Below are 72,089 nucleotides of genomic sequence, written 5' to 3' on the forward strand. Positions count from 1 at the left end.
AGATTGTAATCACCCACAACTATGGTTGTATAGTGAGGGTTCGCCATACAAAGGAGCTGTTGTACGGACTCAGCGTGTTTGGTGTAAATGTCGGGCTGACTGTTTGGTCGAATATAGATGCAGCACAGGAAGATCGATTGATAATGTAAATCGACTTGAATAGCAATTTTTTCGAGGCTCTCAACGCCCACAAGATGCACAGCCTTACACTTCAGCTCGGATTTCACGGCAATTAAGACGCCACGCAGTGCGCTGGTGCGAGAATTCCGGTCACAGTGGTAGATTGTCTAGTTGCTTGCGAGTTCAGCATTCGTAATGTTGGTTTGAAGCCAGGTTTCAGTGAATACCACCATGTCGAAATCACAAGAAAGCAGCGAATGGAGTAGAGCGTTAGTTTTTGTCCTCAAGCCTCGGACGTTTTGATAATATACGGTCCAATCTGTGCGAATGTTGGCAGGGTCACAAGACGCTAGGTTAGGCGAGGTGCTTGGTTCAGCTGACTCTAGGCGTTGATCATTGGACCAGAATCCATGTGCAGTACCGGTTTCCAAAAATTCTGCGTTCTCCTTTCATCTTCAACGAACTCCCGAAATTCGATACCTTGTGGCCAAGACGAAGGATCCATCGCTTGTGTCTTCATTTCGAGATTGACTCCAACCTTGAATGAAATGAAGGACAGTGCTGACAAAGGCCGTCCCCTGGGTTTCAGGGATTTGGCAACAACTTCATCCGTATTCAAACAATCTTTGGCAAGTTTCTCGATATCTGCCTCCGATACATCTGGTGATATTTTTCTTAGATACAGCCAGAACTTGTCGTCGGATCTACTCATTGGGGCTGATGTGACGTTGAGAGTTGATTGGCCTGTGCCACGTAAAACTTTGTTTGGCTGATCGGATGCCGATGATTCGTCTTTGGCGTTTTTGGATTACCAAACGTGAGCATTCGAGGAGGAAGAGGAGATAGCACTGCTGGAGAAAGCTTGTTGAATCCACCCTGGATCTCTTGCCTAATTTCGGCAATTAGGCTATCTTTTATCTCACTCTTGATCTCCTCAATTATTTTTTGGTACGTGTCGTTGAGTTCGATTGCAGCCGCGTTCGTTGATGTCATAGCGTTTTTAAAGCGAGTGTTATTTCTATTTTCATTAAATTTACTGTAAAATGAACATTAATCAGTTACCGGTACTTGAGTTTGGAACCTAATTTTGAATTTTGGTAATTTAATTTTCAATTAAGTATATTAAATGCGGCCTTGTTTCAAAACTTCGAATATTGAATTGGATCTTTGTTGGTTTTGAAATTTAATTTAGAAATCAATTATTTTATAAATATTATTAAATTGAGCAACAAAAACAATCTCGTAGTCTTACGTCAATAATGCAGTCGTGGTACGGATACAACCAAGGCTGAAAAATCCCTAAATTCATAGTTCACTATGGATGAAACATTCATTTCATAGTGAATACTGGTGATTTTTTCAACCCTGGATACAACTCTTAACTTTTTTGTTATTCTCTAGTGTGAGGTGGTTTGGATTAGGGAGCTGATGTATGATCAATATCAGTGCCATTGCTCGATTAAGTTTAAAACAAAAATCAAAAAAATTAGAAAATTTCCCGAGTTTGTACAGTATTAATAACCCTAGTAAGAATTGTAAAATTGGGATAAATGATACAGTGTATCTCAAAATTGAGCGTACAGCTGTCCGTACATTTCAAAAAACAGCTGTACGAGCACAACTTTAAAAGATAGATTTCTAAATTTTTGGCTACTGGCTCATCAACCATTTATTGGTTATCGGTATAATATTGGGCTTAATTGGATGAGTGTGTAAGAAGTTAGAGATATTTTAGAAAAACTAGGTTTCCTAGAAAAACATTTTCTTGAAATACAATGAGCCTCAGAAAATTGCCCATTCAGGTGTACGCTCAATTTTGAGATGCACTGTAAGTATTAGTGCAAGAAAACCTTTGAATTACCCAAAGTTCTGCACTAATACTTGTGTAATTCACAAACGTCAGAGAAGTCTATAATGTTTACCCAAAGGAACCCAATGACTTGAGCAGTAGGGACCCCTCCCGTGACACTTATGAAGGGTCGTAGAGTTCTCTGCATCTCTTGCTAACAATCCTTCCTGTCCCTACCAGTTGCAAAGGACAGTTCACGATCATTGGAGGTTGTATCCCTTCCATCTAAGAGACAGTGACTACAGTAATGACCCCCTTTTTGAAAGTCTGATGCACAGAGCAGAGGGGCTGACAAAATCGAGTCATTACTATATTCCCAAATAACTGCCTATGAGGTAACGGATGGATGTCTACATCACTCGTACAATAATCTAGAACTTGTGCCACCTACCAAATTGCGAATCTTGGCTAATATGAATGCTAGTACGAATTATACAGACCAAAACCCCTTCCATTAATTATCCTATCGATGTACCGTCCACCGTTCTTCCTTCAAACACCATGTGCAACCATGTAAATTTTCCCATTAGCACGATAACTTGATATTCCGATTTGTGTGACCATATACCGGTGAATGCGAACTTGTTCCACACCGGCTGGATTTCGATAGAATGCAAGCCTACCTACTCTCATATCTTTGCGGCTTGACGCGGCTTGAAGCAGCTCGCAGAAGAAGATTCTAGCACTTGGGAAATGTCAACTTCATTAAATACCACCACTCGACAAGACTCGGCTCTCGATGGATTGATCCGGCTCCGCTCGAGAATGGGACTTTATTGTTTCATTAACTCCCTTCCGTTTGATATGCTCTCTGGTTACCGATGATCGCTAGGATTGGGGGGGGGGGGACTGCGGGAGGGCAGCGGTACTAAGCAGAGTTCATAAATTCCGTTTATGATAATTGAGTCGTACGGAATTACGACTGCCGTGTGAGCGATGCTCGATTCGAATGGTTCCAGATGTTTTGCGATGATGGTCCGTAATGTGGATTGTGTCGTTACATGTCGGTTGGTCGGTCCGTCTATCTAATGGGAATTTATCTCCAGCTGGCTGAGTGCTTCAGGGGGGAACGTGCAGGGGGTGGAGGTTGGGTATCCCGATAAGGAGATTCCATGCCAAATGCCGTGTCACATCAACGCGATGCCATGCGATGCTTGTTGATGATGGCGGATGGAATGAACGGTGAATGCGATTTTTACGAGTCATACCCCATGGTTGAAGAACTCCGCGGGGGTTAGTGGCTTGAATGTCAAGGTTGTTCGGAACATCACCGTCGACGGGCAGGCTGTGGCGGGAAAATCGTGGCTCTACTGGGTGGAGGGTGATCAAAATCAGTCCTCAATTATGGGATTGGTTTCACGTTGGTGCCAGAGCAAAAAAAAACTAGTAATTATGGAATCTCTGTGAATAGGAGAAGAGTGACAATTATGGCACTATTGTTCTCGGCCTAAATCATGTTTTTCCATATTTTTTAACGTAGGGATTTAGAACAGCATTGAGGATAACTTTCTGTGGATGAAGTTTTGAGTTTAATAAAAATTTTGAGAATTTAGGCCAAGCGGCCAATCAGAGGACCATTAGTGCCACCACTTCCCCTATTGAATACGGAAGAACAGTGAAGCGAAGATTGAAAATCTGGAATGCGAATGTTGAAAACAACAAAAAACAAATCTGAAAATCTGAAAATTGATTACGAAATTTGATTTGAAAAAATTGATTGAAATTACGATTTTTTTTTTTTAATTCTACTACTATTGTATCACCTTCACTTTCACTAATTGAAAACTTGTGAATCAGTGAAAGTGAATTAATGAAAATAAATTAGAGAAAATGAATTAGTGAAAGTGAAAGTGATGCAATAGTAGTAGAATTAAAAGGAAAAAAAACAACGTAAATGATATACAATTATTCTACTAAAGCGCCCACCAATCAATTTTCAAATGAAAACAATTTGTGACTCATCATCAAATCCAACGATAAATATGGAAAGGTTAAAAAATTTAGAACTCATTTGTAGTAGAACTATTCCGTTTTGGGTAAAAATCCACTCGAAAAAGATAGATAAAGATCGGGTTGTGCTTAGCAGCTTTAAATCTTTATATATTTGAGATAGGACAGGTCTGCTGAAGGTCAATTACATTAACATATTTGTTTGGGTTGTCAGTAGGTGCAACTATTTTCAACGTTTTTAACTTATTTTCTGTGCAACGAGTTTCATAACTAGAAAAATCATCAAATATTTCTGATATTTTCTTAAAGAGATCCATAATTATTCCAGCGATTTCCATCCAAGAGCATTTCTGTGTCCACCAGATAATTCAAACTCGATGAAATTCTCGGATCGATCACTCTTTCTGCCAGACACCCTCTCTGGGACTTACGACGGCAACGATCCGGATCACGTAAACCTAATACCGACTGGCAATCCAATTGCCATGTGACAACCAGCAGCAGCAGCCAAAACAGATTGAGGGGATGACGAATTTCGTTTTCATTCAGATTTGACATATCATCCCGCAAAGATATTTGCTCTTTTTTCGTAAAAACGACACCGGAGCAACACATGAACGAACGAACGGTCGGTCGGTCGGTCGGTCGGCAGATGACAAGAAACGCTCGCGGAACGATGATGTGAGAAGCATGTAAATGGCCCTCGTAATACGAATTCCCTTTCATGATCGTCAGACGATCTTTCGCACCGCTCCGCTTCGCTGGATCACGTGCGTGTGGGTGCTTCACTTTTAAGCGGATTATTGAAGCGAATGAGAAAAAAATCTGAGATGCTATCTCTCCACCAACTAACTTCGGTTGGAATGTTTAGAGGCACCATCATACATATCGTTACCCGCTGCAAAGTGGAGATTTATGTCATCACTTGAGAGTGGGGATGGGGAAAGATCACCCGACAAATCGCGCACGAAATTGATGCAAATTGGCAATTCTTGGATTGGGTCCGTTTTTTTTGCATGCCGTTTCGGTTCGTTTTCTTTTTGATATGAAGCGATAAAAAAAAAACAATGATACGGCTGTGATGTGCCAAGCCAATCAGTATCACTTAGGTTCCAGACGGGTAATGGTTTTGTAGTAGCATGCAATTTTTCGCCGGAGGAAGGTATTTAAATTCGTGAAAATTAATTGCTTGTTTCTTGTGGCTTTAGGTTGGCTTTCGCTTTAATTTGACAGGAATGCAAGCAATTGAGTAAAATGGATGTTTGGGTTTATAATTTCTCTATTGGGCTGACAGTTGAATTGAAGAAAATTATGCATTTGAATCATTTCGATATCATAGGTGTAATCAAATGTTTTTTTAGTTATTTCAAGGATTATCAAAGCCTAAAAAAAAGTTTTCCCCAATGTCTCTTAACCTTCAAATATGCTTGATATGCAGAAACATGAAGTTTTTCAAAGACCATTAGATCGAACGTTATTGGGCTACTTTGGTAATGAGACCCACACATTGAATAGGGAAGATTGATCAAAAATGTTTAATTAAAACCATGAATTTTAAAAAAATAGTTCCAAGCAATGTAGGGCCATTAGACCGAAGGCCGTTAGTCCAAAAGGATCACAGGCCGAAAGTCATTAGGTCGAAGAGGTCATTAAGCCGAAAATAGAAATGAGCTAGATTAAACTCTGAATGTTCTCTCCGACACTCTGGGACTGTTAGAGTTTATTCAGATGTCTTTTCAAGCTGTCTTGAGTTTTGAATCAATTCCAAGATTCTGTATCCTCATCATTCTTTGTATTAAAAAATATTTCAAGATCTGATTTTAATGAAAAAAAAAAGATCACGTACCCTAATTATAAGAAACCCAACTTGAAAAACTATACATTCTAATTTTGAAGACATGGAAAAAATCCAGATCATGCACATAGAACCGATTTCAGTTGAGGAAATTGTAGCCTACGGTTTGTCATGGCATCTTTCAAACATGAGCAGTTCTTCCGAGTTTAAATGTTTTTATTTGAAGAGATGTCTAGGTAAAAAAAGATCGTAGTAGATTTTTCCTTCTTTTGAACATGAGCGATTCTTTCGAGCTATATTTAATCAACAATTTTTTACATCTTAGATGAAATATGCTCCAACATCATTTTGCCTACTTTTTGCTGCTACCGGAACAATACAGATGCCAGTTGTATGCAATTGACGCATACAATGAGTCTGGAAGTACTTGCGGGCGCCTTACCAGATCGGTTCGCGGACTTGTCATTTCGGTTCCTTATCCACTGTGAAGTCATGAACCCGTTGGTGACCGAGAATTTTGAGAAGCTGCTTGAGCGAAATCCGCAAACACGATTCATGAGCTTGTAATACGAGTATATGACTCTGGAAATCAGCTAGCAGCTATTTTGTATGCGTTAGAGCAGATTTCCTCACTTTTTCCTGATCACTATTTCATTTTTTCGGATAGTCTAAGTTCTCTGGAGGCTATGCGTTCAATGAGGCCGATGAAGCACTCGACGTATTTCCCGAACGAAATACGATCGCCACTGAGTGCTTTATCAAACAGCTCACATATCATCACCCATGGGTCCCTTCTTATTGCTCTATCCAGGGCAATGAGAAAGCGGACTCGCTGGCTAAAGTGGGCGCTATGGAAGGCAACATTTACGAGCGATAAATCGCCTACAATGAATTTTTCACAATTGCTCGTCAGCAAGTCCTCATCAACTGGCAACAAAATTGGAATGATGGTGATCTAGGAAGACGATTACATTCGATCCTCCCACAGGTGTCGATCAAACCCTGGTTCGAGGGATTGGACGTGGATCGCGATTTTATCCGGGTAATGTACAAGCTCATGTCCAATCACTACTCGTACTTGTAGACAGCAGTTTGTGTGCCTTTGGAAACGGCTATCACGACATCGAGCATGTTGTCTGGTCCTACACCTCACATCATGTAGCGAGATCCGAACTACTTGTATCCCTCAGGGCCCGAGGAAAATAACCTAATACACTAATTAGAGACGTTCCGGCTTGGAGTAATCTCGATTTTATGAGATTAATTTACGAATTTTTAAAAAGTGATGATTTGTGTTTTAATTTTCTCATCACTATCCCAACCCAAGCCCCCTCTTGTATCATTACAGCTGTGCTTTCAATGCTTCGATATCCACAGCACATGTCCGCCAATACACTGCTTCATCCACGATCATCCACCGAAAGAAGCAAAGAGAGGAAGATTTATCAATATCCCTTTCCTTTTGTCCCCTTCCAATCCTCTAAATTAATGTAACTATTAATCTCGAGTAAACCGCGAGTTTTCGGCCCCCATTCTACTAACTTTAGTTGTAAGAAATGTATATCTAAAATTACATGAAAAGTAATTTGGCTTCGCAAAGCTACCGCATTTGAGCCTTGACAAATAAATGGATCATAAAAAAAGTACAGATGCCAGATGAGAAAATGGGATCAATTATTGAAATTGTGACCAAATGACCCATGGCATTCGGCCTAGTGGAATTTGGCCAAATGACCCATAGCTAAAAATATTTAGGAGACTAGGAGACATTTTCCCGTCAGTGTAACTTATATTCAAGATGTTGAACTGCCTTTTACATCATTATGGAAGATTGTGGGCTCTAGAGTACACTCAATTCTGTTTTTACGCGATTTTCGATTTTTCGATTTTGTCCTCACTTAGGATGAGAACAGAAATTTCAAGACCACAAGTTGCGTTAAATTTGGTTGCAATTTGAGATCGCACAATCAAAACTACGGATCACCGGAGAAATACCGGGAAAACGCCTGTAACTTTGAACAAATTTCAAGACCCTTACACTAGACTAGATTTTTGAAATGCAGTCACTTTGAAGAACTATCAATTTGAGGCGATATAAGAATAAATTCTACGAATAACATCTTTTCAGAGAAGCAATCAGCATTTCATATGTATTAAAATACTAGAAGGGAAGAGCACCATTCATAAAGTGCCAACAGCTTGTTTTATTAGCTATCGATATCTAGGACGTGCAATACTTTCGCTAACGAGACCCTCATAAGCCAAACCCCTAAACCCTGTTCTATCTCACCTTGCTATTTTCGCTACCGTCGTTCAAAAATATGAATCGGGAAGCAATCATAACAGATACCAGCAGACAAGGTAACTTTAAAAATAAATATTAGATGTAAGGCAAAATCCATAGAAATCCTGTAATTTTTCAGATGTCCATAGAACATCCCCAAAAATCCCGAATTTTTCTGAAGATCTAGAAATTTTTCGACTTCCCCGAAGATATCTGGACTTTCTCGAAGTTCTCTTGACTTCCCTTGACTTCCCTGAAGTTCACAGTACTTTTTTGAAGTTCTTAGAACTTCCAAAAGGTCCCACAATTTTCCTAAAGTAAATGGAACTCTTTCAAAGTTTTCAAAACTACCTGACTGCTCACGGAGCTTCCCTTAAAATATTGAGACTTTCCTGGATTGCTCTGGACTTCCCAAAAGTTCCCATAATTTGTATGGATTTACATGAAGTTTCTGAAGTTTTTACAATTTCCCAGTAGTTCACGAAACTTGGCTTGTTTTCCGTCGATCTTTTTTTCCGTGCTGAGCACCAATGCTACCGACGCCAGGGAGGCAGCTCCCACGCCTGGATCCAACCTATCGACCCATCAACTCATGAACAGGGGACCAACGGTTTTATGCCTCAGAATATCCCAGCGGCGCCGACTGGGATTGAACCCAGGCCTGCTGGGGTGAGAGGTAATCACGCGTACCACTACACCACCGGCGCCGCTATCAGTCCAAGCTGAAAACCTTGTAAATAAACTAATAATAAATTAAACATTTCTGAAGTCAATGGAACTACCCTAAGGTTCTCTGATCTTCCCTGAAGATCTCGGAACTTCTCTAGAATTGTTGAAATTCTTCTGAAACTTGATCATTGATATCATTGATAACCTCTAAACTCCGGTGGAGCTCTCCAAAACTATATGAACATCTCTAAAGTTTCTGGACTGCTTGGAAACATCTCAAATTTTTCCGAAAATGTCCTGGAAATTATGGAACTGCAATCATGTTCCCTGTAGTTCCCTCAACTCTCGAAACTACCTTACAGAACTATTTTTAAATGTTTCCACATTTTTCTGATGTTCATGAAACTTTCTTGAAGTTCTCGGATCTCCCGTAATGTTTTTTTTTGGTCTTCTATGATGCTCCAGAAGTTTCCCTGAAGTTCTCTAAACTCCTGTGGTCTCGAAGATCTCCTTCTTTGAACTTTCCTGAAATTTACGGACTTTCTTTAAGGTTCGCATAATTTTCCATAAATTAAAACGATATAATTTATGTAGTTCTTAGATTTTCAAAGAAGTTTTCTTAATGTTATAGAAATTCAAGCAACTACAAATACATTATTGGAACTAATTCTTCAACATCTTGCAACATCCTCTTAATTTCTTTATTTAACGTCGGTCTCTGTTCCGCAATCTAGTGCCAAACGCTCACGGACATCGGTTGCCATCCATTGACGACCATCGAATGTGCAGGGAGGCAGCTTCCACACCTGCATAGCATATCCCACTAGACTGATGCAAAATTTGACTTTTTCGCTCCACAGTGCTTAAATGGTTTCAAATCGGGTCCTGATTAGCCTCCAAAAGTTACAACTCATTTGGTTAGAAACAGACTTCGCACAAACCATTTGAAGTTTACATGTAAATTACTATGGGAAATCTCAACTTTTTGTTCATTGCCTTCTAGTCTTTTTCCATATTGAGCTGCGAAACAGTTCGATAGCAATTCTTACAGAAAATTTTCTCAGCTACAACTTTGCTGAAGATCGTTTCTATGTAAAACGAGACAGAAAAAAGTTATTAATTATTTAAGAGATTGGTAAACTTATGACATGATCAAGCAGCTGCTCTGTAGGCAACACTGTATTTTGCAGTGTGACATAGTAGCCATGATTTTTGTGTCCTATTCAACGCCCCAGAAACACCAATGTTGCCTGCTGATCAGTTGATTGAGCATGATCATAAGACATCAGCGCATTGAACAATTGATAACTTTCGATCCTTGCATTTAATCAAAAAATGGTCTTCAGCAAAGTTGTAGCTGGGAAAATTTCCTACAAGTACGGTTGAAAGTTTTTGAAGCAAACCGATGTGGTGAATTATTAGATAGACATGAACATAAATTTTGGTTTTACCATAGTAATTCCCATACAAACTTCAAATGGTTTGTGCCATCTCAGTTTCTCACCAAATGAGTTCAAATTTTGAGAGGTTAGTCAGGATCAGATTTGGAATCGTTTAAGTATTGTGGAGCGAAAATTTCAAATTTTGCATCACTCTAATATCCCACCCATCAACACGCATGGGCCGGGACCAACGACTTTACTTCGCTTCCGTTGGAAGATGGGACCAGAGATTTTTATTCGTTAGAAAACCTCCAGCGACCTCGGCTGGGATTGAACACAGGCTCATTGAGGTACCACTATACCACTGGCTATCTTGAAACTTCTCCATAAGTCTAGACTTTTCTGATGTTTTACGTGTTTTTCTGATTCCCTCCAAGCCACCCGAAAGATCTCTCTTTTCAAAAGATCCCACTATTTTTCTGAAGTTAATTGAATGGATATGAAGTTTCTAAATCTTCCTGGAAGTTTCTGTAATTTTTCTGAAGGTTTGAAAACTTCTTTGAAGCTCGTGTAACTTTCCCCAAATCTTCCCCGAACTTCTCTGGGCTTCTCTGAACTTTTCGGTGCTTCCATGAAGTTCCACATTTTCTCAAATTGTTTTGGAAATAATCTTGAAATTCATAAAAGGTTTTCAAAAAGGGATTTCCTTACTTTGACAGTCCATTGCGGCCATATTGTTGAAGGTACAAGCGTTAAATTAGCTGCCATTTATTCAGTGTGTCTTGCCAAATTACCATGGAGAGTTATAGCGCCCAACAGAACGTGCAAATGATAAAATTGTTTTATCAGAGTAAGTGTTCTTTGCGAGCAGGTGCAGGAGAAAAGTTTGCAGGAGAACCCACGGCAGACGATTCCGCGTCGCGCACAAGAACTGGGAAACTCGCAGGCTTCAACTTGGTGAATTCTGCGTCGAGACTTGGGTCTGCACCCATACAAGATGTGTGTTTGCTGATTGGGTTTTGGAGCAGTTGGAAACAGACCCCGATTTTGCCCGATAAATCTTCGATGGGAACAAGCAGAATTGTCGAATTTGGGACAAGGCCAATCCACACGAGGTCCACCAAATGGCAATGCATCCCCAGAAAGTCACTGTTTGGAATGCATTTTGGGCCGGAGGCTTCATCGGTCCATACTTCTTCGAAAACGACGCTGGCGAGACCATCACCGTCAAAGGAGAGCGCTACAGGTCGATGATTACCGACTTCTTCTGGCCTAAAGTGGACGATATGGATGTGGAAGATATGAGGTTCCAACAGGACAGCCAACATTACTCAAGCCATCAACGAGATTCAGCCTGATTTGTGCGCCAGAGTCATGGAAAGTTGTACCTCTCGGATGCACGCCACCAAGCGAAGCCGAGGCGTCCATTTGAACGATGTCCATAACATTCAGTCGAAAAATAAATATCGTGAATATCTCACACACAGTTTGTTTTATTCAGCTTTTAAGATAGGAAACGCTTGATGGAAAACTCTTTTTAACTTTCCTAAAGATCCCATATCCGAATACCATATAATTCCTTGAAACTGAAACTCTTCTTTGAAATTTTCTAGACTTTCAATCGGAGATTTCAAAACTTGAAATTAATTGAACTAATTCTCTAAAATCTACTGGAGTTTATTTTGCATAACTTTTTTAGAGTTCTCTGGACTTTCCAGGATTTCCCTGAACTTCTTTAGGGTTCTCAAAATGTTACAGAAGATAATGGAACTGTCTTGAATTTATTTGAACTTACCCTTACAGATCCTTAACCTTACCCACCCTTAAGATCTCGGAAAATCCCTAAAAATCTCAAGATCATGCTTCTCTGAGATACTTGGAAATGTTTTCAAAGATTCAACCATTTTCCTCAAGTTCGCTCTTCTCTGAAGTTCTCTTGATTTTGTTGAAGTTCTTTGGATACATCGGAAGGTTCTAGAACGTCTTAAAAGATCCTGCTGTTTTCAATGAAGTTCGAAAAATTACTTAGTCAGGACCGGGAATCGAGCCCAGCCACCTCCAGCATTCTTCTTTTTATTCTTCTTTGCATTTCAAGCTTTCTGCTTATCGCATATTAGCTTATTGCGAGCTCTCAACGTAGTGTTCTAGATACACTTCCACAGTTATTAATTGATAGCTTTCGATGGCTGCACCATTTTTGCATTAGTATAATGCTGTGGCAAGTATAATCATACTCTATGCCCAGATAAGTCGGGAAATTTTCCAGCCCCAAAAATTCTCGGAATTCTGGTCGTGCTTTATAGCTGCGCCTTTACAGACTGAGCTAAGAGAGACCCCCCTCTTCCTGATCATGATCCTGGAATTGCCCTGCTCAAAAGCTCCTTAAACTTTCTTGAAGTTCTCTGAACTTCCGGGAATATCTTGGATCTTCTGTGAAGTTCCTGATTTTTTTCCCTTAAGTTCACTAATTTTCCCTGAAGTTCTTTGGACTATCCTTAAATAATCGGAACTTCTTGGAGATTTTCGCTATTTTCCTGAAATCATGTTACTACCATGATGTTTCCAGAACTGCCATGAAATTTACGGGAAAAAATCTGCAGAAGTTCTCTGGAACTCCGGAAATATCATTTTTTAATAATGCGTTTATTTTTCAAGGCTCATTTGCTGTAGCTTTGCGGAGCCGATATTCATTGTTTAGATCACAAAATAACTTATAACTAACGACGGGGCCGAAACGAAATCTGCAAGCAAGCGCTGGATTGGAATCCGGCAGGACATCGCAACAGAGGCAGACCCAGGGACTCATGGCGGCAGAGCCTCAATAAGGAAATTAAGCAAGTCGATAGGAATCTGACCTGGGCCCAAGTCAAGGCAAAACCGAGCAGCCGCCCAGGATGGAAGTCTTTCACGTTGGCCCTTTGCACCGCTGGTGGTGCACAGGACCCTTAAGTAAGTAAAGTAACGTTAGTAAGTTTTAAGTAACGGCTATCTCGAGGTTAGTTGTAACAAATTGTAACAACTGGATGGCAAGGTAGGGATTGAGAACACAAGGTTTGGAGAGCAATGCTCTTGATCTCGAACTAAACCGGGAATATCTTGGATCTTCTTTGAAGTTCCTGAAATTTTTCTTAAGTTCACTAAACTTCCCTGAAGTCCTTTGGGCTATCCCTAAATTATTTGAACTTCTTTGACATTTCTGCTATTTTCCTGAAATCATATAACTACCCTGAAGTTTCCAGAACTGCCATGAAGTTCACGAAAAAAATTGCAGAAATTCTCTGGACTTCCAGGAATATATTGGATCTTCTGTGAAGTTCCAGAATTTTTTCTTAAGTTCACTATACTTCCCTGAAGTCCTTTGGTCTATCCTTAAATTATCGGAACTTCTTGGAGATTTTCGCTATTCTCCTGAAATCATGTAATTACCCTGATGTTTCCAGAACTGCTATTAAGTTCACCGAAAAATTTGCAGAAGTTCTCTGGACTTCCGAAAATATCTTGTATCTTCTTTGAAGTTCCTAAAAAAAATTTTCAGTTCACTAAACTTCCCTGAAGTTCTTTGGAGTATCCCTAAATTATCTTCACGTCTGTCTGTCTGTCTGTCTGTCTGTCTGTCTGTCTGTCTGTCTGTCTGTCTGTCTGTCTGTCTGTCTGTCTGTCTGTCTGTCTGTCTGTCTGTCTGTCTGTCTGTCTGTCTGTCTGTCTGTCTGTCTGTCTGTCTGTCTGTCTGTCTGTCTGTCTGTCTGTCTGTCTGTCTGTCTGTCTGTCTGTCTGTCTGTCTGTCTGTCTGTCTGTCTGTCTGTCTGTCTGTCTGTCTGTCTGTCTGTCTGTCTGTCTGTCTGTCTGTCTGTCTGTCTGTCTGTCTGTCTGTCTGTCTGTCTGTCTGTCTGTCTGTCTGTCTGTCTGTCTGTCTGTCTGTCTGTCTGTCTGTCTGTCTGTCTGTCTGTCTGTCTGTCTGTCTGTCTGTCTGTCTGTCTGTCTGTCTGTCTGTCTGTCTGTCTGTCTGTCTGTCTGTCTGTCTGTCTGTCTGTCTGTCTGTCTGTCTGTCCGTCTGTCTGTCTGTCCGTCTGTCCGTCTGTCTGTCTGTCTGTCTGTCTGTCTGTCTGTCTGTCTGTCTGTCTGTCTGTCTGTCTGTCTGTCTGTCTGTCTGTCTGTCTGTCTGTCTGTCTGTCTGTCTGTCTGTCTGTCTGTCTGTCTGTCTGTCTGTCTGTCTGTCTGTCTGTCTGTCTGTCTGTCTGTCTGTCTGTCTGTCTGTCTGTCTGTCTGTCTGTCTGTCTGTCTGTCTGTCTGTCTGTCTGTCTGTCTGTCTGTCTGTCTGTCTGTCTGTCTGTCTGTCTGTCTGTCTGTCTGTCTGTCTGTCTGTCTGTCTGTCTGTCTGTCTGTCTGTCTGTCTGTCTGTCTGTCTGTCTGTCTGTCTGTCTGTCTGTCTGTCTGTCTGTCTGTCTGTCTGTCTGTCTGTCTGTCTGTCCGTCTGTCCGTCTGTCTGTCTGTCTGTCTGTCTGTCTGTCTGTCTGTCTGTCTGTCTGTCTGTCTGTCTGTCTGTCTGTCTGTCTGTCTGTCTGTCTGTCTGTCTGTCTGTCTGTCTGTCTGTCTGTCTGTCTGTCTGTCTGTCTGTCTGTCTGTCTGTCTGTCTGTCTGTCTGTCTGTCTGTCTGTCTGTCTGTCTGTCTGTCTGTCTGTCTGTCTGTCTGTCTGTCTGTCTGTCTGTCTGTCTGTCTGTCTGTCTGTCTGTCTGTCTGTCTGTCTGTCTGTCTGTCTGTCTGTCTGTCTGTCTGTCTGTCTGTCTGTCTGTCTGTCTGTCTGTCTGTCTGTCTGTCTGTCTGTCTGTCTGTCTGTCTGTCTGTCTGTCTGTCTGTCTGTCTGTCTGTCTGTCTGTCTGTCTGTCTGTCTGTCTGTCTGTCTGTCTGTCTGTCTGTCTGTCTGTCTGTCTGTCTGTCTGTCTGTCTGTCTGTCTGTCTGTCTGTCTGTCTGTCTGTCTGTCTGTCTGTCTGTCTGTCTGTCTGTCTGTCTGTCTGTCTGTCTGTCTGTCTGTCTGTCTGTCTGTCTGTCTGTCTGTCTGTCTGTCTGTCTGTCTGTCCGTCTGTCTGTCTGTCTGTCTGTCTGTCTGTCTGTCTGTCTGTCTGTCTGTCTGTCTGTCTGTCTGTCTGTCTGTCTGTCTGTCTGTCTGTCTGTCTGTCTGTCTGTCTGTCTGTCTGTCTGTCTGTCTGTCTGTCTGTCTGTCTGTCTGTCTGTCTGTCTGTCTGTCTGTCTGTCTGTCTGTCTGTCTGTCTGTCTGTCTGTCTGTCTGTCTGTCTGTCTGTCTGTCTGTCTGTCTGTCTGTCTGTCTGTCTGTCTGTCTGTCTGTCTGTCTGTCTGTCTGTCTGTCTGTCTGTCTGTCTGTCTGTCTGTCTGTCTGTCTGTCTGTCTGTCTGTCTGTCTGTCTGTCTGTCTGTCTGTCTGTCTGTCTGTCTGTCTGTCTGTCTGTCTGTCTGTCTGTCTGTCTGTCTGTCTGTCTGTCTGTCTGTCTGTCTGTCTGTCTGTCTGTCTGTCTGTCTGTCTGTCTGTCTGTCTGTCTGTCTGTCTGTCTGTCTGTCTGTCTGTCTGTCTGTCTGTCTGTCTGTCTGTCTGTCTGTCTGTCTGTCTGTCTGTCTGTCTGTCTGTCTGTCTGTCTGTCTGTCTGTCTGTCTGTCTGTCTGTCTGTCTGTCTGTCTGTCTGTCTGTCTGTCTGTCTGTCTGTCTGTCTGTCTGTCTGTCTGTCTGTCTGTCTGTCTGTCTGTCTGTCTGTCTGTCTGTCTGTCTGTCTGTCTGTCTGTCTGTCTGTCTGTCTGTCTGTCTGTCTGTCTGTCTGTCTGTCTGTCTGTCTGTCTGTCTGTCTGTCTGTCTGTCTGTCTGTCTGTCTGTCTGTCTGTCTGTCTGTCTGTCTGTCTGTCTGTCTGTCTGTCTGTCTGTCTGTCTGTCTGTCTGTCTGTCTGTCTGTCTGTCTGTCTGTCTGTCTGTCTGTCTGTCTGTCTGTCTGTCTGTCTGTCTGTCTGTCTGTCTGTCTGTCTGTCTGTCTGTCTGTCTGTCTGTCTGTCTGTCTGTCTGTCTGTCTGTCTGTCTGTCTGTCTGTCTGTCTGTCTGTCTGTCTGTCTGTCTGTCTGTCTGTCTGTCTGTCTGTCTGTCTGTCTGTCTGTCTGTCTGTCTGTCTGTCTGTCTGTCTGTCTGTCTGTCTGTCTGTCTGTCTGTCTGTCTGAAAATTTTCTCGTTTTCCCCTTCGTTTTTCCTCGATATTCTTGCCATTCATTGGTTTCTTTATATGTTCATAGAAGTCCCAGTACTGTTAAGAGTAGTCGATACGCATTAACCTCAAATAGTCCATCAGAGCTGGACCTATGTACGGTTGCCTTAGCGCAATAGTATAGGATCAATAGGAACAGTTATCATCCTTTAGTTGAACAAGCTTGTCTCAAGAGGCCCCGATGCGATGGGTGGCCGACCGATCAGTTCTTGTAAGGCCAGTAATGCCTTACTCAATCACTAAAATTTAATTCACGGTAGAGGCGGTTTTGGTGGGGCCAACCAAGGGGTTCCCGGATGACGACACTAGGCCACTTGCTGTTCGGCAAGAGCCCATGGGCTTGCAGATGAGCTACAACAAACACAGGGAAACACAGGGAACTGCAGATGCGAAGCTTATTTGGTTCGCAAACCATTTCCGAAGTATGACTGATCTGCAGTGGGGGGATATTTCAGTGCCAACATTTCAAAGAGGCGTAATTGCTTTTGTAAACAATGGCTTTAGCTATCGATTTCTCGCAAATAATGGCTCACCCCTCCAAAATCAACAGTGCTAGCTGGTAGTATAAAAATTCCTATACCTGCTATTTATTAATTTTCATGAGTGAGCTTTTATTCACGAGGAAACGAAGGCTAAAGCCATTGTTTACAAATGCAATTAGGCCCCTTTGAAATGTTGGCACTGATTTGATGGTTTTCATCGGTGGTACATTTTTCATTGGTAGTACATTGCGGAAGGTACCACAACTACATAAGATCCTGAACTTGGTAAGCTTGAACGTGTGGTGTTAGGAGACATCATAATCATTGACACTATAGGCTTGGGTGATGTCTGCGAGGTCACGTACTTCTGAGTCGATCAGGTTCGAGGATGTTGTTTCTAGGGTGGGATTGAGCTTTTGATTTTGTCGGGGAGCATTTAACACCTTCGTTTCTGCACACGATTCTTTTGGACGGGTAGAATTTGCCGTATAGGTTGGATGGCTTCAAGTTCCTCTTGCACTACCAGCTCCGCTCACGTGCAAATGAAAATGAAGCTTAATGTTTGCTATAAACCATCAAAGAAATTGAACGCAATCACAATTGGTATATCACTATCACCTTGATTGGTATACTTCGGCACGTTCGGCACAGCGCTTGGCACAGCTTTCGTCACAGTAAAATCTTGCGGCACGGATTACGGCGTACAGAGTTGAATACCCCATGGAAAATAACGGAAAATAGCAAATCGGAATATGCTGGTCTTCGTGAAAATTTTAAAAACTACTTAGACAGAAATTTCAATTTCGGATAATTACATTCAGCCGAATGACGTTCGGCAAAATTTTTCATCTGCAAAAAATGTTTAACCCCCCCAAATATGGACCTTTACGGCCTTGGTCGATACTGTGGGGAAGAATTTTCAGAAAAAGATAACTGACATCAAATTAAGTTTTCGTATAACATCTACAGCTGCAGCGAGAAAGATTTGATCCGTTTTTGAAGTATTGTCCACAACAGCACATAAATGTTGCAATGTTGGGTAGCCGTGAGTAACATTTCGTGTTCGCAAAACTACTAAGGCAACTCTGACAACAATGCATGCCTTCTTTCCCAATCCAGATCATTTCCATAATGAATCACTAAATACCATAAGCCTCATTACAATTCGGATATGATGCCACTTACAGAAAATGATGCTGCAACTACTTTGGGTCTGACCTTTTCATTGCAGTCTCATTTTTCGTTCGCTCCTTCTGTTGGCTTCCCTCCATATCTCCAATTTAAATCGTCTGTCTCATCATATGGTAGCCTTGCATTTTAATTTTTCGTGAATAATAATGTGAATTTTTTCGCTGTCATTTTGTGAACATTAAGCACCCCGTGGTAATCGTGGAAAAACCCTCCCATTGTTTCTGTGCAATTTAAGGCAGATAATTGAGTCACTCCGAACCGAAACTGACCTGCATTAATGTCCCGAGCAGTTTCGGCGAGCGTAGGGGAGTGCCCACTGCTGCCCACCGGCGCAATTTCATCACCTACTGACTGATGCCCCAGGTACGGGGCCAAAATGGCAAAAGGCCAAACACCCCTTAACAGACAACAACCAGATGACATTGCATAATGAACCACAACGCTGCGCACTTATGGGAATGACCCGAAAAAATGAGGCAAAATTGACAAAAATAAGTGGGAAAATATAACATGAAACTGGCCGTAAATAAGTACCCGGTGCACCGATCATCGATCGGCGTGAAATTAATAACCGCAATAATTATTGGAATTAATGCTCTTGACGATCGAATCCGATCTTCGCATCGGTCATGGATGGGCTTCTTCTGCGCTTTATGGCAATTTGCAACTGTTTCAGACTGGCAGACTGGGTGGCTCGTCCCGACAGGGATTCATTCATATTTCTGCGTTCGAGTGTAGGGAGTTGGTTCATGACCGGTGTACACGAGAAGGGCATGCAAGATCTGTGGTACCAATTTGTCTTCAATTTGGCTCTCCCTTCAACGATTTTTGGCCGGACGTCTGGAGGAGCGGTGTCTGGCTTCATCGTATACACCATCACTAGCGTGGCGAAAGGTGGTGCAAGTCTTGAAAAGTGAGCCCTGTATTGCGAAAAAACAACACAGCTCCGAGAAACGAAATGCCACCGGGCACATTCATGAGCCGCGGGTCTACCAACAATTGTCGTCGTCGTCGTCGTCGGTAGATGCTGTGATCTATCTTTTGGCTATCTCCCTTTGGCGGGTCGTTCGCCGAGAGTCCAGACTGGCGAACGTGGTGGACCAACCAACCACCTAACTAAGCAACAGCCAGCGTGGTCTTGGCGTGGGAGATCGGAGCGATGATGACCAGCTGATTTGTGATGAACTTTATGGGCCCAACCGGCACGAATGGCACTTGAACGGCGTGCGAGGTGAGAATTTGTTATGTATAGCATCGCTCAACCGGTGTGCAAAGATTGAGCTTATGTAAATATGTTTTCTGGGAAGATTGTGAATGGCTTAGCAGGATTAAAATCAGAAGATTGGCATTCTTAATCGGGTTGCACACTCGTAGATAGAAAGATTTCCTAATTTCGCACTCAAAACCTATGCAAAATTTGAAATTTAAAATTATACGTTTAGTCAGCGCCGCTCCAAGGAGGTGGTGAAAACGGCCTTCAACTAGGGCGACAAGCCGAAGGAGCAAAGTCAAAGAGATTCTTTTTTATCTAGTTCGTTTATCTGAAAGGCTCAATCGCGTTAGCTTTACGGAGCCGATAATTCACTGTTCATTGTTTGTATCAAAATAAACATTATGGGAATTGATGGGAGCAGTCGAAGTCGTCTCGAACCTGTGTACGGAGTCGGAGAAGGGGTCTTCCAGCCTGCTGTTCCAGTCAAGAACTTAAGCACCAACAGTATTTCCATCCCTCATGCGCCTATGATTTGCAGTGATCCAACGCTACAACTCCCTGTCAGAGAAAATTTTGACTCAGATAAACGTCGTCTCAACATCTACTACCAGATCGTTGAGGAAAAACGTCCTCTTTTAGTTTTCTTATCTGAAACTCATATTGTAGAAACTGAAGCTTTTGATCAGTATAGTATTCCGGGATATATTGTTGCTGCTTGTTTATCACATTCTAGACACACTGGCGGTGTTGCTATTTATGTCAAAGAATCAGTTCAATTCAACCTTCGTACCAAGGAAGTTATTGATGGCAACTGTTCTTGGGCATTACAGTTGTACGTGGCATGAAGATGGGTAATTATGGTGTTTTGAATCATTCTCCCAGTTCTAGTGACCAGCGTTTTGTTGAAGTTTTAGAGAACTGGCTTGAGACATTCCTTGATTCTAGTAAATTAAATATATTGGCTGGTGATTTTAATATTAATTGGCGTGATAACCATAATTCGAATCATTTGAAGCGTTTAGTTGAGTTTTTTTAATTTAAAGCAAACGGTAAATGAATATACGCGTATTTCCAGGCACAGTAGAACTTTAATTGACCACGTTTATTCCAATTTTGATTCCATTTGTTCAGTTACGGATACTGATTTGAAAATAACCGATCATGAGACTTTAGTGATTAATGTCTTAGACCATGTTAACGATAACGATAATTTTGTAAAATTGAAGTGCTGGAGGAAATATTCGAAGCAAGCTGTTTCGAATCTTGTTGAGAAAAGCCTGGTTTTTCCATTCGCGGCCGGTAACTTAGATGAATCTACAGCTGTTTTTAATAACGCTTTGAAAACGTGTACCAATCAACTAGTTGAGCAAAAGTTTGTTTCTTTGAAAAACTCGAACAGCTGGTACAATTTGGATCTTTTGTGTCTTAAACGGAAAAGGGACAAATGGTACAAAAAGTTTTGTAGTATTAGATCGGAATCATCCTGCTCTTGAGGTTACCGTTCAATTACTGTTCCCTACAATATTCGAGGATATCGTTGATCTGCAAAGCTTGGACTTTCACCGTGCTGATTACACAGCATTGTGTGAGGCAATCCGTGGTATTGATTGACAGACTCTCGAGATGGCTGCCTGTGTGGACGATGCTGTGTTTTATTTCAACGGAAAGGTGAATCAAGCCATCATCAGCATTGTTCCTCATGAATCAAACCTAGAAGAATTGTTTGACTCTTACTTACTTAAGGGTCCTGTACACCACCGGAGGTGCAAAGGGTCTACGTGGAAGACTTCCATCCTGGGCGGCTGCTCGCTTTAAGATTCCTACGAATTGCTTTAGTTCCTTGTTGAGGCCCCTGGGTCACTATATTCGCCTTTACTACCTATATTTTTACGAACCCACTCTCGATTGCCACGGCAATCAAATTATTGGTCTATATTATGATTTTTTTTATACACGATAGGTTTCCATCGCAAAAGAAAATTGACCATTTCCAACGGGAATTCCAGATCATCAAAAACCTGAACCCATTCTGTTGTCTCCGGATGACTATAGGGTGTTCCAAAAAGTATAAGCACACTTTCAACTCACCGCCATTTCTACCCCGATGAAGTTTATCAGCTGTTCATCGATGTGTGTTGTTGTTTACTTATTTGCGATTTTCAAAGTTAGTTGGAAATGATATCTAACACGAAGCTTTAGTGTGATATATTATCTAGAGAATGGTCTTAGAAGAGGGTAGGTAGATAGTTCCGTTAGAGTACGGCGGTATGAAAATTGAATAGAAGTTGAAAATGAGCGAAGGGCCATCAATACGACAGTGCAAGTTTGTTTGTTGCTTGTAGATTTGAAGACATATAGTACTTCAAATCTCCACATACATCGTACGGGTTAGGCAAAGAATGTGCGTTTAACTTGCGCTGTCGCATTAATTGCCCTTCGCTCATTTTAAACTTCTATTAAATTTTCATACTGCCGTACTCTAACGGAACTATCTATCTACCCTCTTCTAAGACCATTCTCTAGCTAATAAATTATCACACTAAAGCTGCTTGTTAGATACCATTTCCAATCAACTCTGAAAATTGCAAACTTCGCAATTTTTACCACAAAATTTGACAAGAAGGCCATGGTTTGGCAAGCGATATTTGAGTGTGGCATGTTGTGAAACCCATTTTTGACGAAGGAGACGATGAACACTAGTACTATTTTGGTCTGATTTGGTGTCAATGTACTACGCGAAAGACACGGTAGCTTGATACAAAGCAAACAATGTGCAATACGTGTCAAAAGAGATGAATACTCCGAATTGTCCGGAGGCCCGGTCAATCGAAACTTTTTGGGTCGTTTCCAGGGGATATCTACGAAAACACTTCTTTCCTTTATTTAACGTCGGTCTCTGTTCCGCAATCTAGTGCCAATCACCGACGGACATCGATTGCCATCCATTGACGGCAATCGAATGTGCAGGAAGGCAGCTTCCACACCTGCGTAGGATATCGCACCCATTCAACACACATGGGCCGGGACCAACGGCTTTACTTCCCTTCCGAAGGAAGACGTGACCAGAGATTTTTATGCCTCAGAAAAATCCCACCGACCTCGGCTGGGATTGAACCCAGACCCATCGGGGTGTTAGAAAGCAGTCACGCTTACTACTACACCACCGGCGCCGGCTACGACGAAAACACTTCAAGGCAGTGAATTCAATCGAATAATTAAAAAAAAAACTGGACAAAAGTGGCCAAGGAATCTGTGCTGAAGCTCAGGGGGGACGCTGCTGATCGAACGTTCGCTCATTATTTTCATCCAATTGAAAGAGAATACTATAGAGAACAAATATATAAAATAAAAGTTCATTGAACTAACGTTGTTTTAATCTAATAATAAACTGTGCTTATACTTGCTGGGACACCCTATAGTGTAAAAATCGAGGAACAATTTTGCCTTGCAAGGATACAAACAAAATTTAAAAAATAAACTACAAGGGACACCCCTATGGGGTTGTAGGAAATGGTGACGTAGGACTACGTGGACTTATATAATAAATTTTATTTGTTAACTGCAGCAGGAGCTAGTGTTTTTTGTAGGAATATGAATTTGTGAGGGGCTCTCTATGTTTAACCCGTAAAGTAGCCTCATCCGATCTTCATAAACTTGGATTTTTATTCAAGGGCAATAGTTGAACTAACTTTTGGCATAGATACCACCCCCTTGGAACCCTCATCGTTCTTGGGAGATGTAAATATGTCTATGTTTTGTTGTACTTTTTTAACCAGTTTGACCAAATGTTTTAAATTTTCTCGGTTGGTTGTCTGGTGCAGCAAATTATATCAGATAGATGAAATATGATTAGTAAGACTGTACCAGTACCAAGTATCAGTACCAAGTACCAGTGGTAAGATAGTACCAGAGCTGAGCCAAAAAGTTGAACTCGTTTCTTCGGGACCTTCTGGTCTTAGAGTTACCTCTATGGTAGTACGCTGAACAGATGGCGGTAGTGTGTAAACGTCAAACGCAAGGGTTATTGACTATGCGCGCCGCAGGTCGTGGTACTACCAACTAAAAACATTTAACTTGACCTTTTAATGGGTCTTCGATGAACAAATTTCCAGAGTTATGTCTGTTTGTCTGTGACCATATCCTATGATTTGATATGTAGTATAATTCATTTGCCTCAAATATGACTATGGTCTAAATAACTAGGTTTCAGGATCACAGGAACCGATGTCAATGTGGCCATGTGGATTCACCTCAAACTGTTTTCATTGGGCATACCTACTTTTTTGTCGTGATTGGAATCACCACATGATATGGTTTTCATCAATCAGTGTTGGAAAAGTTCGCGATATTTCACGAAGTTCACCAAAGGAAAAGTTCGCGAGTCATAGTGAGTGATCGCGCACGGGCGGTAGGTACGGAGATGAAATTAATAAAACACACAGTTTGCTTGACCGTCCTGCCATGGCGGAGGTAATCGAGATACTGATATATTGTTTATTTGTATTCGTTTGTATAGTAGCTACAGTGAGTAGGGTAGTTGTACATGTAGATTACGTTGCACAAACATACTCCCCCCAAAACGAACTGTTTTCTATTGACTAGTGGCCTACATACAAACAATGATAACACACAAACTCTGATGACATTACGGTAACAATGAAACAAAGCACGATCACTGCCGAAAAATCCGGCATTCGAACTCGCCCTTGACCAATGAATATGCTTCCTGACCAGAACTGTCGGTGGTTCATGGTGAGCCAGGAACGTGCATACTCTGCCAGATGGCTACCTGCGGGCCACACCATCGTAGCGGGAAGTGAAGCGGTATTCTTACAGTGGATGGCGCCATTCACTGCTGCATCTCCATCGTCGTCCTCGTTGTTGTCATAGTGTTATGGTTTGCACGTCGGTCGTCAGTGATTTGAAATTTGGTTTGTTGCACTGCTGTAGTTTGCCCGTCGATCGAGTGGATGGTCACGGCACCATATGATTGCGCACGGGCGGGATCCTACGTTGTGTTTATGATCATTGTGATAGGTACGGAAATGAAATTAATAAAACACACAGTTTGTTTGACCGTTCTGCCATGGCGGAGGTATTCGAGATACTGATATATTATTTATTTGTATTCGTTTGTATAGTAGCTCGGTGGGTAGGGTAGTTGTACATGTAGATGATGTTGCACAAACAGTGAGTTTTCGTGAACTTTTCCATCACTGTCATGAATATGATTATACCTTACCGTATCGTATTGCGGAATCTATTAAATGGAACTCCGGAATCCCGGAGCCGATGCCAATGTGACCATATGCCAAATAATCTTTATTGACCTTATCTTATCATGCTAACATGATTTGATATGCAACATGATTATTATACCACGAATGTAACTGTGGGGTATAAAACCGGATTTCACGGATTTCCCGGAACCGATGCCAATGTGGCCATATGTCATCAGATACACTACAACCTGATTTCATTGATCATAGCTTGTCATTTTGGCATAATATGATATCATAACCTCATTGTAATTAAATTCCAACACACCGTTTGCCGGAATTCACAGATCCGCGTTTCGGAACTTCATTCACCTTATACTACCTAGTTGACATTATTTGACATGCCACAAGATACTTTTGCCTGAGATATCACTATGTCTTACAGGACCGATTTCCGGGACTCCCGGAACCGATAATATCGTAGCAATACGTCATGGAAATATCTAAATTCAGTCTTACTAATCATATTTCATCTATCTGATATCATTTGCTGCACCAGACAACCAATTCGCGTGAAAATTTAAAACAATAGCTATGACAAAAGTTAGTTCAACTATTCCCCTTGAATAAAAATCCAAGTTTATGAAAATCGGATGAGGCATTGCTGCGAACGAGTTTGTTGAAAAAAATTCGTTCGTCCTGGTACTTTACGGGTTAAACTCTTTAGTATGACGCACTTGACATAGATGGCTCACAGCGACTCACGAAGAGCTACTGATTACGATCAATAGCGGTGTGGCTTCTTTCTCCTTCTATCGATGCTCATGTGGGCTGCAGCTCGCAGCTTGCAGGTAGCCTTTCGTTGTGTACTGAAGAACACCACCAATCACCACGCGATGATTGAATAAACACCGTTTGGTGAGACCGAATGGAATTCAATTTTGAAATCTGTGTTAGGGAAATCGCTTTCGCAGGCAATCGGTGAACATTTTAATTATCATAGCAACAGTTGCACATTCGTGCAATTTTCAATAGTGAAATTTTGAAAAATGATAAAGTCTTAATTTTAACAGATGCTTAGGAATATTTCTGATCGACGATTGACGATAAAATGATTGAATTTGGTCTAGGGGCAGCTGAGTTATTAACGTTTAAACTCTTTCAAAATTTTGTTACATGTTCCATTTTCGGTTTTCACAAAGTGTACCCCCATATAGAAATCACAGACGTAGCCCTACGTCAAAAAAAAATTTGTCGTGCGTTAAGAACGGTTCCCAGTATCCAGATGTGACCAGATCTGCCTGTCGGTCCTTGATGGCATGATGTCAGTTTACTCCTGGATGAAAAAATCAAAAATGTTGAGATACATGAGGTTTTACGACGATACCAGTACATGAGGTTTTGGAAGTGTTCTTTTGCGACCGATGTCAGGTGACGGAAATGGCGAATCGAAGCAGAAGAATTTTAAGTAAAATTTCAAGAAATCTGATTCTCATAAAAGTTTTAAAGTGCTTAGAAGATTTCCAAGGACATTCCGAAGAGAATTTCGAGCAGAGTTCCAAGAAGATTTTTTTGTCAATTCTTAAAACTCATCCTAGAGCACTACGTTTTTTTTTTTTTTTTTGAAAATGGTTGTATTTGTGTTATCAGACCAAATTTAGATTTGTGACCGGAATACAGACCCTAGGAGTCACAAAGTTGCTTTAATGCTTGTAGATGCGTTATCAGACCAAACTTGGACTTTTGACCGGAATATAAGCCCTAGGGGGCACAGATTGGTCCACTAGCCGATCCGGATGAACCATAAGAGTGGTAAATTATTGATACTCGTCCTAGAGCGCCGCGAAAATGCTTTAGCTTGTAGATGTGTTATCAGACAAAATTTGGCCTTGAGACCAATAAACCGGGAAAAAATCGGGAATTTCAAAATGATAATTCACTGGCCACCCTGTATGTAATTCTCCTTAAAATTGTAAAGAAATTCATTCCGAGAAGCCCTTTAAATTATCCTCAGAATTTCCATACAACTTTTTGCACAATTCCTTTGGGATTGTACCCTCAAAATACCATCCCATTGATTCACGGGGTGGCATATATAATTTTATGAGAAAGGCAAAAATGGGTCATGAACGAAAACTGGAAAAGAAATTCAAGATCCTGGACTGGATTTTTCAGCAACTTGGACCAGGCAGTATTTTTAAGATTCCAAACCGAGCTTAAAGGAGCTTTCAGCATCCCGCATGTTATAAAAGGTGATGAAAGCATATGCTTTCAGATAGGATTTTAATGAAAATTTCATCCACACCCTTTAAATTTTCAAAGTTAAAATAAAAACCAATATTTCCATTCAGTTTTAATAAGTGACAAATTGTTGCTCGATTATCTGCAATTATAAAACCCCATTAAACAGCTATCCGTGTCGTAAAAATGAATTACAACCGGTTCATCACCATGTCAAATCCGCCATGAAAATCCCTCGCCGTAACAATCAATTAGCATATAAAAACAAACAACGACAATAATAGATCTCCTCCTTTTAACGACCACGTGGCCCAAAAACGGGACTAGCGGAACACGCCTCGAATTCCCACTTGAGATCTCAATCTTTTGACGACGAATGCCACTTGGGGAGGCATGTGGGCACGAGATGAGGCACACTCACCACCTAATAGCCGCTGAAACCAATTAGTCATATTCAAATGGCCGCCGAGCGAGTGCTGCCCAAGTCAACCTGGCAGAAATGCAATTAATTTATCTTCCCATCCCGTTTGAAGAAGCTGAGTGCACATTCTGTTGATTAACTTGACTTGTAAAGCCTGTTGTCTCGCTATAATGGGAGAATGATCGCATTGTTCCGAAAAAGCAGCGTCGTCGTTTGGAAATTGGTGATCTTTTTTGCATTAGTAGTTCACCTTCCAATAGACTGCTTGAAAGGCTCACCTCTAACTTTCAAGCTCGTAAAGTGATAAAAAACTGCGAGGTCGTAAATCTTCACCATTTCGTCATCTGGAACGAAAAGCAATTGTCACATAAATATTCCGTGCTACATGAGCCTTCAAGCCGGACAAGGCGTTTCGAAAGTGATGATTGCGTACTTTTGATGTGACCATTAGTTAATTCATATGTAAAACTTTGGATAAGGAAAACTGCAATTACAAACAATTCATTAAAAGATGGCAAGATCTGCCGAATCATCTGGCAACTGACCCAGTGACATTCGTTAACCTGTTGAACTTTACCCGGAGGTTTTGTGGTTGCTCCACAAAACAAGATAATCCGACGACGGCAGCAACCAGTAGCATTTTTCGCAGAAGTCAACACAGTTTACCAGGTACTACCAGCAATGGCAAATAGCAACAAAAACGATCCTAGAATGTAAAGTTTGCATAGCAAACGAAATACTACAACCAAGGTGGGTTGTCGTACAACCCCGGCGAGGCAATGTTCGAGAGGCGACCGTTTCTTTTTTTACGATCATGTCTTCTTTCTTCATCTCATCTTTCGGATTGGTGTGCAACTGCGGCTCTGGCTCTGTCCTCCCAACTTCACCGTGGCCTAGCCTAGGCGTTCCGTCCGCCGTCTTGTTTTTTGCGTCGCGGAGTAAAAGTCATAAAACGATGCGATTTTCGTCGACCTCCCCGTCCCACCCCGCCCCGCGGTTGTCGCCATTCTCAGTTAGTAGTCGATCAGATAAAGTTGGCTCGTTTTGCATAGGTACAACGTGAAGATATCAAGAGTATTGCAATGCGGGAGTATCCATACCCTTACTACCGAGAAGCAATCAATGTTTAGGCAGGTATTCTGTGACTTAATTTAATGAAATTGGTATTTTTTAGGTATTTTGGTTAGGCACGGTCGAAAACCTGCTACCTCATTTTGGAGCCAAGATAGGCGAACCACAGTAAAAAATAGAGATTCCCCTGACCTTCATACGTGTTGAGAGGTAAGACAACGTGAACCTTACCTCTCATAGATTAATTACGCTGTACGGTATTTGAAATTAAACTCCTGCAAAGCGATTCTCAATATATGGGCTGAAGCAACCTTTAAATGGGTCGCGAAAATTCAGACATGTTGGTCATATGTTTTTAAAATTTCTTGCAGAACTTTCTCTGAGATGGAAATTGTGATGATCAAAATTGGGCTAGAGCAGTTCTACGCCAAATGTCGAATCAGAAAACGCGACCTGCTTCTATTTGTATGATACTTCGAGTAATGGTTTCTTATGAGCAATGATTTTATAAAATACGGCCATTTTAGATCTTATGGTATTGTATCGTTGAAATTTTTTATAAAATTGTAGCACGGAAACGACACTGCTGATTGAAATGACGTCTGAGACATAGTTGTATAGTATGCATGTATGTAAGGTAGCCACCATCCCTTCGAAGATCTTGTCTTATATGTAGCTGCTTGGCATACACAGTTTTGCTCGCGAACTGCTCATTTGCTAATAACTTTGCACAGAGTAGACGAAACATAGTTTTGTTTGAAGCAGTCGATAGAATAGAGTTTGAGCTTCTTATAGATACGTAAAAAGATGATATTTTAATTCTAGTAATAAACTGTGTTTGATTATGCGTTGCAAAAATGAAATGAGAAATTCTCGCTGCACGTCTCGGACTTATAGTGTAAAAATTCATTGGTGTTGATTCAAATGATAAGATTTACCTACTCTTTGCATGTCTACAGTAAACTTTGATCCTAATCTATAAATTACTTTAAAGTAAACTAAATTTCAACAACTGAGTGAAAAGTTATTAACAAATGAGCAGTTGGTGTGTACAACTGTGCATGCCAAGCATGTGTAGCTCCACTTAATAGCAAGATCAATTGGAGCTACCGATCTGCATTCACAATATCGCTGTATGAAGGGCCAAAAACAGGGGGGGAGGACCCATAAGCAGAGGCACTTACGCGAAAGCCACAGGAATTTAAGAATCTCCTTCCAACGATACGATCCATCAAATCGAATAACGCAATTCGCAATACTTATTAAGCTTCCTACATGATGGTTTGTTAAGAAGGGTGCGTCAATCTCACTGAAACTGTTGGAGTAGAATTCACACCACCTCAACCAAATTGGTAGGATAAAGAAAATGATAGTCTTTATTCCCTCCTAGACTCCGGTTGTCATACCACTACAAACGTCCAGTTCCAGGTCGAATGATACCCTCCTAACCCAGTATTACCTTTGTTTATACCGTAACATAGGTATTAGAATCGGATTTCACACGTCTTGCCGTCTGTGATCGATAGCCATCCACACAAGCTATCTCACCTGTATAAAACATTCCCAATCGATAGATATCTGCTCGATCTGGTTCGACAGTTCGAATCAAATTGAATATGAAAAATCGACCCGGCAAGATGAAATTTCCTGATGTCTGTACGTGCGTCTGTGGACACGTTTCATCTAGGCAAGCTTTTTTTTCAAGATGGCTTATCCGATCAATATGGTTGATACCTGCGTGTCGTATAACCCCGTTTTTTCAGTCAGGGGAAGGCTTATTGTTTAGTTTGGGTGTTATCATCTCAAGAAGAAATCGTAAGCATTTGTATTGCGTTGATGCCAAGAGTTTTCATGTTTACAATGTATCCCAATCAGGGCCCCGCAAAGTCACTTTCAATCGAAAATCTTCAAGTGACGATGAAGCTCTCAACCATCACTTTCAATTGAAAGCAGATCCCCGTCAACAGAACCACTTTCGATCGGTTTTCATGCGGTTTGTTTTGGCTTGACTCGTGTTCATTTCTTCTTTCATTGTCAAATGAACTTACTTTTGCATTGAAGCGAAGCTGTTTGATCCAAATTCGCACAGTTTTTATGACTTTTGATGATTGTTCACTCGGTTCATTTAAGCGTGTGCGTTGCGTGGTTGTAAAAATTATCATTGTTGGGTGGTTTGTTACCCATCAATATGGGTACTTTTTGAATCGGGGTGACGTCTAGAGATCAAAAATTGATATGCGACGCCATTTTTAAATCCAAGATGGTGGCTTCCAGTTTAAAAAAAGTGGGAAATGCTGTCAAATACATATCAATAAAGGTATTTTTGGAATCGGTATAATGTCTAGAGGATAAAAATCGATATACGACGCCATTTTGAAATCAAAGATGGCGGCTTCCGATTTACGAAAAAGTGGAAATTCGAAATCCAAGATGGCGGCTTCCGATTTCAGAACAAGTGGGAAGTATTGTCAAATACCCATCAATATAGGCATTTTTGAAATCGCGATGACGTCTAGAAGCCGGAAATCGATATCCGACGCCATTTTGAAATCCAATATGACGGCTTCCTAATTCAGAAAAAAATGGGAAATGCTGATGCCGTCCCATCAATATCGGTATTTTTGGAATCGCGGTAACGTCTGGAGATTGGCATTCAATCCGCCATCAAGAAACTGAAATTTTCTAATGCTGCTGGCCCTGATGGGATCCCCCAAGCATCCTGAAGCGATGCTGTTCAGAGCTTACAACACCGCTTTTGAAGCTGTTCAATATTTCATTACAGCAAGGGGAGTTCCCTACGCGTTGGAAATCGTCATTCATGTTCCCGATCTACAAGAAAGGAGACAAGAGAAACGTCGAAAATTACCGAGGGATCACATCACTCAGTGCCTGCTCTAAAGTTTTCGAAATCATCATCAACGACGCATTATTCTCTAGCTACAGAAATTACATTTCTCCTGACCAACACGGTTTTTATCCCAAGAGATCAGTCTCAACAAATCTAGCTCCGTTCATTTCTTTATGTCTTCGGAGTATGGAAGCTGGAGCGCAGGTGGACGTTGTATATACAGATCTTAAGGCTGCATTCGACCGGGTTGACCACTCCATACTGCTAGCTAAACTTGAAAAACTCGGTGTATCTTCGGGTTTAACTCGTTGGTTCAAGTCCTATCTGACCAATTGGGAACTTTGTGTTAGAATCGGATCAGAGCAATCGGACTATTTTACAAACAGCTCCGGTGTTCCTCAAGGTAGCAACTTGGGACCATTGCTATTCTCGATTTTTGTGAATGAGGCCGGACTGATCTTCCCAACATGTTGCCGATCGTTCTACGCGGATGATGTGAAGATCTATGTGATTGTTCGTAGCTTCGCCGATTTCTTGCGGCTTCAGCACCTAATCGATACTTTCGAAGAGTGGTGCTCAAGAAACTATCTCACGTTGAATGTACAAAAATGTAATATTATCTCATTTCATCGCAAGCTGAAATCAGTGGCATTCAACTATACGATAAATCACCAACTTCTGCAACGTGTGGACAAAGTTTGTGACCTAGGAATCACGCTGGACTGCGCCTTAACATTCAAGCTTCATTACTCGGGCATCGTTGCGAAAGCTAACAGGCAACTCGGGTTCATTTTCAAGATCGCTGACGAGTTTCGCGATCCTGCCTGTCTAAAAGCTCTATACTGCACTCTAGTGCGATCGATCTTGGAATTCAGCTCGGTAGTATGGTGCCCGTATCAAGCAGTTTGGATAGCGAGGATTGAATCTGTTCAAAGGAAATTTGATCGGTATGCCTTTCGTCACCTTCCTTGGAATGACCCTGTGAACCTTACGCCGTACAAATATCGTTGTCAACTCCTGGGTCTTGAAACACTAAAACATAGGCGGACGATTAGTCAGGCCGTGTTCGCAGCGAAAGTACTTATTGGTGATATCGACTCTCCAGGAATCTTGACTGAATTCGAAATCTACGCACCCGAACGAGTTCTTCGGTCGAGGAGTTTCCTGCATCTTGGACCTCGTGCTGCGAACTACAGCTTGCATGACCCAATACGGTTCATGTCTGGGTGTTTCAACGAGTTTTACGAGTTTTTCGACTTCAACTGTGCAGCGGAAACCTTTCGTCACCGTATTCAATGCAGACTCCTGAGAAGGTGAGTAGCTGTCCATTTAATGTACACGTGAAGGATTGTGCTACCTGTTTATTTTTTGTTTCCGGTTCAACTGCATGACGAGGACTTCTACCGGATTCAGGGACAACTCTATGCCATAGGAGGATAACTTTTTTTATGCTATAGACTTGATTAATGTTCGTTGTAATTGTATTGTATTATTGTAATTCATGTATTTCGAAAAGATATTGCGGCCCATGTGTGTTGTTGAATGGGTGCGATATCCTACGCAGGTGTGGAAGCTGCCTTCCTGCACATTCGATTGCCATCAATGGATGGCAATCGATGTCCGTCGGTGATTGGCACTAGATTGCGGAACAGAGATAGACGTTAAATAAAAAAAAAGAAATGAAAAGATATTGGGTTTTTACACCTTTTCTAGCCTTTTCCCCATCAGGATTCATTTAGACACGTTAAGTCCGATGAAGAAAAACAAATTAAATTAAATAAATAAATATCCCACGCCATTTTGAAATACATCAAATACCCATACAAACGTTTTTTTTTTTTAAGGAATCCGGGTAACGTCTAGAAGCTGGGAATCGATATCCGACGCCATTTTATAATCCAAACGGCGGCTTCCGATTTGCGGAAATGTGTCAAATACCCTAAAATATGGGTATTTTCAGGATGGGGATGAGACATAGATGCCGACAATTGATGTCACGCCGTCTTTTTTGGAATCGGGCTGACATCTAGAAGCCAGAAATCGATGTGCGACGCCATCTTGAAATTCAATTTAAGAAGAAGTGAATTATGATGAATGTGGGCTTCTTAGTGGAATACCTGATGTATAAAGAGAGAGAGAGAAAAAGATTAGTAATTTCCATTTAATTCAGAGTATTAGCACAGACAAACAGACATAACACATTAAATATTTCTCACTGTAAAACATCGTCGCTAAAACATTACCGCTATCTGTTGAGTACACTGTACACACCAAAAAATTCTGAATTTTACTGGCGATGTAAACATCCATGCATGCAAACATTCATACGTGTAAACTTCCTTTTCACGTAAACTAGCAGCTTGCAAGAAATGTTGCAAACAAAAGAGGACATTTGCATACAATATATGGAATATTGCACGACATGTCTCATAAATTTACACGATCTATAATCTAAACTTGTATGATATATGACGCTCCATTTATGTGCATGATAGTAACGTAAATTTACACTCCTTTTTTTTAGCTGTGTAGTGGGTAGTACGCAGAACAGATGGCGGTAGTGTGTAAACGTCAAACGCAAGGGAATTGAATATGCGCACCACAGGTGGTGGTACTACCAACTACGATATTTTTAAATTTTCCGTTAAATGCTTGTTCGATGAACAAGTTGCGAGTGTTATGTCTGTTTGTCTGTGGTATTAGTATAATATACTGAAGAAGTCTGCACATTGTAGACGAAATACGCGTATCTTTCAAGGATAAGCAAATAAGGTAGTGGATTTAAATGGAAATTACTAATCTTTCTCTCTCTCTTTATTAAGAAGAAGTGTCAAATAGCCTACAAATGGCATAGAATATCGATTTTCAGCATCTACGCGTGGTCCCCGTTCCGAAAATACCCAGATCTTAGGGTATTTGAAATTTTTGTGAAACCCGATGGCCATATTGGATTCCAAAATGGCATCGAATATCGATTTTTGGCATGTACACGTTGTCCTCATTCCGAAAATACTCATATTGTAGGGTATTTGACACTTTCTGAACCCTGATGGCCGCCATATTGGATTCCAAAGTGGTATCTGATATCGACTTTCGGCATCTACGCGTTGTCCCTGTTCTGAAACTAACCATATTGTAGGGTTTTGACACCTTTTCTGAAACCCTATGGACGCCATATTGGAGTCCAACATAGCATCGGATATCGATTTTCGGCACGCGATGTCTTCGTTCCGAAAATACCCATATCTTAGAATACCCTAACACCCTGACACGTTTTAGGAAACTTGATGGCCGCCATTTTGGATTCCAAAATAACGTCGAATATCGATTTTCCGCACGTTCATGTCATCCTCGTTCCGAAAATACCCATATTGTGGTGTATTTGAGACTTTCCCTGACCCCGATGGTCGCCATCTTGGAGCCCAGAATGGCCTCATTGAATTAATTTTCGTTCAATACCTGGCAACCTGTATTGTGCGGATACTATCCGGAAACTATATTTTGATGCCTGCGTCGTCAGGTCGTGACAAATCGAATGAGCCCCGAATTGAAGTGAAAGTGTAAAAAACGAAGGAAGCAGTTTTCGAGTCATTCATTGCGTCAATTGAAACAAGTCTTTGCTTCAAATGAAAAGAACTGAAGCACTCGACGAACGAAACAAGTAGCGGCGCCGGTGGTGTAGTGGTAAGCGTGATTACCTCTTACCCCAGGGAAGTAAAGCCGTTGGTTCCCGGCTCATGAGTTGATGGGTCGATAGGTAGGGTCCAGCTGTGGGAGCTGCCTCCCTGGCGTCAGTAGCATTGGTGCTCAGCACGGAAAACAAGATCGACGGAAAACAAATCAAGGAAAAAAAAGGGTTTTGGGCCTCGAGGGTATTCAAAAGTCGCTCTCTGGCGGCGTCATTATCCGTACATTGCCAAACTGCGTGATCGATGGCATCGTAACCGTTTCCACACCGACAGATGTTGCTGTCCACGAGGTTTATTCTATTGAGATGAGCATCTAGTGAGTTGTGGTTGGACATAAGTCTACTCATCACGCGAATTCAATAAATGTTATAACTGCTTTGATTTTAATATCTCCCGTTCTAGGCTTAATAATCTGTTTCATAATGTACTTTTAACTTCCTGACGGTTTCTGTTTACTGTATTTAAATTAAGTTAATTATGTTATCATTAATATCTTTTTATATGTTTAGGACTTAGTTCAAGCAAATATATCTGTAGGATTCCATGTTAACTGTTGGTGAAATAAAATAAATATATAAATAAATACTATTAGTTGAAATAAATTTAAAATTTTAATCCATTATAGCGAAAAAATATCGATGGGACTGATTTGCGGTTATTTTGTTAATCATATCACAAAGTAACCGCATATCAATCCCAGCATGCCTTGACTCTTTTAGTTTGCTGTCGCGTTCGTTGCTTTAATACGGTCGAAAATAAAATCTGTCGCGTTCTTCTCTGTGTAAAAGAAATTATTTCTGGGTTCTTACACAGCGTCTGCTTTGGAAATGATAAAAACTCACGGGTACGGTGAAAGTTCCGATGAAGAGTGTCCAGGATTCGATCTTGAAGTTAGGGATTGTGAGCGGTTTTTGCGTTACGAGCATGAGACTGGTGGTGCAGGAAAAGATCCCCAGCAACGATTCAGTGTCAGAAAACCGGTGTTCACCGAAGTATGTTCATGATTCGGACGACAGCTTTTTTGAGATGGACGGAGATATCGAGGAGTCAAGCCAAGCTCCGAGAAAAAGGACCCAAAAAGAAATCTGGAAGCTCGATATGGTGATGAAACGGAGACGTGCACATGCTGCAGTTTTGGAGGATTGTTGCTGCACCAAGGAATGTGCCAAATTGGTATCAAAATATGACAGGATCGACACCACCATTTTTTTTTTTTTGGACACTATGCTTTGGAACAAAAATGTTTCATGCGAGCAAGGGTCCAGCGTAAAGCCCGACATCGTTTCACGTCACTCGTATGATTTTCACATTCGAGCTGTGGCAAGTGACGAATCGCCGACCGTGTGTAGAAAGTTCTTCCTGAATACGTTGGGCTACGGGGAACACTGCGGGTAATTTTTCTTTGATCATAGAACTAATACGTTAAACCTATTGTTTGTTTTGACCTTATTGCAGAAATATTATCTACCGATTCGTTGATGATGCTGACGACGATGATGCTCTATCGAAGGCAAATATGTTCGCGGCACTGGAAAGCGTGATTCATTCAGAGCACATATCGATAAATACAAACCGACCATATCACATTATCTACGTGCTCATGCTCCAAATCGACTGTATTTGCCATCGGATCTAACCAAAACGGCATTGCACCAAAATTACCAGGCAACTCACGAGATCGGTGTCAGCTATCAATTTTACGGGCGTATCCTGAAGGATATGAGCATATCGATGGTAAAACTTAGACACGATCAATGCGAAACATGTGTTTCGGCACTTCAACATCAGAAAACTTCCGGACATACGACCGAGGCTCCACCATCAAACGACTCTTGTGCCACATGTAAGCAATATAGTGAACATCTTCAGCTAGCCAAAGCATCCCGTGCGGAGTACCGTGAGGATGGTGATGTCGTCAAATCTGGGCATGTTGTACTGGCGGTTGATTTGCAAAAGGTATTTCTAATGAATAATTATATGTGGTTGTGATTGGAAACTTACGCTAACCATTGTTTCCCCTTTAAATAGGTCATGCAGCTGCCTCGTTTAGATGGATTCAAGACAGTTGTGTTCTCACAAAGGCCTTTAATGAAACCTGCGCTCCTGTCGGGAAGTACACGCAGACAATTCCTGTTCTGGCATGTGTGTGGAATGAAGCTGTGAGCGGTCGATCGTCTAGCTGGATGTTTTCATAGGATTATCACCAGATTTAGTCGTTTGGAAACGCTTGTTTTGTGGCTGGACAACTGTGCGTCCCAAACAAAAATTGGAATCTTTTCCTTCACCTCATCCTTCATATGAATACTAAAAATGTTCAGATGAAAGAGTTGGTTCTATTTTTTTTTATCAGGACACACCTTCATGGCAGCAGACAGCTTCCACACTGCAGTTGAAGCTGCAATGAGACCAAACGCACACATCCGGAGCAACGAAAAATGCAGATATCACGGGTGGTGGATTTAATATGAATCTCTGAAAGCCAACGCAGGAGTCCAGAAACTGCCACGGAATTGGGAAGTTTATGCACTTCTGTATTGCCTTCCAGATGATTCACGGATTTTGAAGCAAAAACATTCACTAACATTGCCTGTTGTAGAGTTCCAGACATAGATACGCTATCCGGCACAGAAACAGAACCACCAACCGGCCGAATCACCAGGAAGCATTTAACGCTCAACCTGGACTAGTTCACGATTGATTGAAATAGAATCATTGCTACTCCGTCACTAGACATTTTAACCTCAGTCCCCAAATAAAAATCATTACAAATGAATCCAAAAATATATTAATTAAATACCTAGCAGTAAATCCTTTTTTTTTTTTGATTTGCTGATTTATTCGGCATTGGACATGCTCATCCTTATCTTCACCATCGACATTATCCTATATAGAAAAGCTGTGTGGCGACGTGGACTGCCCCGTCTCTAGCTGGAGCAAATATTTGCATTTACGTAGCACTTCTACGGATTGATTTCCTACGGTTAGCTGGGGACGATTTTGGGAAAATTGAACTGTAACGAATTGATTTCCTGCGTCATCCATTCCGCCTCCAGTAGCTCCTGGATGGTGATGCGAGTTTTGGGATTCTTGTCAACGGATTTCCTCAACGTCCACGAATGGGTTCTCCAAGAACAACAACACGTACAGTGACAACACAGAGGGCCCACATTTCCAGTTCAGGGCAGGAGTAGCGGTTGCCTACCAACACTTCCGAACTGCAGTACTCGGTCATTAGAAGGTAGAAAACAGTTGCCCTTCCTGTACGAACGTCGCCGATCCGAAGTCAATCAGCTTGATATGGAAATGGTGATCGATGATAACGTCCTCATTTTTGATGTCCCGGTGCAGAATGTTCAATGAGTGCATTCCCAATGTTCCTCACCAGCGTGTAATAATGTTTGCTGTACTCTCCGTGGTTCAATTCTTCATCGCACTGCGACATACGGGAGACGGAACTGGGCGGATCCGAGTGCTGCGCAGCAGCAGTATTCTCCATGGGGTGCCCATTCATTTGATCTGACGTTGACGTGATCATTGTCTTTGACGGCTCTTACGGTTTGAAAAAAAAAACATTTCGACAGTGAGCATGCATAAGGGCATATACGCGATGATCCATTCTCTTCATCGATTTTCTATTTACATTGCTGCAGCTAAGCGAAGCAATTTTCTGGAATTTGTTCAATGCAGTGATGTAACAGATTGTATTGGCTTTCAAATGCACCAGCAAACGCACCGAGTATCGTTAATCCAAGCAAATTATTAACAAAACAGACAATCGCCGAAGAGCATCGATCATCACGTTTACGCCCTTATGCATGCTCACTGTCGATTTGAATTATCACAATACCGGGTTGCCAAACATACAATTATTCACACACACAAAATCAGTCCGATGACATGGCACTCTCAGGACAGCGTGGCACACTTGAGGTACACTGAGAAAAATGTTGGCGCAAAATAAGTGTGTAGAGTGACCACCCCTTGTCCCATGCGCACTAATTTTGTTCTCTTGTTGCTGATGCAATGGTGCTTGGTGTGCTCTCCCATATCCCTTTTTTTAACCGGTGTTGCTTTGACCTCGCTGATCTACACAGAGAAAAAGTTACCTTAAATTTAAGTTCTTTTTACTTAATTTTGGGTAATTTTGAGTTTTGCATCCCACTCTCACTTTTTGTTGTTGTCAAAAACGGAACGAGAGATTCGATTTTCTCATGACTTTCGTTCAATAAGCTAGGGGAAATGGCCCATGGATCTAAGATTGGGCCCATAACTAAAAACCCCCCTTTTTATCAATTTTATCTAGAAGAACGCGTCATTGGGACGGTACTAATGGATGTTTTTGGTCGCTATTGAAAATTTAGACAATTGCTGAATTTATGTATGGGTCCAAATTAGGGCCATTTAGGCCGAGGGGGATGACCCATCTAAATCTCAAATCTTAATGCTCAACAAATCTCACATTAGAGAATCAATCTTCGAAACACCTTCATTCATTTCCCGCATCTACTTGCATCGCGCATCACCTTTTTGCAGGAAATCTTCAGAATCGTCATCAATCTTATTCCCGCAGCAAAACATATTTTTTTTCCTGCATCGTAGATAGAGTCGTCTCCCTCGATTTAGGCCGACATTACATCCATTTCCCCTACTAGTGAGTATATGAGATATTCTCAAATTTGAGTCAATTGAACTTAATTTTGGGTAGAGTAAGTAATTATTTTTGCCGTAGTCAAATGTAAACTTCTATAAGCGGTTTACTAAAAATTAGCTTATTGAACGGAACATGGGAGATGAGTGAAAAGAACTTCATTTTGGGTAATTTTTCGGCACCGTGGATGGTCGTTACAGCTGAAAACTGGAAAAACCATCTAGAGAAAACCTTTTGAACTCCCCACGAAAGATCTTGAGGTAGAAGGGGTGGATCCCGTATCACAACATAAATATGTTTTGAAGCCGCTCCAACCATTGAAGATCTTCATTGCACTCTTTCTCAAATGAAGTGTGAAACAATTACAACTGCGCAGCTCAAAATTGGCGATGCTACGATGAAAACGATTCCGCAACTAAATCAAGCCACTTTCGCCGCAATTGATGAAATTCATCTTCATGATCTTTATTGCATTCACAGCATTCCACATTGTCTTCGTCTTACACCAGCAAGCATCATTGTCTCTTATTTCGTTGACACCTATTTTAAATGAGGTATCCAAAGTCTGGAAAATACACTCATTTTCATTCGTGCGTTCCTCCATTCAACTGTCAGTTTGGAATTAAGTCATCTTTCTCCATTTACAAATCACATCTCAACAGCTACTGCAATTCACCTCATCCAATCGAGACGCTAAAAATTAATTCCACACTTTCGCCCAAGCGAAATGCTACAATTTCAGAACTTAACACCTTTTCGCAGACTCATTATTACATTCCAGCAGCTCTGACTGTCAACAGTACCTACGTTCGATATATGTATGGATGTAATTCTATCCAGCCTCATCTTCACCCTTCGCTGATGATCGCAATGACGTCCGTCGTTTAAGGGATGTCACTCCGTCGTCGTCGTCGTCGTCAGTCGCGGTCGGCTTGCTCTTTGACTGTTCGCAAACTGTCCCACAACACTAGCCGCAGCACCACCGTAGCAGAGTATTGCGATCGTTGATGAATGATTGTTTAGCTGAAACCTCTTTGTTTAGGTTTAGTCCAACACGCTCTCTGAGATTGTTTTGCCTTCGCTTTTTTTTTTGCTCCCTGTAGGTATCTACCTACCAGCAGCGATTAGTAAGACCTCCTCAGGTGCTACCCATGTATGTGATCTTTCTGGGGTTGTTGGGAGGGAAGAAGATCTCTCGCTCTCTGCGGTGCACGTTGATGACGATGATGATGCTGGTAAGGCCGCAGCACGCTCGTCCGGAACACAAACACCGAGGTGCAGCAGCAACAGCAGCCGATATGTAGGTGCCAAAGGGGTGGTGGGTTGATTTTTTTTGCAAGATCTTGCTCTTTTGGCAGCCTTCCGTTCGTCAATGGCTTATGTAGGGGTATGGGTATGTTTGTTGTATATGCACGAGGGGCCAATAAAGCATCGGGCTTAAGTCAAGTACGGACGTCGTCGTCGGGTACACACAAAAAAAACAGATTCCGTGCAACAGTAACAACTGGCTGTGTGGAAAAAGAGAGGAGAATTTTTCGGTAGGCTCTCCGTCGTCGTCGAACGTTTTGTGGTAGGCTCCCTCGCCGCGCGATGATGACGATCATGGATGATGGTTTTAGCAGCACCCGGGATTTTGAATTACCAACGGGGCCGGCGGGGTGGGCAATGGAACTGCTGAGGGGGGAGGGCGGGGGGCGCCACCGCACACACAACAAGAGGCGAGTAAGTTTTAGTTCGTGACTTTCTTCAACCAGTATAAAAAGCGATGAATTTTGCTGAACGATTGTCAGTCTTAGTTTAGTGGTCACATCATTAATTTGATCTGCAAACAGAACCAACAGTTTTTCGCAACATTTACTACACTTAACCGTACAACAACAGTCAATTCTAGACAAAATGTTCCGATTGGTGAGTTGCTGGCATGGTTTAGAACGATGAAGATAGTTCAGAGTCCTAACGGCAAATGGCTCTGGATGGTGCGATATTTTGGGCGGAATCTAGGATCAGTGAACAGTGGAGCGATCAAGTGCAAAAGGACTCGCAGTGTTCGACGGTCAGAAACAGGAGTGCATTGAGGACATTAGAATATTGACAGTGGCTGGAGTAACGGTAAAATGCAGGGCATTTGACTTAGTCGAAGCCAAATTGGAAAAAAAATCGTCAATCATCCAGAAGTTTTACTGAAGTATTGAGCATCATCACAAAGTTGCTAGATAAGTCTGGAAGCTGCATTTAAATTAAAAAAAAAAAACAAGTGTATTTGTAACAAATTGAGTCATTTAGAATTAACAGTTTATTAAGATGACATTGTAAGGTCTAGATGGCATCAATACCTAATACTAAGGTAGTTTCCTGAGGCTAATTTTGAAATTGGCAAGTCCAATGAAAAGTCCATGTCGGGTTCCGAACATATTCCCGTAATTTAAACTGATTTGATACAATTTAGCCATTTAATGTTCACGCTTAGAAAATATCAGCAACTTTTTTTTCAACTGCTGAAGGTTTGAAAAAATGTTCACCCTTTAGGTGGTGTTGATCGTATTTTCACAAAAATAGTTTCGGAAATCTATATCATTGTTAGCACAACAATCCTATCGTTTGACTGAGGAGGAGTCAATCATCAGTCAAGAAGTTATGTGAAGTTCTCATGGCAGCTTCTTTAAATTTTCATTGGTTTTAATTTTCAAATTCAAAAACCATTAACGAGCAAATGGAAGCCACTCGTAAATTTAGTATATCATCAACATAATAACCAAGTTGTATGATTTATTTGATCCATCTTGAAAACGATAGTTTTTCAACGGTTTGCCATATAACTGTAGTGCTTGTAGGAAAATTTGCCAGCTACTGCACAGAAAGCCCAAGTATCAATTTGGGGTATATCATGGACTTGTAGATCGTGATTTAGACTTGAATAATGTTTTAAAACTTCGATAAAACTCACAATGTTAGCTGGGCAGTTTTGCTGGAAAATGGAAACCCAAATAGCATATTTGTAACAAAATAGTTGTGATAACATATGTGTAATTAACATCCGCCACAATCAAGTTGCTTTAACATTTTGCGAAGAAAGAGTATTGCTTTAATACTTAAAGACATAACATAAGCGATCAAAATATTTCTATCCCGATTTTTACTCTCGCCATAAAAACAATAAAAAAAACCTCGGTTTGACGTTAGACTCTTTCTGGTTTTTATGTAGGAAGCTTTGATTTAAAAATGCAAACATTACATATTTCAAATTACTTAGAATTTAATGTGGTTTGAAGTAGCACCTTTCAAGAGAATGCAGATTTATAGCAATGCATTTAGTTACGTGGTTCACGTACATAAGTAATCTATATGTTGGTAAAAGAAAGTCTAAGTTTGTATTGGTACCTAACTATGTATGTCACGAATGAATGTTCCTCAAATGTCTTTTAGTTCTCGGTAATTTTGATGATTTGTGCAATAGACAATGCGTGATTCGCTTTCTAACATACACATAAAATAGAAAAAACCTTTTCGGCCAAAATTCCTCGATACTTTAAATCTTCATAAGCTTAAAAACATTGCATTTCCGTGATAATTTTTGTCAGCAATATCTATAACAGGAAGAAGCTGATAACCACACAACTCTTGCCTCCGCCTTCCCAAGCACACTTGCTGAAGGGAATACTATAAATAATAATAAAACAGAAATTCACTAGAAATCATATAATTCAAGAGAAATTAAAAAATAAAATAGTGAATATCTATCGCCTTGAGCCGATCATAAAATAAATTAACACTTACAGGGTCATTCGGAATAACTGTCATTTTTTTTAAACGCTTGTATGATTTTTTGATATCAGTATATTCCAGATATACTACATACAGCTTTCCCCCGAAGAACGCGTTACCCACTGAGTTGCACCCACCGCTTTGTCTCGGTGGGTTTTCAACAAAGCGCTCTGATTTTCTGCGAATGACTAGTTCTCCATCAACCCTACTCACATGCAAAAAATCAGACCGACTGGTTGAAACCCTGCCAAGAAAAAGCGGTGGGTGCAACTCGGTGGGTAACGCGTTCTTCGGGGGATAGCTGTAAATAACCTTTAACTTAGCATACTTTAAATCAAATCTCTCTCCCTTTACCTTTAATTACCAGCCACATTTGACACGAAAATTAACCACAAAAAATAAATGTTTCATTCCTTCGAAGAGAATTCAGCTTCTACAAGATAACACACGAATTCATACAGATTTATGACATGCTCCATTATCACATCCATGGCTACTGGAAATTAAAAACAAATGAAATTTCAAATCCTACTATCAATACAAGCTGATATTTGTACACACTTTAAAACGAAAATACTTGTACCACTGGCACAGCCCATTACCTATTAAGAATTTCATGTGAAATCGGTGACAGTTATTCTGAATCACCCTGTACATTCCCTGTTTCAGAAGAAATCGACAGCTGGTTGAGGCGTAATTTTTTTGTTAAATCAATCGTCTAATGTCAGATGGGGGTGATTCAAGGTGTATGGTAGACTAGCGTAAGAATATGGATAAATAACAATAAAAAATCATATTACATTGATCGATTATCTTCGTCGATTTTCTCTTTCGTTAATAACTTAGTATGCATGTTTTTATGAGTAATGGGTAACATCCAGAAAAATGCTGAGATAAAAATTAGAATTTGATGCGTAAAACAGATGTCCTCATTGAGACACATTCAAAGCGTATCGGAACCAACATATCGAAAGGGTGAAATTACTTTTGCAAACAACGACTTCAATTTCCGACATTATCTAGTGCTGGGCTGTCTGCCCTATCGGATCGTGTTGCTTTTGTTTAACGTGGATGAGCTGCTATTTGATAGCAATTGCTTGTGAGAGATAAGTGTTGTTTATCAATTTGACAATCATCAAGCTTCTGCGCCTGTTCAGCATTTTACGAGCGCTTATGGCCGCCACAATCTGGCTGACTTTTTGGTAGGGAACATATGATTTGACGTTTGGGTTGTGTCCTTTGACTTGTAAACGTTCAAATTTTATCGTTTACACGTCAAACGACTCAAGCCAGACTTCAAATCTTATGTGCCCTACCAGAAACTCAGCCAGATTGTGGCGGCCTTAAGTGATCGTAAAATGCTGGATAGTCCATTCTACACGCACAACTATTGATAGCCCAAAAGTGAGGATAACAATAACAAACCAACATTTTTGGCTGGACCGAATGTGAGGATAACAAACTTCACACTTGAAAATAGGACTACGTAAGTGTGCGTGTTATAAACGTCAGAAAGGTCAATAGTAGCTATAGTTTTACGCATATACCGACAGTTGCTTATGGAATTTTTCCATAGGAGTAAAAAGTTACAGAGTCTTCCTCAACGCGAACATCACAAGAAGAACATAACGCGTGCATACAATCCGAAGCTAGCAGGCTATCAAATCTGTCTTAATCACATATATGACACGATTGTCATTAACATACACTTTGCGTGCTGTGGGGAACGTGCTGTCAAATCATCCTGCTGATCATTTTTGTATGAAATTAGTTCTAAACTTAAATGAACCATGTAGGTTTCTTGTGACTTGTTAACGTTTGGCACCAGTTTTACGAGCAACGATTATTCGTATCTGACAGCCACATCCCGCCCCTGTTTGTGTGAACCCGAAAAACTCTGGTTCTCATGTTCAATTTTACTTCAGTTTTGACAGTTGCTGTAAGCATTCCGCCATTAAGCTCCGTGCCTTCGTGATGCGGTGTTTGTCGCTAGCATTTTGAGGAAAGTTTGTTTATTTTTTTAAATCATGTTTTTGTCGTAAGCGCTGTCCAAGTTGTTGCACAAAGATATATGTAATAATTTGACGTAAGACTATTCCCATTAACTCATGTTTCTCAAATTAATTCTTCTAAGAGAAACTACTAACGTGTCGAATCTATGCGGTAAACATGGAAGACGCTTAAAATGATGTTGTGGACACTAGCGCCACTGTCATTGGTGGCAGCTTCATAAAACCAATGCTCTGAGCATTAACATGAGTGTTAATGCTATTCACGGTATTTCAAATCTAACCAAAAATTGGTAGAATCCTGGGCTGATGCAACCTGCGTACAGCTGGGTGATGCGGAAACGCATCTCAAAATCTAACCAATTTCGAGCTGTCAAATCGAACCAATTATACCGCTCTCTCGGTATGAAAAAACGAATTCAAGTATTGCAGTCCACCAATATGGAAAATATTCAAGTTCACCTCGAATAATTATAACGTGGACCCCCGTTAATCTGAACGACACTTCGTGTAAATTAACGGGGTACATTTTTGAACTTCTAGTAACCCTATGACCAGCAGAAAAGCGAGTTTTTTATAGTCTTATTTGCTATTTTGTTTTGATTCTACGTTCCGTTTCGCATCGTTCCATTTCGCTTTACTCCATTCCATGTGCTAAATGACGTTTGAGCAATTTTTAGTTTGCAAGGTGTGGAGATGAGCGAGGTTCAAACCCAAAAGTGTTCAGATTACCAACAGTGAGATTACCGGGGTCCACGGTACAGTCAACTTTCCATGTATTGATGTTCTATATCTCGATATGAGACCAGTTTTTCCTATATGTCGATGGTCATCCCGGTCCCTTCAAACGGTCCAGTAGGCTATTCATGTTCTATAGCTCGATCTCTTCATATCTCGATGGTGCCTTCAATATCGAGATATGTAGAGTTGACTGTATTTATGATAGGAAGTATACTATAGTGAAAACGTAAAGCACATTTCGACAGTGAGCCTGCATAAGGGCGAATACGCGATGATCGATTCTCTTCATCGATTTTCTCTTTGCATTGCTACAGCTAAGCGAAACAATTTTCTAGAATTTGTTCAATGCAGAGTAGTATTGGCTATCAAAAGCAACAGCAAACGCACCAAGAAACGTTAAATCTAGCGAGTTATTAACAAAAAAGAAAGTCGACGAAGAGAATCGATCATCGCGTATAGGCCCTTATGCATGCTCACTGTCGATTTGTACATAAGCACCAAAATCGTTTCTCTAAACTTTTCATCAAAAAATGGTTCATTATGCTCTCTTCGCTTTCATGAATTTACGAATGTAACAAATCAATCGATGAATCACGCTTGTGGTAGTGCTTGCTGCCAACCGATGGCGATGAAACGAATATTTCAGCACTGCCAACATTGAACAAAAAAAATCTCTCTGCATCACCCAGCAGTACAGTGGAAACTAGTGTTTCTATTTTCTAACCATTTCTGGATACCCGGGAAACAGCTGATAGCTCTTCCCGGGAATCAGGAAGTATTTGTATTCAGTTTATCAGTTAGGTAATAATTACAATTTTTGCTAGATATTCATCAAAACTTTAAATTTTTGACTTCTGAAGAAAGATCAACAAAGCACTGGCAGTTAAGCTTCTTGCCAGTTTCTTCCGGAAGCTACTTCGAAAAAAAAGATATGTGGCTTCCCCCGGAAGTTTGTTCTGGCTATCTCTGGAAGTTTTTCCAGACTTCCCCGGGAAAGTATTTTTTTATGATTTCCAATTAAAGTTTTTTTTTTTCACTAAACAAGCCAAAGGGGGTGAATGCAATGAGTTTCCCAACAATCATAGCTGATTAAAAGTTGAATAAGCAATTTTTGCCTGAATAAGCGCTTATTCAGTTTTCATTGTTTGTTGGGTTGTACCTAGCAACTTTCCACGAAATGGATACCATTGCCTACCAGGATTGTGTCATATGGAAATAACAAGGAAAATAATAATTTTGCATTTGATCCTCAAAATCATCCCCACCAAGATGAAGACCAATATTAATATAGGGAGCTGCACCGTCGGGTTAACCTCACTTTTTTGACATCTGGCAGTGGTTTGTTTGCATGGACTTAGAAAAAAAAATTTAAAAAAAAATATTGAATGATTTTTTAGATTTTTTGAAAGGAATATTTTTTAAACAAACATAGTCGGATATCATATCTTTTAATTCTTTTTATTTAAAACCACAAATCCACTTGAATCGACTAACAAGCAAAGGTAAACAAACCACCACTGGATGTCAAACTGATGAATGCGGGTTCATCGCGTTCATTCGTGACGTCAGCGTGCAGCATTTTATTGACAACAACACAGGAGATAATGAACATGCAGCCATGCAGTCACGAATGAAGAAAAACAAATGTTGACTTCGATACTCAGTGGTTGCCTTGATCAAGACAATGTTGTGTCAAAATTCAAATTCATGCAGGTAGTTGGTCTATCTGTTAAGGTTTTCTTCATTTTCAGCTAAGTTGAGTGTAGAAGAAATGCTTTTAGCAATAAAGCTGAGAAATCTCCGTCCGAATTGGGTATAAGTCGAAAGCAAGGATTTTACAGGAAAAAACTTTCCAAGGAATTTCGATAAGAATTGGGATAATTTCAAGAGCATCTTGTAAAGACTTTCTAGCGAATTCAAGAGAGCATTCTTTAGCAATTCTATGGAGAACACCAAGATTATTCTGAAAAGAATGCGAGGAAAACTTTAGGTGAGCTCTATGGAGAATTCCAAGGGAGCTATCAGTTGATTTTCACGGCATTTCTGAGAAGCAATCCATAGTGATTGTTAAGAAGAGAATTTCAGAGGAACTCGATTTAGAATTAAAGGTAAATTCTGAGGATATTTCCATCGAAATTGTAATGAAAATTCTAACGGCAATCCAACTGTAATTTCAACAAAATTCTGACATGAACTTCAAAGAATTTCTGACAGGAACATGAAATGAGATTCTTATGAGAATATATATTTTCTGTTGTAGAGGTAGTAGTAGTTTTTTTTATCATAGTCACTTTCACAGTCTTGGGTCCGGAAGTGAGATTTGAACTCGTGACTTTGGCGTGAGAGGTATGGATGCAAACCACTACGCCGGAGCCTTTCCCAGTTAATGGTAGATTTTCATGGATAATTCCAAATGAGTTTTAAGGAAAACTTCAGTGAAAATCTTTAGAAGTAAAAGATTAAATTCTGAAAGTGATTATGAGCAACAATGAGAGTAACTCAAAATTGTCGAGTGACTCATACTCCTAGACGAAGTAAAATTTTGATCGATTTTCCTCATATTCAAGCAGTTTTTCCCGGAAAAGAGAGGAAAATTTTGTTCATTCACTCAATAGCTCAACTTTTGGCAATTTTGAGTTGAATTCGACCCAATCACTGAGTTATTTTCCTCGGCCGTGCGCTTTATAACTCCAAAGAAATTCTGATGAGCATTCCAAGGAAACTTACAAAACACCAAAACCATCCTGACAGGAATTCCAAATGATTTCTGATAACAACTCGAACGGAATCCAAATTTAATGAGTCCAAAGGAATTTTAAAGTTTACTCCGATTATGAAATCAGTATTAGAAGAAGAAGAAGAAAAATTATATCCTGAGGTAAGGTAAATTTTGAGGATTTCCTGCCGATCGAGCTTGATGTTCGCTGTCCGTAAAATATTTACTTCTCACCTACCGAACGGCATTCGCTAACTGAAATGCAAATACTCTAAGGAAGCCTTAGCGTGAAACTTTAAAGGCACAAATGTCAGCTTCCATAAAACATACAAATTTGAAATTGATACTCCTTGTTTGCTATGCTACTACAAACAGAGAGTAGCAATTTTAAAATTTGTATGTATTATGGAAGCTGACATTTGTGCCTTTGAAGTTTCACGCTAAGGCTTCTTTAGAGTATCACCTTAAACCAGCTGTCAAAGGCATTGCACCATTCTGACAGATAAATGTCGTTTAACTGTGAATGTGTTTCAGTTAGCGAACATTCATTTCAAACACATTTCAGCTAAAGATCTTTCTCTTAGCGAAGATGAATTTAGATGCGAAAGTTTAAGATGATTGTTCAAAGATTCATTTACTAATAAAGAAAACAAAACAAAGACTCTGATCACCTATATGAATGAACCGGTTCTGAGCGGTTCCCATAAGTGATCCGTTTTGCCCATCTCTACCGTGAACGGGAATGATAATCAATGTCAATGTCTGCTTTGGCATTGACAAACGTTATTAAAGCTCATGACAGGTAGTTTCATCTCGCGATAATGACAAAACTTGTTTTGTAATTCTCGCATGACGGTCTGGTCAGGTTGGTTCATCTCGACGGTGGATTGAGTAATGTTTAAATTGAATACTTGAATTGTTGAGGGACATTGAAGAGTATCGAATTAAATAAGTGCTTGTGCAAGCACTCAAATTTCATGAACCGTATCATTATGTCGAGGAAAACAGTTTAAACTAGTTAATTCAACCTCAACTTCCTTCAAGCTTTTGACTGGTTGGCTAATGGGTGAAGAGTGAGTTGGGAAAATTGAGGTTAAAATCCAGCCCAGTGGCAGGCGCGTAGGCAACATGTTATACCGTGACAGCGGGCCCAGCACAACAAAATAAACGATTTGAGCCCGGGACATGCTGCCTACTGTCAAACTCTGCTGTTGGTATAGGCTTTGTCACTGGCGTGTTAATATCTTATCCTACAAACCCCACTGACCAAAATCACACAGCTAAAGTGTGGTCCAGTTAGAATCCACACTTTAGTTCGGGAAGTAAGAAATCAGCTCTTGCTCAGGATTGGTTTGACGAGTATTTTACGATCACTTATGGCCGCCACAATCTGGCTAGGTTTCTGGTAGGGAACATTACATTTGAAGTTTGGCTTGTGTCCTCTGACGTATAAACGAACAAATTTGAACGTTTACATGTCAAACGACACAACCCAAACGTCAAATCATATGTTCCCTACCAAAAACTCAGCCAGATTCTGGCGGCCATAAGCCAGTAAAATGCTGGATACATGTTGCCTACATGAAAATGACGTCCTGTCATTGGCCTGGGTTTGACGTAACAAAATCGTTAGGGTTGACAAAATCAAACTTTTTATAGCACTTAAAAACAAACAATATTCGAAATTGCTGCCATAATTTGTTACACACGCGTTCTGACAAACTGGCCATCTCTTCACCATCCCGGATTACCTTACCAGTCTTTTTCAACATCCGCTTGATCTGGACAAAGCGGGTTCAGTTCATAACTGGTAAATTTTTTAAGTATCGTTCTTCTTCTTCTTCTTTTTCTTCGCATTTCAAACTTATTGTTCATCGCATATTAGCTTATTGCGTGTAAATCTTGTACTGAATGTACCGAAGTGCTTAAATCAAGGTGTCAATATCCCATGAGTTTGGCAACCCTAAAATTAATATGACTTTTGTGATGTAAACAAACACATTTTCAAGAACTCTGGTGGTTCATGGACATAGTACTTTTCGTCCTCATTCCTGAGCTTCTAGCAGCCAGGTCCCGAAGCAATTCGAAAACATCGTCAATCATTTCAGAAAAAAATTACTATAATTTCACAAATTTACTGATTTGTTAGGGTTATACCAACAATCAATACGAAACTAACGATTTTAAATTGGCTCGCTACTTGACAAGCCTATTGCTCCCAAGCAAACGGTTAACGTATTCCATTCTAGTTGAAATTCTAGTACTACGCTATGTGTGTTTTAATTCGCTATGAAAGTTTGACAGATAAAATGAGGGGTTATTGGTTTTTCCTATGTTTCGAGGGATGAATCGATTAGCTTGGGACCGAAGAGAGTACCAGACCTGAGCCAAAAAGTTGAGCACGTTATTTCGGGACCTTCTAGTCTTAGAGTTACCTCTATGGTTATACTTACTGAGAAGTAAAATGCATCTCGTAGAAATTATGGCCACTTTATCCTACCTCAACGCTGGCGGAAGCCTTTGTTATTGGAAGCTCTTTATGCCCCTGCTCAGTACAATCAACAATCAATTAGAAACTAAAGATTTTAAATTGGCTCACTACTTGACTAGCCTATTGGTCCCAAGCAAATCGATTAACGTACCCCATTCTAGCATAAATTCCAGTACTACACTATGTTTGTTTTGATTCGATGTGAAAGTTTGACAGATAAAATGAGGGGTTAGTGGATTTTCCTATGTTTCGAGGAGTGCATCGATTAGCTTGGGACCGAAGATAGCACCAGAGCTGAGCCAAAAAGTTGAGCTTGTTTCTTCGGGACCTTCTGCTCTTAGAGTTACCTCTATGGTACAATCACTCAGATCCAGGAACATTAATGTACTGCTCCACTCTGAGAAAGATTATTATGATTGATTTAAAAAACATTTTGCTTTAAACTCCCGACTTCGTAGTTCACAGTTTAAACGACTATTCACTATTTGCCCACTGAACCTAGATCCAAGATCCAATTCAAATCTAGTGTCCTTACCTTGTGGTAAGATTTTCTCAATATGAGCGTCCGAAAAATTCGCCAGCAAAAAAATGCACCGCTTCTCGAAACTTTTTTCAAGCCCCTTAAATGCATTGACCTCGCTTCAAAGTAGCCACAACAACAACAACCCCTTAGTCGGTGGATATCATAATAGTTACCACGCACGATTATGTTCAAAAGCTCCCCAACGGAGCCAAGAGATCAGTGCGATCTTCTCCCATAACCTTGCTGCGCCAGTGACCCAGTGTGAGACCATCCAAGAAACATGATGCAGTTAATGAGCACCCAAGCAGGCGGATGCTCGAAGATCTCCAAGAGGCACGGCTTACTGCGCTAGACAGCTCTTTCTTTAATCCGGTGGCTGGGTTAGGCTGCTTGGATGTGGTACCCATAACACAATGAAAAAAGCATCAATTATTACTCACCGCTCCTAAAGCGCGCTATCAACACCAAGCGATCTGATGATGGGCGTAGAATGTGTGGAGGCATCCAAAAGAGATAAAGCTGGGATTATCAAAATAAACACCCCTTACCGACAATCCCAATCAAATGGCAGAAAAACGAGCGTTTTTCTGTGGTTAATCGATTGATTGGCTTGTTTTGTGGATTGCTCGTGTGGAACGAAGTAGGTAATTGGAGACAATTATTATTCTTCGCAAGGCTTTACAACGATGGATGGAGGTGCGGTTATTGGAATCCGATCTAGTCACGTGTTTATTGCTTCCAATTTATAGCAAGCTGCAAAGCTTCGAAAGGTGCACTCATTTTATCAGCTGACATTTGTAAGCACTGTAACAAATGTCGTGCATGATTTGGTACAATGTCTACAAATCGTCTTCCCAACGAAAACGAAACGAGAAATAAACAAAAGCAAACTGAGCAATTATCAACCAATGCATTGCGCTGCAGTCGAGATCCAATCAAAGTCGTGCCGTGAGGCAGAACCCGCCTCTTTCCTGCTGTTTCCGCAATGACAACACTGAACAACAGCAACAACAACAAGAGCGGCGCTTCCCATTGACAGCATTCAATTATCTACCGCCGCGCGGATTGTGGCGCTTCTGCCGTTTGGTTGTTGTTGTTGTTTCGCGCACTTGATCACACGTGCGCAGCGAGGAGGAAAGAAGATGATGATCTTGTCTCACGAGGTGAGAAATTGCGCGGTTGATCATCATCATCATCTGCTTGCCTGCCTGCCACCATTATGGATGAGTGAGTGGGTACTTTGTGAATGTAAACAAACATCACTTTCAAGAATTTATCGCCTTACAACCAGTTCGAAGGAAGCTCCCGGTAAAAAAAATGATGAATATTTTGATCGGACGACGTCCTTGGAGGTAACTTGAAACCTGATGCCCATGTGTGGTCAATGCCGCGGCGCCATTTACGACCGCAAACGGGGATTGATTGATTAGGCATCTGTAGTTTTGTAGTTTGAGCAATTTTTACTGGCGATGTGCCGTGCCCATCATCCATTTGGGATCGTCGGAATCGTGATTGAAGAAGCTTCCCTTCCCGCTGCTACAGCTGGGGAGGGGCTGACAGGGTTCTCACATGTCGTCGTTAAATGTCAAGGAGCTCCAACTATCGGATAAGTTGCCTTAATCTTCTAATTGTGCTCTAACGAGAAAATCGTGAGTCGTTCGTGAACTGATCCGCCGTGAAACCGGCTCAGCCAATTATCTCTACGATCCGCCAATCCATGTCGTTGTTTCACGTTTCAGCATAGCTCACCAAGTATCTCTCATCTCTTGCCTTTCCACAGATCATCGTCTCCGCCCTGGCCGCCGTTGCCCTCGCCCAGAACCCGGACGCCGAAGCTCAGATTCTCTCGTCGGACAATGTCGTCAACCCGGACGGTTCCTACGCCTGGAACTACGAAACCAGCAACGGAATCCGTGCCCAGGAGGAAGGCGTCGGAGGCCAATCGGCTCAGGGTAGTGCCTCGTGGACCGACCGGGACGGAACTCCAATCCAGCTGACCTACGTCGCCGATGTCAACGGATTCCAGCCACAGGGTGCCCATCTGCCACGTGAAGGCCCAGCGCCTGCCCACGTCCTGAAGACCCTGGAATTCATCCGGGCCAACCCACCCAAGGATGACCCCAACTTCAACATCCAGGCCCTAGAGGTGGAAATCGCCAGACTGCAAGCCCTTCAGTAAACCCAGAGTCCACGAAACCCCAACCGCGGGAATCGGAACTCGCAGCGACCTGTGCTCATACTCAAAAACAAACCAATCGCTAGAAAAAAGCAAAATCACAACCCATGAAAACCGACGAGGAGGAATTTCTTAAAATTTTGTGTAAATTTGTTGTACATATTCGCTAGTTTTTAATTTACCACTTCCCTTTGATGAGCGACACGTCGAATATCTTTCTTTACCTTGTTTTTATTTGTTCTGTTCCAGCATGCATTTAATGCACTGTTAAACTTGTGACAAACGACATCTCAATGTGCCCATATCGCAACTTAATTACCACAATTTTCCACCATTTACGTATTTTGTTTCTGAACAACGAAGAAGAAAGAGATTAACTTTAGACGTTAAACGTCATTGGATGAAACTGCATCCGATCTAATCGAAAGGTAAAAGGTGAAGAATAGCATCCCTACAAAAATCAAGAGGAAATAACAATACGATAGAACAGAAAATCGAACCCTTTAAAAAGATAAACAGAGAGAGAGGGGGGAGAGAGGCGAAGATGATATTAGAGCAACTTTTTTTTTAATTACTATTATTACCTTTTATTATTTCTTAAAAACCAGAAACTCAGCTAAGGATAGGAGAGAAAGTGAAAGAGAAGATACTATCTCAATGGATGACATAACTTGTTCATACAAACAATAAAGGATATTACTTTTATAAACCTAAAAATGTAGTGGAATTGTTATTGGGAACGGTTATGAAGGGACAAATGAAAGAAAGAAAACTCCACCCACGAAATCTCAACCATACACGGCGACAGTTTTGGGAAAATATCAAAAAATCAAATCCACCAATTCCCAAAGATCACGCTTGATTTTCGTAGACAAAAATCAACAAGCAAGCCAGTGTTGGAAAAGATCGCGATATTTCATGAAGTTCACCAAGGGAAAAGTTCGCGAGTCATACCCTAATAAAATGTGTATGGTTATTTTGCTCAACAACGTGTTCGGGTTAGCATCCAAACCATTTGTGGAATAGTTCAATCATTTGGGTTACCATTCGTTTATAATATTTTTCTATTAGTTAGTGAGTTTTGGCCAAGGGGTTAGTCACACAGCACATTGTGCCGGAATTATATTCTACACAGCTTGGGCACATCCATCGGCACATTTTCGGCGTACCTTCGGTACAATCTCGTAGGCATTAGATTGTTAAATTCAAAGTGTTTTGAATTTTCAGAGTTGGTTGGAAATGCTAACATGAAGCTTTAGTGTGATAATTTATTAGCTAAAGATCTTTAGAAGAGGGTAGGTGGATAGTTCCGTTAGAGTACGGCAGTATGAAAATTGAATAGAAGTTGAAAATGAGCGAAGGACCATTAATGCGACAGTAATAAGTCAAAGGCACATCTTTTGCCTAACCCGTACGATGTACGCGGTGACTTGAAGTATGTCTAGATTGTTGTATATAAAATGGGAGCACTGCTGGACAACTATCATTGAAGTTGTTCAGAACATTACGTGCTGTTTGACTGTGAACATCTTCTAATTGAATATACCAGAGGAACTCAGACCAGCAGTTCACTTATAGATCTAAATACGAAATGTTCGGAAGCCATCAAGTAAGTAATATGTATATTCGCTTTATTAGCTTTGTTTTGAAGCTAAAAGTTGAAAGTTGATAATTATTTGCATAGAAGCTACATTAGCTACTTTACAGCACAACGCTGGAAAGGTTGGCTTATAATACTGAAAATGTTAGTTGGGATATGTGTTTGATTGGAAATAGGAATAACTTTTCGGCAAGGTTGCAAATATTATTATTATTTAGCTTTATTTAGGAGGCTTTCAGCCTTAGGCTGGTTCGCCTCCAACTAGGTTGCAAATACTCATTTCAGCTAAAATAATGTTTTTCGGAATAATAAAACCAAAAGATGGTATGATGGCATGTTTTACTTGTAACTTACAAGAAGAGATGTAAAGTATGCGTTTGAAACATAAAACCTGTAAATTTTGCTTTCTATGAGTCACAATTAGCGATTTTCTGATCACTGAGTGAGTGAATGTGTGAAAAATCGTTGATTGCGACTCTCATGAAGAAATCAATTAAAATAATGTGGTTCGATGTAATAGAATTTTCTTAGAAGCTTATACCAAAATCAATACGAAACTAACGATTTTAAATTGGCTCACCACTTTAGTAGCCTATTGGTCCCAAGCAAACGATTAACGTACCCTATTCTAGTTGAAATTCTATTACTACACTATGTTTGTTTTGATTCGCTATGAAAGTTTGACAGATAACATCAGGGGTGTGTGGATTCATGCAGAACATGCAGGGGTGAGTGAAATAGCTTGGGACTGCTTGGGACCGTTGTTCTGGTACTGAGTGAGCCAAAAATAATAATGATTTTCTTCGGGACCCAGTGGTCTTAGAGTTACCTCTATGGTAGTAGCATAGAGGTAACTCTAAGACCACTGGGTCCCGAAGAAAATCATTATTATTTTTGGCTCACTCAGTACCAGAACAACGGTCCCAAGCAGTCCCAAGCTATTTCACTCACCCCTGCATGTTCTGCATGAATCCACACACCCCTGATGTTATCTGTCAAACTTTCATAGCGAATCAAAACAAACAAAGTGTAGTAATAGAATTTCAACTAGAATAGGGTACGTTAATCGTTTGCTTGGGACCAATAGGCTACTAAAGTGGTGAGCCAATTAAAAATCGTTAGTTTCGTATTGATTGTTGGTAGTAGTGTTGCCATGTGGTACAATCCAGTAGTAGTGGTGTTGCCATGTGGTACACTGAAAAATTGCAATAGCAGGTTAGTCACCAAAGTTTTCGAGCCGCTCCGTCTGTCACTTCGTTTGTGCTACTACTATAGAGGTAACTCTAATAGCATAGAGGTAACTCTAAGACTAGAAGGTTCCGAAATAACGTGCTCAACTTTTTGACTCAGCTCTGGTACTCTATTCGGTCCCAAGCTAATCGATTCGCCCCTCGAAACATAGGAAAAGCCAATAACCCCTCATTTTATCTGTCAAACTTTCATAGCGAATCAAAACAAACATAGTGTAGTACTAGAATTTCGACTAGAATGGGGTACGTTAATCATTTGCTTGGGACCAATAGGCTAGTCAAGTAGTGAGCCAATTTAAAATCGTTAGTTTCGTATTGATTGTTGCTAATAGTACGTTCAGACTACAGAGTTATAACAACCGGTCCGCACTCGTGTTTATTTCAGTTACCATGGGGACGTAATTTGTGATTAGTCCCGGTCCCTTTCAAATTGTATCATTATTTATATACGACCTTAAATTTGAAATGACGTTTCACATTCATCTAGTGATGCCCGATTTTCATTCGAATAATCGATTAATCGATTAACGAACCGAATCGGTAATATCATGCTGATATAAGCATTAACCTCACCAGAGGATCATCACCCATCGTTTCAAACATATGCTGCACTCTCATTTGTGGAAAAATGACAGCATAGCAAACAAAAAATAATCGATTAGATGTTAATCGAATAATTTAAAAAATGGACATCTCTGATTTTGGTGTGATTGTTTTGATAAAAAAGAGCGCAAAATTTCATCTCTATACCGAGGGGGAAGCAAAACCACAAAATTACCTTGCATACGGGAGATATTCATTTGATGAAAGGGACCGTGAAAGAGGACACTAAAATAGAAAGTTTTTCTTCCGACTGTTTCATCTTAAGCCTGGTACGCAGCTGAAAAAAAAACGGAAAAGTAATTTTTGAGGATTTTTCCCAAAAGAAAATTTGACAGCTATAGCCTGGTACGCAGCTGAAAAGTAATGACGTTTTTATGTGCTACCGGATAGGACACGGAATGCAAAAGAAATTACTTTTCCTCAGTTTCGTATTGATTGTTGGTACTACCATGAACTACATAGAACTTTCAAAAAAAAATTCTCCAAGTTTTTCTGATTTTTTTTTTAATTGACCGGAATTTATCGGAGCTTCCGCATACAAATCTTCAAACTTCCCTGAAAGTCTGGAATTTCTTGAATTTCTCGAAGTTATGAAGTTATTGGAAGTGCCGTTAATATCTCTGAAATTCCCAAAAGCTCTCTAGTTTAACTTCTTTGAAATACTTGGAAGTTCTTTAAAATGCCAATTTTTCTTCAAGTTATGTCCACATCTTTGAAATTATTTTGACTTACCTAAAGTTTTCTGGATATCCCTGAAAGTCTCAAATTTTCTTAAAAGTTCGTGCATTTTTCTGAAGCTTTTGGAACCACTTTAAAAATGCTGAAGTTTCCATGAAGTACACACAAATTTCCAGAAAATTTGCGTAATTTTTCTTTTGTTCCCGCAGTTTGCTTTCTGAAATTCTCAGTATTTCTTTAAATTCCTCAGACTCTCCTGAAGATCTGTATTGTTTCCTGAAATTTACAGAACTTCCCCCTTATGTTTTCCTGATGATGTTCCTGGAATTGTTCAGAAATTAATGGAACTGCCCAGAAGATCTTTATATGCCCCTTTAAACATGGATCTTCTGTGTAGCTTTCTTAATGTTTTTAAGTTCATTCCCTGAAGCTTTTTTACTATCCTTAAATTTTCGCAACTTCTTGATGGTTTCCTCTATTTATCTGAAATAAATGGAACTGCCATAAAGTTCTCGAAACGAACCTAAAATTTTAGGAACGTCCCTCAAGTTTTCACAGTTTTCCTGCTATGCATGGAGCTGCCCTAACATTTTCAGAACTTACCCGAAGTTCGCTTAACTTACTCATAGATCTTTAAGCTTAAATTTTCCTGAATTTAATGGAACTGCCCTCTTGATCTTCGCTGAAGTAAATTTTCCTGAAATCTATTATTACTATGAATCAGAATATCTTAAAGGTTTCAATTTTTTTCTGATGTTAATAGATCTACCGATCTACCGTATTAAATTCGACCAACCGAGCTGATACATTCACAAGCTAACAAATGTAATTTAGTAATCCAGATGGGCATCCGAAAATGCCTTTATGCATTTTGGTGCGCAACTTTTATAAGATGAGCATACGAAGATCGATATTCCGATCATTTTTACGAATTGACCACTTTTATGGATGTTCCGGATCTCCCAAAGGACAGTTTCTCGACCAGAAGTGTGCGCATGCTGGTCCCAGATTCAAATTCATTTATGTAGCAGTGATTTAAAAAATCGCTGTGCTAATCGGATCTTCCGTAGGACCGTTTCTTGAGTGCCTGGGTCTGTAGTTGAATCTTAACCTCCAATCTTCAGTCTTCGTGGTTAGGTATGTCGAAAAAAAACAGTCACGAAACTCTGTGATCAATTTCAGTTCGAAGTTCGACGATAAGTTTAGCAACTGCGAAAACCGAAAACGTAAATTCACAATTGTGATAGCAACGACCGGTTCGTAAACAAGTTGCTAACTAAAATACAATTCGGCAGCAGGGATTTGTACCTAAATTATCTTGCTACCCTTACTACACTATTAAAATTTCAAAGATTGTTTTTATGTGTACCACACATGATTTTTTGCAATGTGATCAACAAATGATATCCATGTGTCGGACACATACTCAATATGTGTACACAGAAAAGCCATGTGTGACCACACATACCATTCATTTGACACATAAATTTCATGTGTACTTCTGAGTGGATTCTGTTTATGTGTGGTCACATGAAAATCATGTGGAATTTCACATGAAAATTCGTCAATAAAAATGTGTGAAATTTTTTGAGTGTAGAAGCTAGCATTACTTTTACTTTTGATTTGATTTACGTGCAAAATAAAAATTGAGTGCATCGCAATATTTTGCTATTAGTTAACCAACTAAGATCAATTAATCAATAGAGTTAGAATATTGTTTTTGATTCAATAAAACTAGTTGAATTTCAGAAGCACACGAAAGATAAATCTGTTCCATTGCAATACTCTCAAAATTAAACTAGTAAGAATAAGAAATCCTCGGGAAAATTCAAATAGGAATGTTAGATTGGCTCAGATTTTGACAGTTCATTTGGCTCAACACATTCTCTCCCAATGAGCTGGATTACCGAGGTGAAGCAATCGGTTAAGTTGTGTGAGTAAAACCCCTGTACGATACAAGGAATTAGTGACGTCACTACTTGCGTTTACGTTGATTTTTTGGTTTACTAATACAACAATATTTCACGATCTGCTTTACCTCTCTCTGTACATCATTGATTCTCTCCGCCTATCTCTCCCGATGTGCGGTATTAGAGGTGAGGAGAAAGGAAACTAGTGGACTCTTTCATTCTGACGGTGTTCTTATGCAACAGCAGACGTGACGTCACGTCTGTTGCTGCATAAGAAGACGCGAAAACGAAAGAGTCCACTAGTTTCCTTTCTCCTCACCTCTTATACCGCACATCGTATCTCTCCCTCTGAGTATTTCTAATACAAAGTCCCACCAAGGGGTGCTAAGATGGTGATTTTTGCTAATGTAATCTATTTTTTTCCTTGATTTGTTTTCCGTCGATCTTGTTTTCCGTGCTGAACATCAACACTGAAACAAATCGACATGTACCGTTTATTGGATCCATCTTATAACATAGCAATGTCAGCAGATTTATTCATTCTATGTGATGATTGATAGATTCCATTGGATTATCACTTAAAAGCTATGACTGCGATATGGAATGATTTCTATCGTAATTTCACATACTTAGTACTTGATAATACTTTGCTTCGAACGTGGTTAGCGATAGGTAATAAGTATATGAATATTGTCTGATATATTTCATGGTGAAAAACTGTTGATATGTCATGGGTGGGAACAGACATCTAGAAACTAATGGAAAATCATATAAGTTTGCACTATGAGAAAATCCAGTAAAATATACCTGTTTTCATGATGAATATTGCTCACTAAAATGCATATCTTATAAGATAATGATGTATATTTTATTGGAGTTGCTTTTAATGATTTTTGACGTTTGTTGATATGTCGCGTGTAAACAGACATGAAGAAACTATTGGACTGTCATTTAACTTTGCAGTATAGGAAAACATGTATATCTCATTGGAATAGCTTCCTTTGATTTTTGAGGTTTAAAGATTGTAAACAGATCCATCCCAATCATTTAATAGTCATATAGATATGCCTTTTAAGAAATCCAACAGCAAACGTTTGTTTTTGCATGTTTTTCTGGGCTGAATATCGCTCCCAATAAAATACATCTTACATGATTGTTCTTTATAAATTATTGAAACAATTTTCAACGATGTTATCGTACACTCATTAAAATGATTAGTTGAACTTAATACTACTAACAACAATGATACTGTATTGAATAATCTTTGTTTGTTTCCGGAAAAGAATGTATTGAGATTGAAAAAAAAAATGATTCTACTGCAATATTTACTTTGCTATGATTCTAATTGTAAGCCTTCTACACGGCTAATTCAGATTCCAGCCCTAGTACTCGAACTTCATGAACCAGTTACATCAACTTATATAATTTAGTCGTTGATTTATTGCACACAGGTGCATTAAGAAAGATTTGAACAAACCACACCACCGAAACGGAACATAAATTTGTCAGTGCTATTTGTCTTCACTCTAGCAAAACGAGCATAACGTTGCACTACATTCCATGTCGGGAGAGCTGTTCTTACTTCATGCTATTTGAACGAGCTCAATCTTGAAGTCAGCCGTGGCCCAGTGAAATCGAGCGCAGGAACCGAAAGCATCACACCTCAACACAGTCCTTGATCGAATCCCAAATCAGCTACAATAAAAAAGGCACAACTGTGAAAGCTCCCACTGCCTGATGTTTATTTTTCGATTTATTTTTAGAAATCGATTAAATATATGTGTCAAAAGAAGAAGTAAATTTCATGTGATTTTCACACAAACTTTACTTCGATTGATTTATGACACATATATTATATTGTGGTAAAAAGCGAGGTAAAAAGTGTAGCTTATGCTTATGGGTTTCAAATCCATTTCAGTTAATTATTATAATTTGATCGATTTTCATTTATCATACGACGATCATATAAAAGTTACCAAATTATCAGCATTGTAAATGTATGAGATATTCATATAGAATTTACCTGGCACATTTTCAATCATATAATTTTCAATGGATTATCTTATAGCGCAAATTTATAAGATTTCCACATAACAGGAATATGTCATATTGGTTCAGTGAATGCTACCGACGCCAGGGGGCAGCTCCCACACCTGGACCCTACGTATCGACCCATCAACTCATGAGCCGGGGACCAACGGCTTTTCTTCCCTTCCGATCAGAGATGTTATGCCTCAAAATATTCCAGCGGCGCCAACTAAGTAGGATTGAACCGAGGATTGAACCCAGGCCTGCTGGGGTGTGCTAATGTAATCGTACTTATTTAAAATAGTTCATATGATCCAAAATTAATGAAATTTTGGATTTAGGTTCCATTTTTAATGCAGATAACGAATATGTATTTACCTCAATACCCCTAAACAACCCAATTGAATTCAACTGAGATGATCATTTGCCTTGCCTACTGTGTTACCTGACTTATAACGAATATTGTTGTATATGAGTACCCCGACTACAACGTATAGTTCGTCTAATTTTACATTGAAAATGCTATGCAAAATTAGACGAGTCATACGTTGTATTCGGGGTACTCGTATATAACGTATATTCGTTATAAGTCAGGTTACACAGTAGTCTAAACCCAGTGTTATGCTCTTATTATAACATCGACTCTGCTAGATAAATGTGGATGACTTTGGAACGTCATTTCAAATATAAAGGCCGTTCATATATAATGAGACAAATTGAAAGGGACTGGGGCTAATCACAAATTACGTCCCCACGGTAACTGAAGTAAACAAGAGTGCTTACCGCCCCAATAAACAAATACCATAAACGAACTGTATCCCGGATGGGTAAACTATCCCACAAATGGTTTGGATGATACCCCGAACACGTCGTTAAGCTGTCATGATACCATCTGTCATGGATACCAAAATTAATTAAGTGGAATTAACCAAGCCTTTGGGATTTTCCTTATTAGAGAGTTGAATAGATTTTTCTCCTTTAGCTTACTTAAATCTTTGGTTTTTATTAGTTAGGTAGGTTCAGATTCAACACATTGTAGTTTCATTTTTATACCTATGATCTTGACTTTTTTTACCAGGGGATGAGTACTTAAGGGGGTTAGATTTTGATAAGTTCTTTAGTGGGAATGACACTGATGAAGACTGCACATTGTAGTCGAAATACGTATCTGTCATGGATACCAAAATTAATTAAGTGGAATTAAATGGAAGATAACCTTTTTTGCTGTTTTATTAAAGCATTCCGCTAACAACCCAATTTCATTACTTCATGCTTCTTATGTTTGAAAGAAACATACCTAATTTTAAATTATATTAACATTCATTCAGGATAAAGCAAAAAAAATGGCAATTTTTTTTCCCGAATGTAAACAAGGAGGAAAAAAAGTCAGGGCACGCTAACAATCGTTTACCCAAATTATATATTGTTGAAATAAACATGCTTTTGACTTTAATTCAAACATATATATTTTGTTTCAAACATGTTTTCATTTATTTTGAATTATTCATATGTTTATAGAATAAACATTTATATTTTTGATTTAAATGAACAATATTCGGTTCCGTGTAGGTCTCTTTTCTTCATTCAAATTGTTTTCAATAATCAAACGTCATGATTAGAGTTGCTGTATATTGAGTCACGCCAAGAGAAAAAACAGTTGAACGCGCATCACGGTTTTCGAAAGATTCCCTTTCTTTTCACTTGGCAACAGAGGACTTCTACATCAACTTCAAATGACTTCTGGCGAGAAAAAAAAATAACGGCTGTAGTAAACCATTATATCAGTGATTTTGTCAAATTATCTTAACAAAAAATAGTAGAAATTTGCATTACTAATCATTATCAAACGTATCCCATGACAATTGAATGCTCACTGCGCGTTTATGATTATATTTCGATTATATTTTATATTTTATTGCAATACCTTTCGTGAACCTTTCATAGCATCGTAATGTTTGTTTACTTTGCACGATAGCTAGCTGGTTTGACAGTTTAATAGGTAGACTTGGCTTCACTCTTGGCGTGACTAATGATACACCGACTCTAGTCATGATTACCTGGATTTTGTTAGATAAGGTAAATATTTCCATTGCTTGCATCAAGGCATATGAAAAAGTCGATTTGATATGGTTGCATTTTAATATCTAAATTCTATTTCCAGTAATTATATACGTAAAGTATATACGTATATACGCGAGAAATCGACGACTAAAGCCATGGTTTTTAAATGCAATTACGCCCATTTGAATAATGTTAACACTGAATTAAAAACAAAAATTGAGGCCTCCCTTAGCTCAGTCGGTAAAGGCGCAGCTACAAAGCAAGACCATGCTGGAGGTGGCTGGGTTCAATTCCCGGTCCGGTCTAGGAATTTTTCGGGTTGGAAAATTTCTCGACTTCCCTGGGCATAGAAGTATGATTGGACTTGCCACACAATTATACAAATGCAAAAATGGTACAGGCATCGAAAGCTCTCAATTAATAACTGTGGAAGTGCACCTAGAACACTAAGTTGAGAGTACGCAATAAGCTAATAATATGCGATATGCAATAAGCTTGAAATGCGAAGAAGAAGAAGAAGAAGCACTGAATGAATTAATCATATAGCGAACCCCACACGTTTCAATATATTGACGCAAAAGGGAATTATTGACAAAAATATTGATGATGTGAATGCAGAAATATGTCAATAATATATTGATGTCAATATAGAATTTATTGACAATACGATTAGTGTGTCAATAAAAGCTATCGTGTAGGGTCCACTTATGATCAACTAGACATACCAGGTAGCATTCAAAATCCAATCCGATAAAAACCTGCTGCTAGCACAGGAAAACCGCAACCAATCGGGTTGAGAAACCATTTTTCGCAAACCATCGACATTACGACCGAATTATACCTGAAACCGGTCAACCACCCACCCGCACTAAGCAGCGCCACCAAGAATGAGGAACCGGCAACGTACGGACGGACGTTGCCGGTTCCTAAAAAAAAAAACCGCAACGAGAGGCACATGGCGCATTAATGCTCCATAATTGCAGCGATTAATTAAGATTGAGCGTTTGTTCTTCGTCGAAGTGTGAACGGGGGGTAGATAATTCAGAAACGACCCCCAGCCAACCGGCTTCTTGACGGTGGTATTTATCGAATTCGATTTGAACGATCACACGAATTAACATGGGAAATTTACTCGAGACAGCAATATTGAATCATTGAATGGTTTATTACCGAAATAAAGGGTAATTAATGAAATTGAACTAACAAGTCTTCGATGGAAGAAACAGCATTCGTTCGAAAGGAACCGCTTCACTGCAGTGAAGCAGTCCACATCTGCTTGCAAGCGGGACATTTCTTCAATCTCTGCAGGTACTTCTTCATACATACCTTGTGGAACATCTCCGGACACTTGGTACAGTTCACGCCCTGAAAAGGAAAACAACATCATTCAAACATTCCGCCCAATCTGCCAGCCTTGCAGCGTACATAGAACAAAACCTCCTTGCACAGCCGACAGTGCTGCATCTGATCCGGGAAGTTGTTCGCCAGATACCGATCGAACTCGACCATCGTCCGCGGTCCGAATCCGACTTCGTGCTTCTCCAGTGCCAGGTAGCCGGCCGATTGCAACTCCTGAATCAGAACTTCCGCCCGACTTTTGGTCAAATTCCGGCCGGGTTCGAGCTTAGTCGTCAGATTCAAACAGTCGATCTGCCCCATTCGATGACCGTCCGTGCGCGCCAGCTCGTGAAGAATCATCCGGAAGAAGCTTAGCTCCGCTTCCGGATAGGTGGTTTGCAGCCGGTCCAGCGGAGTGTCGGAAAGGTTGGTGAAAACGAAGTAGGTCGTCAGGGTCGGGTCGTATTCGAGGCGGATTACGCGTTGCTCGAAGCGACCGATTCGGGCGTTAATTTCGACGACGACTTCCAGGAGACGTTCCTCGGTCGGTGGTGGATCGTTGGGCGTGACTACGGATCAGGAGATTTAGGGTGCATTTGGAGAGCAGAGATATCTGACAAGTACTTACACTTGGCAATCAGGTGAGTTAAAACTTTGAGGGCCTGGTCGGTGGGGATGATACTATGCAGCACGCAAGACTGCAGAAACGCACGGTGGACATTCGAATATGCAGAAATCATTTTTATCATCGCTGAGATACGGATATAAAATTGCGATTTCCGGTTTTGCGTTCCGGGTTGTACGATTTTTTTTTTTAGGTTATGAAAAATACGCGCGAATTGTGCACAGAGTCGAACTTGGTTTGCTGTACTAAAAAGTGGGCTTCGCGAGCTTTAAACTTGATTAGAAGTGGTCGATCTGCGATCTATATTGTAACTGAAAAGTACTCATTAATGGGAGAAAAAGTACCCATCTCGATGTTAAGTACACACCAAATTTCGATTTTGAGTTTAAGCAAATAGAAGACTGGATGGAAAAAAAAGCTTAACCTAGATATACCCTCGGATATACCTATAAAGTAGTTAAAGCTAACTGCGAAATATGGGAATTAGAAGGGCCAAATAATTCCACCAGGATCAATAATTTTCTACAAAGATTGTTTAAAAATGAATGATAGCACTGGAGCTGGGATCACAGGCCTAGGGCTTAACGTTTCAATACCAATGGAAAGATGGACAACTGTTTTTCTTGCAGAAATATACGCTATCTTAGAGTGTGCATATATTTGTCGAAAAAGGAATTATCGACACACGCGAATCTACATATTTTCAGATAGCCAGGCAGAATTGAATGCACTACAGTCTTTCACATGCCAATCAAAACTGGTGTGGGAATGCATAATACTTCTGAAGCAACTGGCAGTCAAAAACCAGGTTTATCTGTATTGGGTACCAGGCCACCGCGGAATCGAAGGAAACGAAAAAGCCGGTTTACTCGCTAGACAACCCTAATAAATGGGTACCATACACTAACGATATCATAGATGGTACGACCATACCACATAAAGTTGGGATGATATCCCGAATTGGTGGTTAGGCGCTTCTTATGGTTATTGTTTATGCGGGAAGGCTCAAGTGTCCAATTTATGGGATCAGAACCTTTCTGTGGGGTATGTTAATGTGTAATACAAATGGAAATGAAAAAAATTGAAAGACAATATGATACAACCAAATTGGGCTGCTACGAATACTTCAAGGCAATCCAAATTGTTTATTACTCCAAACCAAGGAATTACGGAAAAAATACTAAATTTAAATAAAAAAGTAGAAGGGTCTGTGCCTAGGGGCACGAACGGAAGCTTGAAAGTAGGACCGCTAGTGGTCGGAACAAATGTGAACATTCCCTAATAAAAATCGTATGGTTATTTTTCTTAACGACGTGTTCGGGGTATCATCCAAACCATTTGTGGAATAGTTCAATCATTTGCGTTATCGTTCGTTTATGGTATTTTTTATTAGAGTTTAGTTCTTTTAATTGATCAATCATCAATTACCTTAACTCTTTCCGTTTTTTATATGTAAGCGTATCAAATTTGTAGTATTTATTTCAAAGAGAAACAATTTTTTCGACGTCACTACAAGGGTGATTGATTAAACGAAAGAAACGAAACGTGCTGAATGAAAGCCGAGGAAAAACTAATTGCACCAATATATTCAGGCCTACAATTCCACACCTTCTATAGACAGGTTGAGCCTTGATAGCTAGCTGCTTGCGGGAAATGATGACCTTGACCAATGTCCAAATAATACTCTTTAACAAATTTCTGGTGGCCCTGAAAAGGACCGTTTTGTAGTGATGGTTGAGTAATTCTGAGCTGGTTGTTTGCAGGCAGCCTTTCGTTGTTACTGAAGAACAATGCAAGAACAACATGTGAAAAGGGCATACAAGCTTTTTGTAAACAAACATTCTTATGCCCTTTTCTCGCCACCCATATGACACCAACACAAACAATCAACATCGCCGGATAGGGGAAAGTTTCCCCTTCCCGATCATGTTGTTAGTTTGCGTGGGCGACCCTTGGTTGGCGAGAAGAGGGCCTACACAGGATTGTTTACAAAAAGCTTGTATGCCCTTTTCACATGTGGCTCTTGAATGTTCAACGCCACACGCCGAAAGCACTGCTACTGCTGCTACTGCTGCTACTAATTTCGACGACCGAACACCACCACACAGTGGTGTGGTTGTTGGGAGCGTGTGGTTCTGAGTATGGCGATGAGTATTCAAAATATTACGCAATTCCATCCTCCCTATTTGCACGCGCCCGAGGATCGGAGGCGAATACTACTTCGACTTGGTTCGTCTACTTACTACTTTCTGACGACTGTGCTGGGGAAGCAGCATACGCATTGGTGGATTTGTTAGTTAATTTGATGCTTTTGGACAATGCTGGACATTTACCAGTCTTTCAATAGTTTCTTGTTGAAAATCAACATTTGGAAGCATTGTTATCGATGCGTAGCCATATTTCTGATCGACTGGTCATAAAATTATTGAAATTGGACCAGGGTCAGTTGAGTTATTAACGTTCAAAATCTTTCTTAATTTGTTACATGTTCCATTTTCGGTTTTCACAAAGTGTACCCCCATATAGAAATGAAAGACGTAGTCCTACGTCAAAATCACTAAACATACTTAGGCTCTGAACCATTTGTTGGATTATTTTAACTTTTGGTTAAAATTTGACAGATGGAAAGTTAGCGATTAACCCTGCTATCCGAGCGTGGTTACTTCTGACAGACAAGAAGTTAAATTTTGACAACCTTCACAGAAAAACAAAACTACCCACCGCTTGGGTTTTTTAAACTCAAATTTGAGTTATTTGACCTCTGCCCGTTTCATTTCCTCTCGCTATTGTTGTCAAAAATAGAACGAAAGATTCGACTCAACCGTCTAGTTCCGTGCAAGAAGCCAAAATTGAGTAATATGCGATATACCCAAATTTGAGTTAATTGAACTTAATTTTGGGTAGAAAAAATTGAAAATAACTTAGCGATGGGTAATTTTTTTGCCGTGCTTAAATGCAAACTACTTTGAGTCGGTTTACCCAAATTTGGCTTATCGTACGGAACATGGGAGATGAGTGAAAAGAACTTAATTTTGGGTTGTTTTGAATTTCTGTGTTGGCTAAGTTCTTCTCGAAAACCGGTCGATCGACAGCACAGGGATTTTCGAACATAGAAAATAACTTTCGAAATGTCACTTTTAACCACGAGTTAAATTTAATGGTCGCAATGGTTCAAATCTCAACACAAAAAAAATCTGACAATAAATTTCAACTTTGTGATTGACTTTTTTGTCATTGCCACGATTCCGGGCACGAAGAGTGTTTAAGTTACCGATTAACCCTGCTATCCGAGCGTGGTTATTTTTAACAGACAAGAAGCTCGACAAGAAGTTAGATTTTGACAACCGTGACAGAGTTCTGCTCGAAAACCAGTCGATCGATAACACAGGAATTTTCGGACATGGAAAATAACTTTCGAAATGTCACTTTTAACCACGAATTAAATTTAACTCGGCAAAGGGTTCATAGCCTAAATAGTTAATAATTCCGGAGAACTTTGAGATTTGGACGCAAATGCTTTTGTAAACAAACACGTCTATCGCCGATTTCTCATTAATTTAAACTCAATATCACGAACAAACCAAACCAAATAATAGAGGAATCATTTCTCTACCTGTTTGTTCCGTTATTTTTTTAGATTTGGCTTTAATTTGCGATAAATCGGTGAAGTATGTGTTTGTTACGAAAGCAATCCCGCATAAACGCGAAGCATCACATGACCTTACCGATAATGGTTATAAATTGTTTATAATCCCTGCTAAACTTCAACTGAAATGGTTATGGAACTTTACATGAACGTTTGTGTGATAAAGTTTTAACCTTATGTATTATGGTTTTTGGGAAGCGGACCTTACAAACAATGGGTTGTTAAGAACCATTACCATTCAAAATTCTTGTTTTCTCCATACATTTTCGGAACGTTAGAACGTTTTTACTTATGGTTTGAGAACATTAATGGTTATGGTTATGGTAGTCAGTAAGGTCCATTAATGGTTTTGTATTATCGCTCAACTTTACGTGAAATATATCGTGAATTGGTAATCAGTAATTTACAGGTAACCAATTCGCGATATATTCCACATAAAGTTGATCGATGTTACAAAACCATTCATGGACCTTACTGGTTACCATAACCATTACCATTAATGTTATCAAACCATAAGTTAAAAGGTATTAGTATAGTTTTCTTTCCGAAAATGTATGGAGAAAACCAGAATTTTGAATGGTAATGGTTCTTAACAACCCATTATTTGTAAGGTCCACTTCCAAAAAACTATAATACTTAAGGTTAAAACTTTATCATTAAACGTTCATGTAAAGTTCCATAACCATTTCAGTTGAAGTTTAGCAGGGATTATAAACAATTTATAACCATTATCGGTAAGGTCAATTTATGGTTCGCGCTTATGCGGGATAACGCCCTAATCTCAAAGTTCTCCGGAATTTTTAATTCCACTAAACATTAACCTCGCCCAATATTTCTAATCCAAACTATAAGCAACAACTCTTTCAGTGTTCTAAGTGTGTCAAACTCGTTTTGCACGCAAAACGTGTTCGATTTAGGCTGTGTTCTAGTTGGTGATTTTTCACATAAATTCGACACTTCAAAAATAAATTACAGTAGCCGTTCGCTAATTGGGGCACGACTGCACCCCAATTATCGAATGGCATTCGCTAATTGGGGGGTGTCGACAAGTGTCAAAGTTGACCGGGGGGCGCTTGACTCGTTTGTTTTGGTTTTCAGTCTTTCGTCTGCTTAACTGATGCTGTGAGCAGCTACTTAGTTTTTGTCGAGGTTTTTGTCTTGCGTGAGTGTAAATTGAGTGAATCGATTGAATATTTTGTTGAGTTATTTCCGGCGCTGGTAAATATTTGTGCATTCATACGTTGTTTGTAATGTTGTAGCAATTATCCTCCTGAAATTTGTTCAGCTTTCACAATGGAAGGAGTATCAGCTTCCAGTTCCGGAGTGGATAATAAGCAAGTCGTGAAACGGAAGCACACTACGCTTACCTTGGCTCAGAAGGTGAGAATAATCGAGGAATTTGAAGCAGGAAACGGTTCCCACGAAATATTAGGCAAAAGGTTTGGTGTCGGAGCATCCTCGGTCGGTCGATTTTTGAAAAATAAGGAGTCAATTCGGATGAAACTAGAAAAATTCAGAGAACATGGCGTGGAAAATCGAAAAACGATGAAGGAGCAGAATTTTCCCTTACTGGAGGAAGCGCTTTACCTATGGGTTTTGCAACAACGTGAGGCTAATATCACAGACAAACAGACGTAACTCTTTGAAAAAGTTTTTCTTGAAAACATAGTATCTCAAAACATAGGACCTCAGTAGCGACATCTTTCAGGCTTCTCGCGGAAAACAAGCTTGCTCCCTAACTCGCAAACAATATTGCATGAAAGTTCTATAGAATGTATAGAAACGTCAAAGTGATCCGATGCCAGCGCTGCGGCGAGTAGTTCGCGAAACTGATAATATTCAAATCAACCGTTAAATGCGTGAACGAAGATACACAAAGAAGAGTTACGTCTGTTTGTCTGTGCTAATATTATTGTCACATTGGATGTGATCAAGGCCAAAGCAGAACAACTGTTCCAATGCTTTCAAGATCTTGGTGTTTATCTGGATCTTACTTTTTTGATTTCGGATGGCTGGGTGCGCCGTTTTAAACAGCGTTAAGGATTACGTGTTTTGGTGGTGGCAGGAGAGAAAGCTTCCGCGGATAAAGAAGCGTACCTTAAATTCAAGGAAGTGCTCATGAAGAAAGTATTGGAAATGAATGAGACAAAAGCCCAAATTTTTAATGCAGATGAATCAGCACTTTTCACCAAGCTGATGGCATCACGCACTATCGCATTATGGGACGAGACAGTCGCTTCGGGGCGAAAGCTCAACAAAACCCGATTCACATTCATGCCGTGCTCGAACATGGATGGTTCTCTCAAAATGAAACTGATGTTCATTGGGGTAGCCGAGAACCCCCGTGGATTTCCTCGCGGCTTTCAGCAATCATTACCGGTATCCTACTACAATTCCAAAAAAGCTTGGATGACACGTCAGTTGTTCCGTACCTGGTTTTATGACGAGTTCATTCCCGCTGTCCGGAAGTTCTCTGCTGAGCACGATTTGGAACCGTCAGCGCTTTTGGTTCTGGATAACTGTACTGCTCACTACGATGGATGCGATGATTTGAAGAGTGATGATGGATTAATTCAAGTGATGTACCTTCCACCAAATGTGACAG

General features: G+C 40.2%; 2 protein-coding genes and 1 pseudogene across 2 annotated transcripts; 2 read left to right on the forward strand and 1 right to left on the reverse strand.

Moving 5' to 3' along the window:
• Positions 1-41,100: 41,100 nt before the first annotated feature.
• Positions 41,101-54,462, forward strand: LOC135704657 (pupal cuticle protein Edg-78E-like). The gene is made up of 2 exons (XM_065226141.1): positions 41,101-41,235; positions 53,350-54,462. Exons 1-2 carry the CDS (start codon positions 41,224-41,226, stop codon positions 53,746-53,748), a joined length of 411 nt encoding a protein of 136 aa, XP_065082213.1. The 5' UTR covers positions 41,101-41,223; the 3' UTR covers positions 53,749-54,462.
• A 10,640-nt stretch (positions 54,463-65,102) lies between these two features.
• LOC135704589 (non-structural maintenance of chromosomes element 1 homolog) lies at positions 65,103-65,988 on the reverse strand. Its single transcript, XM_065226049.1, has 3 exons — positions 65,842-65,988; positions 65,301-65,782; positions 65,103-65,240 (listed from the first exon to the last, which is right to left on the reverse strand). The coding sequence occupies exons 1-3, from the start codon at positions 65,960-65,962 to the stop codon at positions 65,124-65,126; spliced, it is 720 nt and encodes a 239-aa protein (XP_065082121.1). The 5' UTR covers positions 65,963-65,988; the 3' UTR covers positions 65,103-65,123.
• Positions 65,989-70,657: 4,669 nt separating this feature from the next.
• LOC135704603 (tigger transposable element-derived protein 2-like) overlaps positions 70,658-72,089 on the forward strand; it is a 2,106-nt pseudogene continuing 674 nt past the window's right edge.

The sequence above is a fragment of the Ochlerotatus camptorhynchus genome, unplaced genomic scaffold (assembly GCF_037179485.1).
Source record: "Ochlerotatus camptorhynchus isolate MF236.1 unplaced genomic scaffold, CSIRO-AGI_Acam_v1.1 ptg000244l, whole genome shotgun sequence".
NCBI lineage: Eukaryota > Metazoa > Arthropoda > Insecta > Diptera > Culicidae > Ochlerotatus > Ochlerotatus camptorhynchus.

Coding starts and splice junctions, on each gene's coding strand:
- LOC135704589 (XM_065226049.1), bottom strand. CDS start 65,962: ATGATAAAAATGATTTCTGCATATTCGAATGTCCACCGTGCGTTTCTG. Junction 65,783..65,841: donor AACTCACCTGATTGCCAAGT/GTAAGTACTTGT, acceptor CCTGATCCGTAG/TCACGCCCAACGATCCACCA. Junction 65,241..65,300: donor GCAAGGAGGTTTTGTTCTAT/GTACGCTGCAAG, acceptor TTTCCTTTTCAG/GGCGTGAACTGTACCAAGTG.